The following is a 72,089-nucleotide window of genomic DNA, read 5'->3' as shown; positions in this document are numbered from 1 at the left end:
ACTGAGAAACCATTTAAAGGCCTTTGCAGGTGTTTTGATTAGAGTGTGGCACCAGGTGTCTTCAATATTGAACCTTTTCACAATATTCGAATTTTCTGAGATACTGAATTTAGGGTTTTCATTAGTTGTCAGTTATAATCATCAAAATTAAAAGAAATAAACATTTGAAATATATCAGTCTGTGTGTAGTGAATGAATATAATATACAAGGTTCACTTTTTGAATGGAATTACTGAAATAAATCAACTTTTTCATGATATTCTAATTTTATGACCAGTGAGTAGTGAGAGTAAGTAAGTAAGTAAATTTTATTCATATAGTGCTTTACAAGAACAGAGGTTACAAAGTGCTTTACAGTACAGAATAAAATGTAACTTTAAAAATGGTATAAATAGTTAAAATTAAATAAAAACTAGCCTGCACATGTGGGTCTTCAATTTCTTTTTAAAGGTATCAGAGTCCACAGATCTTAAATCTAGTGGAAGTGAGCTCCACAACTTGGGGGCCACAACCTCAAAAGCACAGTCACCTTTTGTCTTTAATCTGGATCTAGGTACAGCCAAGAAACATTGATCAGCAGACCTAAGAGATCTAGATGGTTGGTAAAGTTATAGTAGCTCAGTGATATATGGAGGCATCTGACCATGGAGGGCTCTAAAAGTGATCACTAAAACTTTAAAAAGAATCCTAAATTTTATGGGGAGCAAGTGTAAAGCAGCCAGAACTGGTGTCACATGGGACCTTGTAGGGGACCTGTTAAGAAGCCTCGCAGCACCATTCTGGATTATTTGTAAGCGATCCGGAGATGATTTGTTTAAGGAGAGGAGTTACAATAGTCAAGGCGAGATGAAATAAATGCATGTATGACCATTTCCATTTCACTTTGAGACACGACATGTTTAAGACCAGCAATGCTGCACAGATGATAAAAGCAAGTTTGCACAAGACAGCTAACATGCTTCTCCAAGCTGAACGCCTGATCAAAAGTAACACCCAGATTTCTCACAGTGGGGCAAACAGAAGATGAAAGGGGTCCAAGATTTTGGATTACTGTGGGAACAAAGTGGACAGGGGCACAGATCAGGACTTCAGTTTGTTGTGTATTAAGAGATAGATAATTTGCTGCCATCCAGTTCTTTATAACACGAATGCAGTTTTGAAGAACAGATAATTTGGCTACATTCTGTGGTTTAAAAGACATGTACAACTGAACCTTGGGGCACACCACAAGATAGGGTAGCAGTGGAGGACATAAAATTAGTAGAAGCAAGGAAAAAGCCCCTCTGAGAGAGGTAAGAAGAAAACCAGTCAAGCGCTAACCCAGAGATACCCACACAAGTTTTAAGTCTGTCAATCAGGATACCATGATTGATAGTATCGAAGGCAGCTGAGAGATTCAGAAGTACAAGAACTGAATATTCACCCGCATCTCTACTCATTAAAATATCATTCAAAACTTTAAGGAGAGCGCTTTAAGTAGAGTGCATCTGGCGAAACCCAGACTGAAATTTATCTAAGATGTTATGAGCAGTTAAAACTTCTGTTAGCTGCTTGGCCACCACTTTTTTCTAAAATTTTGGAGATAAAAGGCAGTTTTGAAATTGGCCTACAATTCTGAAGGAGGGAAGGGTCGGTGTTGGGCTTTTTTAAAAGAGGGTGAATAATAGCCTGTTTAAAATATGCCGCGACACAGCCAGAAGTTAAAGAATTGTTAATTATCTTGAGAACACATGATCCAATGGTGGGAAACACCTCTTTGAACATTGAACCTGGTAAAATGTCAAGTGCAAAGGAGGATGGTTTCATTTTATCAACCAAACTAATGAGAGCATTAAGAGATATCGGTTCAAACTTCTCTAAGACAGAGGGCCGGTTTAGGGATGAGGCTGGAGGGGAAGGGAGAGGGATGATGTTTGCTCCTATATGACAGATCTTTTTAACAAAGAAAGAAAGAATGTTTTCACACTCTTCATTTGAGTAAATGGTTGAAGAAGAAGAAACAGGTGTGACAATATTTCTGATTGTGTCAAATAAAACTTTAGGATTCCCTTGGCTGTTGTGGATTAAATTTGAAAAATATCTAGCCCTTGCATCTTTCACCATATTATTAAAAGACTGCAAGAGCTAGCTTAAAAAACAAAGATGAACCTGGAGCCTTGTGGATTTCCACAGATGTTCCACTTTCCGACAGCTTCTCTTGAAACAGCGAATACTGTCGTTCACCCAGGGTAAGGATTTAGCAGAGGAAGCATTTCTAGTTTTAAAGGGGGCCACTTTAATGATAGCAGATAAACAGCTATCATTAAAATAATGCACCATACAATTCACATCTTTGTTAGAAAAAGAAAAATCCTTGATGCCGAAAAGAGCAGAAAATGTATCTGCAGAGAGATGATTAAAAATACAAGAAGAAATTCTGTGATGACTAGTACCAGGATTTGAATCAGAAAATAAATTAAAAAATATACACGTGATCAGAAATCAAAATGTCCTGAGAGTGAAAAGAGTCAGTGTTCAGGCCCAGAGTAAAAACAAGATCTAAAACATGTCCCTTGTTGTGGGTGGGGCTCGACATATGCTGAGTAAAATTAAAAGATTCCATCAAACTGATAAATTTTGCTGCAGATTTATCTGTAGCATCAACAATGTGGAAGTTAAAGTCACCCACAGTAAGAAGTTGTCACCATTTGAATGTCAAAGTCAGGAACTCAGTGGATTCTTTGAAAAAGAAGGAGCATGATCCAGGTGGACGGTAAAATGGATGAGTTCTTCCGACTTTGATGATCTGGAGCTCAAATTAAGAAAAGGTTTCTGTGCTCATATGTCGGCAAATGAAACTGCTCTTAAAAACTGCAGCAAGGCCTCCACCTCATCCGGAGCAACGAGGTGCGCTGAGAAATGAATAATCCTTAGGACACAGTTCAATGAGAGGAGCGGGATCCAGTTCCATCTGCCAGGTTTCAGTCACGAACAAGAAATCCAGGTCTTTGGACTGAATCAGATCATTCAGGATGAAAGTTTTGTTTGAGATGGAGTGAGCATTTATCAATGCCATCCTAAGAGAGACCAGGGCTGAGTTCATGGAGAAGGTAATGGTAGCAAGGTACGCAGAACCCGCGGAGAATATCCACTGCATACAACAATTTTACTCAGGAGTAAGGAGCAGGTGGAAGAGAGCCTGAAGAGGTGGAGACATGCTCTGGTAAGAAGAGGAATTAAAGTCAGTAGAAGCAAGACAGAATGCATGTGATTGCCTGAGAGGTGGAAAGGTGAACATGCAAGAAGTAGAGATAGTGAAGGTGGATAAGTTTAAATGCCTCGAGTGTGATCCAGACTGTCAGGGGTGATTTGTGACAGAAAGATAGCAGCAAAAGAGAAATGCAAGACTTACAAGATGGCAGTGAGACCTGTTCTGATGTATGGTAGCACTAACAAAAAGACAGGAGGTGGATCTGCAGATGTTCAGATTTTCACTTGGAGTAACCAGGATGGACAGGATTAGAAATGAGAGACAGCTCAGGTTGACAGGTTGAGAGTTTGTGCAGAGGAGGGATAGTGGATATTTTGGACACAGGATTTTGAAGAAAGAGCTGCCAGGCAGGAAGAAAAGAGGAAGATTACAGAGACGATTCGTGGATCGTGAAGGAGGATTGTAGTAATAGGGTGAGATGGAGGATGATCAGCTGGTGACCCCTAAAGGAAGATGCCGAAAGAAGAAGAAGACCAAGGTTTTCTTCACAAAGGTCTCTTATTTGTTATTTCTTATGAGTTTATAAAGCCTATGGGGACTCTGATTAGATAACAGGTTTTATGGGTGTTAAAGTCTGCCAGTACTTTTGAATTTAAAAAACACTAGGAAAAAAGAGATGATTACATGTTACAGCACACATACGCCATCCCCACAGCACACAAAAGCAGTCAGTCCTGGTGGCAGGTCTGCGTTTATCACAGCTTTGCCGCCATCAAGTGGAGAAAGGAAAACCTCGAGGACTCTACCAGCTCTCTTTATTGTCTCTGGTGCAGCTATGAATCTGTGGCAAAGACTCCTGATTCACTTTAATTCAGTCGGTCTTCAGTTAGTAAGTACACAGTGTTACAACCCTGACTTACTGGGAGAAGGTGTGTAAGAATAAACCAGGTGCAAAGAGGTTTAGTGGGAGTTTTGTCGTATGAATTTTACTTTCAAAGAATAGTAACAAAAGGAAATCAGAGGCTCAGGGATGGTGGTGGTCAAATTAATAAAAGAAAATAGAAAAAGTGACAAAGTTTGACTGTTTGCCTTGAATACTCTAATTAAAAAGAAAATCCTGTGTTTACTGGCTGGCCTACACAAAACAAAGACAAAGAGACACAGGACATTATCATCACTAAGATTAGTTTCACTGTCAACCGGCCAGACCTGAGAGAGTCGAGTGAGGGAATACAAAATGCCACTTCCTGTTCCAGCCTCCTGATGTTTCCTCAGTGTGTCGAACATTGGAAAAACATCAGGAAAACGATGAGATCAGTTACAACATCCAAAGATCCTGCATGTATTAAGCCTCTCTGGGTCCTGTTAATCCTTTTACCAGACATCAACCAGCTTTCCACTAGCAACAAATGAGAAAGAGCAATGAGTCATAGCTGCTCCAAATTACAGTGACAGCCTTTTTAACCAGCTACCATAAGTAGCTCTGCTGTGATTGGTGCAGAAGGAGCAGTCAGGTCAGGAAGGCAGGCTGATGAGCAGGTGCAGACACCTGTCTGGAGCAGGGGGGCTGCACACGCTAATTAGCACAAACAGTTACAAAGCAAAAGGCAGGAAGCCCAGCAAGCCTGAGCTGTAAGGTTTGGTATTATTTTTACATCCTTTTGCATCCATCTGCCATCAAGCTCTCTGACCCCCTTTTATCTGTTATAATTACTGTGATTATACATGCAGGACAGGAATATGAGGGCGTTATGATCAGTGTACACTGCCACCAACAAGAGGATGAACCCACCATACACATCAAAATGATGAAGTGACCTGGATGGTCTGCTCTGTGAGCATCCTCCTGCAAGACTGCAGCACCTGACTCTGTGATGTTGGCTTCCACAAGACTTCCACTAGTTTAAATGGATGCAACAGGTGTGGAACATGACAGCAGTGACTTTGATCTCTAAGAAGCATGCCCAAAATCGGGGCTCCACCCTGGGGCTAAGAAAGTTAAATAGGTTGAAATAGGTAGAGTGTGTGCATTGTGTGAGATTGGTGGACATTTAAATAACAGCAGGAAAATATTCACTCAATAATATTAACGTTTATCTTTATATTGTTTTTCACAGCCATAATGTGCTTTGCATAAATACATAATACGCAGAACAAAAAAGCCAAATAAGTGAGAAAAAAGACCCAGAAAGCCAAAACTCCAGTGATAAAATAAAAACCAGTTGGTGCTTTAAAAGACTGACTCAAATACAGGGTTACTCCAGAATATGAGTGAAAAAAGTAACATAAATGCAAAGAACAAAAATATAAGAATGTTAGCAGAGAGGCAGCGATGCTTCAGAATTCACACCTTCGTCATGTTGGCGATGACTGCAGAGAAAAGTGTGTGTGTGTGTGTGTGTGTGTGTGTGTGTTAGCATAACTTACGGTTATTGACCCCCTGAGCTTTTGGATCAGCATGCAGTTTTCCATAATCTGTGTTGGAACTGGAAATAAGAGAAGCTTATTGAGGCTGTTTGTCTTTGTGTTTGTGTAGAACGTGTGTTGACTTACATTGTAGGCTTCACACAGAAGTGTGCTGCAGCCTGCTCACGATATGTTTCTCCCACCACCTCAGCACTCATGTCGAGGGAGGTGACCTCAACACAGCACAGTCGGTGTTGATGAGCTGAGAGGGAGAAGGTTATAGATTTATGTATCCAGCTGAGAAAAGTCTGATTAGAAGGAAAATCGAAGTGAACTTTGGGTTTAAAGTGTGATGAAACTCCTGCCGTCACTAAACAACAGCTGGCTGTAGAAATGTTACCTGAAATTATCTGATGGGTCTTTCTGTAACTGTGTGACCATTTTAACACTTTGAAAGAAAATTACTTTGAATGATCAAAGTACATTAAAATGGTAACAAACACACAGAAACAGTAAGTTCTTCAACACCGTAAACACAAAAAATGGGCCAACAACTTGGGGGCCATCTTGAGACTCTTTTGGCTACTTTTTTGGGGCAGTTTGGCAACACATTACATTATTAACTATAATTTTATTGTGAGGCTAAAATCGCATGAATTTATCAAAAAAAAAAATTAATAAAAAAGACTTTGGCCCAAAATAAGGTTTACAACAGAGTTTTCTCTCCTGGACCATCTTTGCTGATTCTGAGCTCTCCCATAGATTTCACTGCAGGCAGGCTGAGCTCCATGTTTCTGTCTTGTAATGTTTCTGATGAAAAACAGTTCTTGAATAAAATCTTATGAGGTCGTGAGTCACAAGTTTCTCAATATTTTGGTGTTGGCCTGCACCATGGAGGGTATGTGACTGTTTGTTTTGTGTTTGTTACCAGAAAGTTTCCATATATATATATTTGAACAGGTGAGAGTCGATCCAGCCCTGAAGTGATCAACTTTTGGAGATGATCCAGATCTGGATCTGGTTCCAGAATGTTTTAGAAGGACTCGATTTCACTTTTTAAAAATTTATTTATTTGTAACAAAATCAAAGGGATTTCTACCAAAGGGAAATATGAACAGTTTAATAGGTTCACCAATAAAGCAATAAATAATTCCCAGAGGATGAAAACAGGAATAAACAGTGAGCTTGTTAGGAATTTTTTTCATAGAAGACAAAATTCAGATGTGCAGGAGGCTGAATGGTGAACAATTTCCTATAGCTGCAACATGTTATCCTCTCTCTGTATTGCTATCATTTCCTGCTTGTAGATCTCTTAATACTTTTGAAATGAGTCATAATGTCTGCAGCCGTCCCAGCAAAGACCCGCTGAAATAATAACTTTGCTAGAAAACTAAACAGCATTCAGATTTGATTAGAGAAAAAGTGGTTGAAAGGAACCTCTGCACCCACTGTGCTGCAGCTATGATGGTCTAAAGGCTGCACACAGGATGCCTATCCTGCAGCGCACCATGAGACGTAAACCCTGCAAGTCACAGGAAACAAAAATGTGCAAAAAAAGTCAAAAAAGGAAAAGAAAAATCTACAAGACTTCTTCTAAATTTAGATGTAAAGGGATGCCTTTTAAACGCTCTGACTGACCAAGCAAAGCAGAAATCAGCATCCTGTCATCAATTTAATCTATTTTCTCTCTGTTTTTTCTGTAGAGAAGTGAGAGCCCTGTTACCTGCAGAGGCGTGGCAGCACAGATACACTGAGAGCAGGAGGAGAGTGATGGAGAGGATCTTCACAGACATTTTCACCGCTGGTCTGGCTCACTGATCAGGCTGCAACTAACACAGGTTGCCCAACATCTGGTTATTTATTGGTTAGGGCAGGAACATCCGCAAGCAGCACTGATGATGTGTCTCTATAGGTTTGTGTGCTGGTGTGTGCGTGGTTGTGGTGTATCACACATCTTATCAGGAAGTCGTTCAGAAAAACACCCTCACATACAATTAAAGATGTGCTATAGCCTGAAGATCGATGACACCAGTTTGTGCATCATCATGAGTGATGAATGTAGACTATGCAATGATGTTTTTCCATTATGACCGACTATGACTCTTTTCGTCTTGCCTTTAAATAAAAACAAAAGAAAACGGCACAGTAATTGTTGTAAGTGTTGCAAGTTTGGCCTTAAGTGAAAGTAAACGTGACTCATGAGGCCTCATGATCTTGATACACGTCTATCCACATCTGCATGATTAATTGATGTTTTTTTTTGGTTCCTCATCAGGGTATATTTAACATATTTAACTGATAAATCCTCTTAAACCTTTTCGTCCAGTTTGAGCCACTGCATTGAATAATTTGAGGTTTCCTGTTTACATTAGACTGTTTTTCCCCTGAAAACTGAATGTGTACTTTTGGCTGATGATCAGATCAGATATGCTTCTTTGTCGAAAGAAACTGACTGATTCTCTCCACCATGTTGGTGCCTTTTTGGAGCATTTTTAGTGGAATTACCTTAGAAAAATGTGGCTTGCTGTGTGGTAAAACCCATTCAAGGAATTTCTGCTTCAGTCCTGGTGAGTGAAATTATCCCCTCATCCACACAGTCTCTTCTCTGATGCTCAAAAACCCGACATGGAGGCAGAAATCCTCTAATGTGACAAAGACCTCACACTCTTTAGACTTCTGGTTCAACGGGGAGCTTGTAGATTTTCTGCTGATTATTTTAAAGTATTTATTTGGTAAAATAGCTGCATAATGCTGATTTAACTTCAAAATTATATTTGGTATGAGCGAGGTTAAAAAAAAAAAAAGTATGTGGATGATGAAGGAAATGAAGGCAAATGAAAGAATATTGACATTCAGAGAGAAGCCAGTATTTTACTAAGTATTTGATTAAGGAGAAAGACACATTGTAACATACTGTGTGTCTGTTTCCTCAAATGTCATGATATACTGTACACTGTAAAATCAGGCCATAAATGCAGGAAAAATATTTCAAACTAAACTAATTTCAACTCATGAAATTAACGGGTCCCTCCATCCATCCGGTTTCATCATGAAGACTCAAATGTAACATCAAGAACAAAATACACAACAATGTGGTTAGTAAGAACAGAATTAAGTTACCACAAATATGTCAAAGAAAAGTATTATAAAATTATAAGGGAGCCCTGTGAAATGAATAAGTGATCATAATGAGATCTTGATGCAGCAGACGGGCAATGATGCATCACCACAGACTGCAGTCGAGCGTGGTGACCTGAATGCAGCCTAACTTTGATGCATGGCGAGCTGATTGGGAGGTTAGAGATTTATGTATTTGGAGAAATCAAAGTGAACCTTGGCTTAAAAATGTCATAAAACTGAGGAACCTAAAGCTTTATGTGAACTTTATGAGACATCAAACAGGCTTATTTTGTACTTCACCCTGTAACCATTTTTATCCTTTGAAAGGAAATGATCTAAGAGCACTGAAACATAGTAACTGATACAGATCTGTGTCTTCATTGGTCTGCACTATGAAGGCGGGTCATGTCTTACCGGGGATATCACCATGGTAACATAATAAGAGCATAACGTGCTGGTTGGAAACTTTTTTATGATTCTAAAACAGAACTCCGTTTGGTACTTGCTGACCTTACATCAGATTTGCACGTGTCATGGCCATCTTCTTTGTACTTGAGCTGCTGCAACATGCAAATATGGGATCATTCAAGTTGTATCTTAACCCTCTATGGCATGAATTTTTTTTTATCTTAACAGAAAAAAATATTTCACCTTAGTTTTTTGGAGCTTGGGGTCCCTGATAATATATCAATCATAAAATATGTCCCCCCCAACCAGATTTTGGTTTGTTGCCTCAGGGCAACAACATGCTATGAGGGTACAAAAACACCAAGGTTTTCTAAATTATATAATAGGTGGAATAAGGAACAAAACAAACAATAAATACATAAGAAGAAGTTCTATTCCAACAACAAACAACAATTTTAACAATTCTTACTATAACAGACATCAGACATGAATGATTTATCAATCAGTGGGTTAGAGATTAGGGGCACTTTGTGTTTGTGCTTCTGAATTTGTGTTCTGATGCCATAAGGACCTGATTAGGGCAATGCTTTTTGGTGGAAAGCCGGCATGGAGTACCTGCCCCCGAGCCTGAGTGGCTGGAGTTCACCTGGTTCTGAGGGTGGAAGGGTTTGAGAAACTGCATATGCCAGAAGGCCCCCATTGGCTGTTCTTTGGACCTCCATCCTGCGACAGGGATCCATCATAGAATGGCTGGGACAGACGAGGCATCTTGGCCTCACTACTAAATGTTCGTGCCCAGGGGGAAATGCCACCCACACCCCCCATGCCCCATGCAGGCCCCCAACCAGGACTTTACGTGAGCCTTCAGGCTGCAGGAACCAACCGCCTGAAGGTGCTGGCACGGGGGTCGAGTTCCAAGTCCCATCTTTCCAGACACCCAACTCCCAAAGTTTCTGGACAACATGGATTGGTCTGGTTTGTCCCTGTGGCAGGCTGCATGCACGGGGTTAAAAAAGAAAATGCTGTGGCCCTGGCTCAAGATTGGCGCTCATTATCACCTGGTGATATTGTTACCATGGTGCCCCAGCATGGTCCCCTTGACTGGCTCACTGTTGCCTGGGAAAATTACTGCCACGATACCCTAAGCAGGGTCCCCTTGACTGGGTCACTGTCACCCAGTAAAATTGGATCCCTGACCTCCATCAGGTCCCTGGGGGCCCACACCCTGTCATGCCTCCAGGAACTACAAGAGAACCATTAGAAACCTTGACCTCCATCTTCATTTTCCTTTTCATCCACAGACTCATTGTCAAAATAGGAATCATAAAATTAGAACTGGTCATAGCCTAACTGCCTGATCATGTTCCATACACCCAGTGGCTGTGCATATGACATGATCAATAACAGAGGCAGGGTGCTGATTAGGCGCCCCAGCGCTCCCTCACCTCCCCTCCTGTCCCCATTTAAAGACAGTCGGCAAGTTATGTCATAGAAGTCTTGTATTTTATAAGTCCATGAATAAGTGATCTGCACACATGAGCATAGCAAATGTTGAGAGGATGCAGATGGTGCGTTGTGTGTGTGTGGTGTTCTAGCTAGCGGTTGATTGCAAGGCGCCGCCGGTCTTAGACGCCCTGCTGTCTGCTGTCACTGCATTTAGCAAACAGGAGCCCACCCCACGGACTCCGCACCGGCTGGATCGCTGCTTGCGCCTGTATGATTTCACTGCAATTTACAATCTACCACAGTAAGTTTACAATGTGCACGTTTGATGTCCCTAAGGTCATGCGCACTTGATTTCGCGGCTAGAGAAATCGAAATGACAACCAGCATGAATGAGGAGAAGTAAGAAGAAAAACGAAGAATAAATGAAAATAATTTCAGGCATGATTCAGCAAGAGTGGATCATCGCTGACAAATTTTTTCCACGCTTCCATGGTCTGTGTGGTTTTACTCGCTGTGCAGAGAATGTCAGCTGTTATTTTTTCCTTAGATCAGCTGTAGCCACCAGAACGATCACTATAACCACAATCTGGCGGTAATCACGCTATTGTGGTTTGGTTTGTGCGAATGTTTGGTGCCGTTTCCTTCACTTTCTATGAACTGACAGATTTCCTCAGGCAGCTCATCGCACCTGTGTAATAAGGCACGTCACCAAATTCAGAAGCTATTTACTCCAGAAAAGACTGAAACTGTTGTGATTTAAACCTTTGCCTCTTATAAAGTTCCCTGCACTGGCGGTTTCTGATATGGGCGACATGGGCAGCCGCCCAGGGCGGCTTTTCATCTAGGGCAGCATGACCGCCCCCCTCCTCCCTACACATTGCGATCGCTGCAGCAGCGCCTACGGCACTACTCCACTTGTGGGGTAATGGGCGCCCTCTGCCTGCTGTGTGGTGCATGTAGCTTTCTGCCATGGTTTGACAGACAGATTGTAATAGAAGGAAAGGGGCGGGCAGGGGATTCTCTCGTCTCGGTTGCTGAGCCTAGAATTACGGAACCCCGCAAGGGACACGAAACAAAAACATGAGAGGGGAAAAAAAAAAAAGAGGCACTTTTGCGAGATCTCGCAAAAGTGGCCATCACTGCTTCACTCGACTCACACCCCCGGCTGAGAGGAGAAGCGCTGTGTGTGTGTGTGTGTGTGTGTGTGTGTGTGTGTGTGTGTGTGTGTGTGGCGATCGAGTGAAGCAGTGACGGCGTGAGAGCGAGACAGTCAGCCGGGTTCATTCATTCATGCCTGTACAGTTTTGGCATGGTTACAGAACAAAACTGAATTATAAATAAAGGCGACTTTTGCTGGCCATCTCTCGCCAAACCTTTCATCCTCACTGACACTGCCATATTAAGATTAACGCGGAAGTGTATGTACTAATATTGAAAAGTTTTGTGAGATCTCGCAAAACTTTCTCTTTTTTTTTTTCCCCATGTCTCTTGGTTCCATATAGAATGAATTTGTTAAAATTAGATGCACACAACTGATAGAAAACAAAGCACATTTCATTTATAATACTGTAAATATGGTCATTAATTCACAGTATTTGTGTGAATCGATACAATACGCAATTAATAAAATAATGATAGTTGCAGCCCCACTTGTATTCAGAAAGCCATAGTCAAACATTAGTTTTCAGTATGAAAAAAATATCACAAATACGAATCTAGACGGTTCGGACAAATGTTGGCGGTTGGTGCAGTGTTGCCAGATTGGGCAGCTTGTGAACACATTGGGCTGGAAAATTATATAGATATATCTAGATATATAATTTTACAATAAAAGCTTCCTAAAAACCTACCAAATATGGCAAAAAGCAGCCAAATTTTAACAACTCACCCAAAGCTGTGTATATTTAAATATATATCAAACCTGGTGCTATTAACATGAGTTTCAATGGAGGTTTTGTTGTGTTGGGCTGGCAACTTTCAGTCAGATCTGACAACCCTGGGGATGGGCGGTGGTGATAACTTATTCCGCTTCAGTGCAAATTACGGCAGATGGAAAGGAAAAGGTCAAAGCCATCAGGTGCACAGTTTAGGGAAAAGAGAAAAGAAGAAGAGGAGAAACAAGCAAAGATAAAGGTAAGCAGAAGCTGTGTAATATTTCAGTTTCTTCCATGTTTTTTCAAATAAAAATTTAAAAGAAATTCTGAGTGTGCCTGTAATGGTGGGGGACCTTCTGTTAAAACCTGTCTGTCAGACCATGGCAGAAAGCTGCATGCACCACACACCAGGCGCTCATTACCCCCCAAGTGGAGTAGTGCGGTAGGCGCAGCTGCAGCGATCGCTATGGGGGGGCGCCGGCGGGGATGCTCGCCCAGGGCGCCAAACAGGCTAGGACCACCACTGGTTCCCTGTCTGTGTTTCGGTGTTTGTGACGCGTTCTGTCTTCAGGACTTTGCTGCGCACCGTTTCCTGCTATGTGATGCAGTGATGCGCTGCCAGCTCATCTGTGCAGGTCTCCCGCTTCATCTTCTCCCATGTCTGTCCCACCAATCTGCTCTTTTCCCTGCATCGCAAGTGAAGAAAATAGACAGATGGTTTACCTCCGATGTCAGCATTCAGATCTTTTGCCTCCCACCTGTTTAGAAAATCCCTGTTTTCCACTTTTTGTTTGGTCATTTTTGGGGAGTCAGGCAGCTTAAATGTCACTGTAAAAAGTGTTGACCGATCTTTTATCCGCTGATCACTGATCAATCGGCAATACGGAAAACGGGTTAGCACACAGTTCTTGGACTGCCGGCAGCTGTTGCAGTGCGTGGGATTTGTAGTATAAGTGGTGGGAGCACATTTACCCGCGGGCTATTAATAATAGCAATATGAAATCACAAATTAGATCGTTGGCCGGAAGTGGCCCGCAGGGCTTGAGTCTGACATGTGACAGAGAAAAACTGCAGTACGGAAATTAAAATGTCCAGACGAATTGTTAGTACGAAAAATAATTTCTTATCCGATTACTTGTTTAATTGATGGAATAATCGATACAATACGCAATTAATAAAATAATGATAGTTGCAGCCCCACTTGTATTCAGAAAGCCATAGTCAAACATTAGTTTTCAGTATGTAGCTGCGCCCCTGCATACACCCACAGAATATTTGTGCGTCCATTTCTGGTGAGTAATAATACATAATGCAGCAAAAAAAAAAAATATTATGTTGAGAATTATGCATACCTGCACATCTCCATCCATAAGCATAAAATTGTTCAAACAAAAGTGGTCTAACTGAGCAATGTTGCCCAGTGGAACGAATGAGAATCTACTATTCAAACTCCAGGCCTCATGGGCTGGTGTCCTGCAGGTTTTAGATCTGTCTCTGCTTCAGCACACCTGAGTCAAATATAGAAGAACTTGATTGAGTACTGAGGAGGTAATTTAGCCATTTGATTCAGGTGTGTTGGATTAGGGACACATCTAAAACCTGCAGGACACCGGCCCTTGAGGCCTGGAGTTTGAGACCCCTGCCATAGAGGGTTATTAGTTATGATTATTGTCCTGATTCCCTTTGTTGTCTTCCCGTGTCTGTCTTGATCGGTGTTGTGTGTTTAGTTTGACTTCCCATTGTTCCCTGTGTGTTTTTAGGTTTCCATCTAGTGATTTTAGATTCCCTTTGTGTGCAGCCCTTTTACATGTCTATTCTGCATTTTGTCTTGTTTGTATCACTTCTTGTTTTATTTTGATAGTCTTCTGCTCCCCATGTGTTGTGTTCTGTTTTAATTCCTTTGTGTCATTAGTGTCATTTTGTTCACCTGTGCCTCATCTTCCCCAGCTGTCTCTCTTTTCCCTGATTACCTGGTGTGTGTATTTAAGTCCTCAGTCTGTGTCTGTTCCTTGTTGCGTCATCATCATTGTTTTCTCTGCTGTGTGCCACCCTGCCTTGTACTTTTGTATTTAGTCCTGGACCCGATCCAGCCCCAGTATACCTGTGTTTATTGTTTCCTGTCATTTACAAAATAAACCGCCTCTCAGTTCGTTTTTTTCTGTTGAGTCCTGTATCTTAGCCTCTGCTGCCACACACCATGACAGCACATGATCTAAGCCTCTGTTTGAATTCTGTCATATTTATTCTTTACTCAGATGGTTAAACACCGCTGAGGCTGCAGCAGAAAGAATAAAAAAATTAGAGTGATTCCTTCATTTCTGTAATGATGGCTGTTGTGCAGCTGAGAAAAGCCATTGCAAAGATTTTACATGGAGTTTATTTTAAATGCAGTCCTAATTTCTGAATCAATTCTGCCGCTTTATTCGCGATCTTATTCTTTCGGTCACTACCCAAAGCTCGTGACCATAGGTGAGGGTAGGAACGTAGATTGACCGGTAAATCGAGAGCTTCGCTTTTACACTAAGTTCCCTCTTCACCACGACAGACCGGTGCAGCGTCCGCATCACTGCAGAAGCAGCCCCAATCCGTCTGTCGATCTCCCGCTCCCTTCTCCCATCACTCGTGAACAAGACCCCGAGATACTTGAACTCCTCCACTTGGGGCAAGAACTCGTTCCTGAGCCTCAAAGGGCACTCCACCCTTTTCTGGCTGAGGACCATGGCTTCAGACTTAGAGGTGCTGATTCTCATGCCGGCCGCTTCACACTCGGCTGTGAACCGTTCCACTGCGAGCTGGAGGCCACCTCCTGATGAAGCCAGCAGGACTGCATCATGTGCAAAGAGCAGAGATGAGACTCTGAGGCCATCAAGGAAGAAGCCTTCCGCCACCTGGCTATGCCTAGAAATTTTGTCCATAAAAATTATGAACAGAATCGGTGACAAAGGGCAGCCCTGACGGAGTCCAACACCCACAGGAAACGAATCCTGACTTATTACCGGCTATACGGACCAAGCTCTCACTGCGGTTGTAAAGAGATTGAATGGCCCGCAACAACAGGCCAGACACCCCGTACTCCCGCAGGACCTCCCAAAGGACACCCCGAGGGACACGGTCGAATGCCTTCCCCAAGTCCACAAAGCACATGTAGACTGGTTGGGCAAACTCCCACGCACACTTGAATATCCTTGAGAGGATAAAGAGCTGGTCCAGTGTTCCCCGACCAGGACGAAAACCGCATTGTTCCTCCTGAATCCGAGGTTCGACTAACGGATGGACCCTCCTTTCCAGCACCCTGGCATAGACCTTACCAGGGAGGCTGAGGAGTGTGATCCCCCGAAAGTTGGAGCGCACCCACCGGTCTCCCTTCTTATAGATGGGGACCACCACCCCGGTCTTCCAGTCCAGTGGCACTGCCCCAGATCTCCACGTGATGTTGCAGAGGCGTGTCAACCAAGACAGCCCTACAACATCCAGAGCCTTCAGGAACTCAGGGCGAATCTCTTCCACCCCGGGGGCCCTGCCACCAAGGAGTTGTTTAACTACCTCAGTGACCTCACCCCCAGTGATGTTCAAATCATCTCCCTCATCCCCAGACTCTGCTTCAACTACAGAAGGCATGTCAGTGGGATTCAGGAGGTCCTCGAAGTATTCCTTCCACCGTCTGACTATAGCCTCAGTTGAAGTCAGCAGCACCCCACCCGCACTATAAACCGTGTGAGTGGAGCACTGCTTTCCCCTCCTGAGTCGCCTGATGGCTTCCCAGAATTGCTTCGATGCCGTCCAAAGGTCTTTTTCCATAGCCTCACCGAACTCCTCCCACACCCGAGTTTGTGCTTCGGCCACTGCCCGAGCTGCATTCCGCTTGGCCTGCCGATACCTGTCAGCTGCCTCCGGAGTCCCACAGGCTAACCAAGCCCGATAGGACTCTTTCTTCAGCTTGATGGCTCCCTTCACCTCCGGTGACCACCATCTGGTTCGGCGGTTACCAACCACCTTGCAGCCACAGCTCTGAGCAGCAGCCTCAACAATGGAGGTGCGGAACATGGTCCATTCGGACTCAATGTCCTCAGCCTCCCTCGGAATGTTGTCAAAGTTCTGCCGGAGGTGGGAGTTGAAGATCTCCCGGACTGGGGCTTCTGCCAGACGTTCCCAGCGCACCTTCACAATACGTTTAGGTGCGCCAGGTCTGTCCAGCATCTTCCCCCACCACCTGATCTAACTCACCACCAGGTGGTAATTAGTTGACAGCTCAGCTCCTCTCTTCACCCGAGTGTCCAGAACATACGGCTGTATGTGGGTCTGCCTTCAGTAGCCGAATGTGGGGCTCCAAGGGGGCGTGCATGCTGGAAAGGCACCGGGAATATTACACATTACACCTCCAGGAGCACCATGGAGATCCTGGTGCACAGCTTTTCTACTGATGATGTTGCCAGAGGAGGTTTGAGCTCCACAATTACTGAGTCAGCAGAGCATCTGCAAATTTTACACACCATGTGCATCAGCACTTGGCAACCCCGCTCTGCAGCCTGAATTTCTGTGGTTCCTAAACACTCCTACGTTGCTATAATAAAGTTTACAGCTGATTGTGAAATATATAAGAGGGAAGGGATTTCATGAACTGACTTGTTGCAGCATTGCATTGTTTTACTGTATGATGCATGAGTCATTGAGCTCTGAACCTGCACCAATGAGACTGAAACCACCAGAATTCAAAGATCAAGATATACTTCTGTCTGTGTAGTGTATATAAATAGTGAAGATGAATCAAGCTCTTCTGATGATATGAAAGCCAACAGGAAAAGTAGAGCTGCCTAATCGCTTTGATACCAGCTACATGATATGATCAGAAAAGATTTACATCCATTAATGGGGTTTATTTTGAATATCTTTGGAAATGAAGAAGAGGAAGGGAGTGAAGGGAGAGGCAGGGATTCAATGGTGGAAGTTGAAGAAGGAAGAATATTGTGCAGAGTTCAAAGAGATGTTTGGTGTATCCTCTGGGGAAAGAAACATGGACACAGAGCCTTGGTGGTGGATTCAGGAATTACAGGAAAGTATTCAAAGGAAGAGCTTAGCAACAAAAAAGTGGGATAGTCAGGGAGGAGAAGAAGAAAGTAGACAGCATAGGCCAGGTGTACTGCAGAGAGGTGGCAATGGCTTACAGGTGCTGGTCATAAAATTAGAATATCATGAAAAAGTTGAGTTATTTCAGTAATTCCATTCAAAAAGTGAAACTTGTATATTGAGTCATTACACACAAACTGATATTTCAAATGTTTATTTCTTTTAATTTTGATGATTTATAACTGACAACTAATAAAAGTCCCAAATTCAGTATCTCAGAAAATTAGAATACTGTGAAAAGGTTGAATATTGAAGACACCTGGTGCCACACTCTAATCAGCTAATTAACTAAAACACCTGCAAAGGCCTTTAAATGATTTCTCAGTCTAGTTCTGTAGGCTACACAATCATGGAATATCAGTCTGTGTGTAGTGAATGAATACAATATACAAGGTTCACTTTTTGAACTTGAATTACTGAAATAAATCAACTTTTTCATGATATTCTAATTCTATGACCAGCACCTGTATGATTGCAGATGACACTGTGATTTGAAGTGAGAGTATAAGGAACAGGTGGAGACATACTCTGGTAAGAAGAGGAATGAAAGTCAGTAGAAGCAAGACAGAATGCATGTGATTGACTGAGAGGGAGACAGGTAGAAAGGTGAACATGCAAGAAGTAGAGATAGTGAAGGTGGATAAGTTTAAATGCCTCGAGTGTGATCCAGACTGTCAGGGGTGATTTGTGACAGAAAGATAGCAGCAAAAGAGAAATGCAAGACTTACAAGATTCAAGGTTCAGATTTTCACTTGGAGTGACCAGGATGGAGAGGATTAGAAATGAGAGACAGCTCAGGTTGACAGGTTGGGAGTTTGTGCAGAGGAGGGATAGTGGATATTTTGGACACAGGATTTTGAAGAAGAGCTGCCAGGCAGAAAGACAAGAGGAAGACTACAGAGACTATTCATGGATCGTGAAGGAGGATGGTAGTAATAGGGTGAGATGGAGGATGATCAGCTGGTGACTCCTAAAGGAAGATGCCGAAAGAAGAAGAAGACCAAGGTTTTCTTCACAAAGGTCTCTTATTTGTTATTTCTTATGAGTTTATAAAGCCTATGGGGACTCTGATTAGATAACAGGTTTTATGGGTGTTAAAGTCTGCCAGTACTTTTGAATTTAAAAAACACTAGGAAAAAAGAGATGATTACATGTTACAGCACACATACGCCATCCCCACAGCACACAACAGCAGTCAGTCCTGGTGGCAGGTCTGCGTTTATCACAGCTTTGCTGCCATCAAGTGGAGAAAGGAAAACCTCGAGGACTCTACCAGCTCTCTTTGTTGTCTCTGGTGCAGCTATGAATCTGTGGCAAAAACTCCTGATTCACTTTAATTCAGTCAGTCTTCAGTTAGTAAGTACACAGTGTTACAACCCTGACTTACTGGGAGAAGGTGTGTAAGAATAAACCAGGTGCAAAGAGGTTTAGTGGGAGTTTTGTCGTATGAATTTTAATTTCAAAGAATAGTAACAAAAGGAAATCAGAGGCTCAGGGATGGTGGTGGTCAAATTAGTAAAAGAAAATAGAAACAGTGACAAAGTTTGACTGCTTGCCTTGAATACTCTAATTAAAAAGAAAATCCTGTGTTTACTGGCCGGCCTACACAAAACAAAGAGACACAGGACATTATCATCACTAAGATTAGTTTCACTGTCAACCGGCCACACCTGAGAGAGTCGAGTGAGGGAATACAAAATGCCACTTCCTGTTCCAGCCTCCTGATGTTTCCTCAGTGTGTCAAACATTGGAAAAACATCAGGAAAACGATGAGATCAGTTACAACATCCAAAGATCCTGCATGTATTAAGCCTCTCTGGGTCCTGTTAATCCTTTTACCAGACATCAACCAGCTTTCCACTAGCAACAAATGAGAAAGAGCAATGAGTCATAGCTGCTCCAAATCACAGTGACAGCTTGAACAGCTTCCATAAGTAGCTCTGCTGTGGTTGGTGCAGGAGGAGCAGTCAGGTCAGGAAGGCAGGCTGATGAGCAGGTGCAGACACCTGTCTGGAGCAGGGGGGCTGCACACGCTAATTAGCACAAACAGTTAAAAACAAAAGGGGGAAGCCCAGCAAGCCTGAGCTGTAAGGTTTGGTATTATTTTTACATCCTTTTGCATCCATCTGCCGTCAAGCTCTCTAACCCCCTTTTTATCTGTTATACTTACTGTGATTATACATGCAGGACAGGAATATGAGGGCGTTATGATCAGTGTGCACTGCCACCAACAAGAGGCTGAACCCACCATACACATCAAAATGATGAAGTGACCTGGGGCCCATTCCAGGAAGCAGGTTTAGCTAAAAACTCTGGGTTTGTAACCCTACAATGAGGAAAAGTTACAATGGTAACAGACTGTGACCCTAACCAGGCAGGTTGTATCCAACAAACTGAGTGTCTCTGACTCCTCCCCTCCTGCTGCACCTGAACCACCTTTCTGACACTCCCATTCATTCCCTCCTTCATAAAGTGGCTGTCAGAGCGATCAGAGGAGCAAATTCATCTGCATACGTTTGTTTCTACAAGCACTGAAATCCCAGTTAGACGTTAGTTTATTTTTGTACGTAACATGAAGCTTTTACAGCCGTTCACTCGCCAACAGGCTGTAAGGACGGAGACAGCGATGATGTCACAGATTTATAATGAGGCAACTGCAGCTGTCAGACTGTCAGTCAGTTCCTCTGAAACATTTACTGTAGTTACTGTAGCATCACTGTTACATCACACTGATCTGGATGAAGCTTTAGACACAGAATGCACGTTGGATGGAAAAATGTCTGGATCAGAAGATGATGGGAATGTTTGAGTGAAGATGAGGCTGAAATGATCTGAAGACTTGAAAACTGAACTAAATGGATTTAAAGTGACTGAAATGATGTCATTTTGAAAGTTACGGTGTCTGAAATTCAGCGTACGGATTTCCACATATTTTCCACTGAAAATCACCTAAATCTGTGATCATCGGCTCTATAACAGATCCGCAAACCATGTCTGAGTCCACCTGCACAGCAGGAAGATCCAAACGGATCAGATCCAGTTCAGGCTCCAATCATTTTCCAGCTCATCCAGTCTGGATGTGTTCATAATGGATTCATTTTCCAGACATGATCTGCATTCTTTAATTAAAATGGCTCATCCTCCCCAAATTCCCAAACTTTATATTCTTTACAGACTTGGAAAGCTGCTCTGAATGTTTCCAGCTAAATATGAAGCTATGACTGAACTCTGACCTTTAACAGTAACTCAGTGAAACATCTCTGCTGTGGCCTTCAGAGAGCCGTCATCTATCAGTGACTCTGATCTTTGATCAGCTTCAGCTTCAGCTGATCAAAGATCAGATTCAAATGGTTAAACTGGAAACATTAAAGCAGTTTTTCTGTAAACCTCATTTCTCATTTTTATCCATTAATGGCAGAAATAATGAAATTCTCAATTAAAAAATGAATAAAGTGAGGTTGTTATTCCATCAATGGATTCCATTTTTTCTGTGTGATTATTTAAACAATGAAATGGTCATAAACCGAACTGTCATAAACTGCAGCAGAAAAAGGTTTTATTAAATAGAAACTGACCTGAGGTCAGCTCCCCCCGGGGTCTGCTGCTGTCTCAGTCTCTAACACACAGTAAACTCTGTCTGAGCATTTTCTCCACAGTTTTATCTTCTTTCTGTCTCCTGCAGTTTGTGCGTCAGGCTGCAGCTGAATAATTAGATTTTATGAATTAAATGTGAAATTAGGATTCAGCTTCATCTGATGGAGACTCAAGTTGTGTAAATGATGACAGCAGACATCATAAAAGAAATGATATTTTATAACAAACTTTATTCTGTCTATGACGATGACAGAGTGGGTCAGGCTGATTGAAGTGACTCGTCATGCTCCACACTGACATGCGCGATCCTCCATCCATCAGAATAAAATGGAGGCTCTGCTCTTTATTTACCCATTGCCATGGTGACTCCTGGTGTCAGAGCTCCATTGATGATGCTTTCTTTCTTGACTCACGCACACGCTAACTCAGGGTGATCATACTCAGAGCTGATTGAACTAACTCTGATCAGCTGTTCTGGAACGGGAAACTCAGAGTTGCCGATCTCAGAGTTGATCAACTCAGGGTATGTTTTTAAACTCAGAGTTTGTTGAACATGCTTCCTGGAATAGGCTTCTGGATGGTCTGCTCTTTGAGCATCCTCCTGCAAGACTGCAGCCCCTGACTCTGTGGTGTTGGCTTCCACTTCTAGATTCAATGGATGAGACAGGTGTGGAGCATGACAGCAGTGACTTTGCTCTCTAAGAAGCATGCCCACACTTGGGGCTCCACCCTGGGGCTAAGAAAGGTGGTAAATAGGTTGAAAGAAAAGTTCCAGCATCCTTCCATTCCTGAGACCCCGAGATCATATTGGATCATACACTTTGAGCTCCACTAAAAACACTGGGGGAGTCCCAGTATGGGAAATTATTAGATGTGTGTGACATATTGTGTGTGTGTGTGTGTGTGTGTGTGTGTGTGTGTGTGTGTGGTGGGCATTCAGACAACAGCAGGAAAATATTCACTCAGTAATAATAAAGTTTATTTTTAGATTCTTTGTTTTTCACTGCCAAAAAGTACTTTGATAAATACATAATACATAGAAAAAAACAGCCAAATAAGTGAGGGGAAAAAGACACAGAAAGCCAGAACTTCAGGAATAAAATAAACCCAGTACATGACTGAATCAAATACAGGATTACTCCACACTACGAGTGAAAAAAGTAACTTACAAATGCAAAGAATATATATAAGAATGTTATGTTAGGAAAGCACTCTGGTTTAAATAAGTCTTTAAATGTGATGCTAAAGGAGATCCTGGTGGAGCCGACAGGCAGCGATGCTTCATCAGAGACTCTCTGCTTCACACCTTTGTCATGTTGGCGACGACTGCAGAGGAAAGACAAAGAGGAGCTTCAGGTTTTTTTTGTGTGTGTGTGTGTGTGTGTGTGTGTGTGTGTGTGTGTACTTACGGTTCTTGACCCACTGAGCTTTTGGATCAGCACACAGTTTTCCATAATCTGTGTTGAAACTGGAAATAAAAGAGAAACTTATAGAGACTGTTTGTGTGTGTGTGTGTGTGTGTGTGTGTGTGTATGTGTGTGTAGAACATGTGTTGACTTACATCACAGCCTTCACACAGGGATGTGCTGCAGCCTGCTTACGATACGTTTCCCCCACCACCTCAGCGCTCATGTTGAGGGTGGTGACCTCAATGCAGCACAGTCGGCTTCTTGAAGGATTTCGACGAGCTGATAGGGAGAAAAGTATTTATTTATTTAACAAAATCAAATCTCCAAAGGGAAATATGAACAGTTGAGGGATATCATCTTCATGTTGTCAAGAAAATATCTAACAAACTAGAAAAAGCATTTCCTGAAGAAAATGCACTGTGAATGCTGCATGCTGAAAGATTGCAGCTGAAATGCCAAGAAAGGCTTCAAACAGCTGAATCTTTATTTGCTGAATGAGCTTCAATGAACTGCTGAATTGCTGAACTGCTGAATACCTGAACTGTTGAACTGCTGAACAGCTGTTAAAAATGCTGAACAGCTGTTAAAACTGTTGAACAGCTGTTAAAAATGTTGAACAGCTGCTAAACTGCTGAACAGGTGTTAAAAAGCTGAACAGTGTGTGTGTGTGTGTAGTGGTGCTGAACAGCTGTTAAACCGCTGAACAGCTGTTAAACGTAATGGCATAAAGTAATAGCATAAATCTGCAGAAGAAGCTGAGCATTTTGATACCAGAACGGTTTCTGTAGCATAAACGGTGCTGAAGTTATGAAAGAACAAGAAACAGCTCAACTTTGAACAGCTTGCATGCAGAAGATAAATCCACCAATCAGTTTAGTCTTATGAGCCAATCAGAATGCTGCTACACATTTAGTTCTGCCAACTCAAAACAGCTGTGTAACTGTTTAAATGCACTTTGTGGCAAAGCCCTGTTGAATTTGTATTGGCGCACCTCCCGAACAACTGCTCATAAATCAAAAACCGTAGCATCTATCAAAATAATTTTTGAACTGTGAGTGTCACAAGGCCCTGCTCTAAACAATGGTATAATTTTTATTTTCCTGGCTTTCAAAATGTGGTCATGGGAGCAGTTTTAAAAAAGGGCTCTTTTTTGGTTTTGAGAAAATCACCTCCCGAAAATTACTATAGAGGCAGATGGAGGAGTTGGAGGGTGCTCCCTCTACTTGAAGCCTCACAGTTTAAAAAGTTTACATTTCTCAGGGCTGAGAGACACATTGTTTGAAAGTAGAGAAGCGGCGCTACGTTTTGATCATAAAATGATGGCTGTAGAGTGAAGAGTGCGGACACAGCGGCAGTTTAGAGAGAAATTTTTCAGCTGAAGAATTTGAAGTCTCTCACTCTAACCTTTGGAATGCGCACTCTAGATGACCCAATACACACCCATTATAAACGCTAAAAAGAGCAAAAACCTTCTTATGCTTAAACTGTAACTGTTCAAAAACCATAAAAGATATCAATACAAAAAGTAATAGCTGAATAGCTGAAAGGCTTGGCTTCATTTTAAAGCTTAAATGGTCTTTCTAGCTGAAGGTATGCTGAAGTATTAGCTTTTAAAGCCTGAAAGGATTTGAAAAGCCCAAACGCTGCTTGAGTTTTTAGCGACCGAAGGTTTTTGGAGTACAAGAACAATACTGTGAATGCTTTGCAGCATTCACAGTAACTAAAGATCCAGATAATATTCAGGATTCAGGAATTGGAAGAAACTTGCAGTCTTGATTTGCTCTTATTATATTCACCAATAAAACAGTAAATAATTGCCAGATGATGAAAACAGGAATAAACAGTGAGCTCATTAGAAATTTTTTTTGACAAAATTCACATGTGCAGGAGGCTGAATGGCGAACAATTTCCTATTGCTGCAACATATGTTATCCTCTCTCTGTATTGCTATTAGGGATGGCACAATACCACTTTTTTAGGTCCGATACCGATACAAATCCGATCTTTTAAAAAAACAAATCAATTGATTTCAAATGCCTGGATAGATTTTACATACGTCAACAGTCTCACACACAACAAAATCAAAATTTTTTAGTTGTCCCACGTGCAAAACTAAGAACCAGGGAGGGGCAGAGCTTTTCAGGCAGTGGCACCAAAGCTCTGGAACTGTTTACCACTCCATCTCCATTTAGCTGACTCTGTGGAGTCGTAAAAAAAAAACAGGCTTTCTGTTGACTTTATTTTTATTCTTTTTCTTTTAATATGGTAATGTTAATATGTTTTTAACATGGTGTTTTATTTGGCTTTTTTGTGATATTGTATTTTAATTATTGTACAGTGCTTTGTGACTTTTTGTCTGTGTAAAGCACTCAATAAATAAACTTTACTTACAACAATCACTCTATCACCTGAATCCTGTTGCTCCTATGTGTAAAGGTGATGCATTGGCTTATGGTATGTTGCAAATTTCAGTAGGGATGCAACTATCGCTTTAGTAATCGAGTATTCAATCAATTATACCATCAATTACCCGAGGAACTGGATAAGAAATACTTTTTTCACTTTAACAGTTCATCTGCATATTTTAACTTCCATTGTCTAGTCAAACCTGATTTTTAACTTTTGTTTCAGGGAAAAGGGTAATAGGTGAATAAAAGAAAAAAATATATAATAAAGGAAAATTAAAATAAAAATGATAAGGTAAAATGTAAATAAAAAATCGTGGACAGGGAAAACTGAATTGATGCCATGTGACTCGCAGCTGAGCAGGGTGTTGTAATATTACAGCTGACTATTTTAGTGCTTAGCGTCACATGGCCCGCCCCGCGCTGTTCAAACAAATTAACACGGAAGCTCAAACAGAAGGAGAGTGGAGTACGCCGGAGGATTTGTGCAAACAGTATATCTAAACACTGGAGAGGCAGCCGGTTTTTCACCTAATGTGCTCCACTATGAAGGTGACTGGATGTTACCCCTTGTAAATTCTGAATAAAATCAAGGAAAACAAAAAGGAGGATGTTCAGTGTGAAGTAATTCCGAGTGAAACCCAGTTATCCTAAACTCCAGAAGATGTATTCCTTTTTTCAAGTTGGGGAAAGTTGCACAAAAATTTGAGATAACTTGACAGTGAAAAACCGGGAGTCCAGGAACTGGAGACCAGACAATTTCAGTGCAGGAGCAGTAAGGCTGACGACCAGAAGAAAGAGGTCAAATTAAAGATTAAATAAATACCTTAAAGTACCCTCTTTTCATCACCCGTGAACAAGCTTTCAGAAGGAGGAATGACGGAGCAAGCCCTGAAGCCCACTGAACAGCTTAAGATGGATCGAACTGTGGCAAAGAGAGCATTCACTCACCTGGCCAACAGCTTACTGAGGACTTACGAGGACATGACAGCCCAAGATCTTGAAAGTGGATTCTACACACTCAAAAAAGCGGCAGAAAAAGTCTGGGAAATCAGTGATGATTTTGAAATTAAACTCATCGCTAATAAGGAAGCTGAACTGGATGCTGGCGAAGAAGCCATACTGACGGAACAGCAAAAGGCAGACTTAATTAAGACCACGAGTGAATGTGAGACCAGATTAAAGAAGATCAGGGACCTTGTCCAGGACACGCTGTGGACCAACTTTGGAGCCCATGAAGTGCTAATTGCATTGCAAGTTGCAGAATCAGAGTGCAGGCACACTTCTGCAGTTGACCTCAATGGCAAACAGGAGGCTTACGAGTTCATGCTAACCCATCTGCAAAAGCTAGTGAAGACAGCAAAAGAACTGTATGACCGCTGGAAGCAGTGGGTGCCATCTCCTCATAGAAGGGATATCCAGGATCGACTGAAAGAACTCGACCTCACAATTCCCAAGCTTGTCTCGAGGAAAGCCGACTTCATACAACAGAAGCTAAAAGACGAAGAGAGAAGATTAACACTCCCTACCCTGCAAAACATTCCTGGGGCAGCCATTAGATTGAAGCCAACAGCTCTCCCCAAGTTTACTGGGGAGAGCTGACGTGAGTTCCACAGATGGCGGAAAGACTGGGAAGCTTTGCAGAGTCAAGGTGAGCCAACGGGTTCCGAGGAGGTAAAGAAATTCCAGTTGCTGGACAGCCTGGAGGAAAAGATCACCAGAGACCTTAGACTCACCAATTATGGCACAGCAGAAGACATTCTCCGCGTCCTTGAGAACCACTATCGGGATCAAACTGTCATTGCCATTGAAATTGTGGAAGAACTGCAGAAGATGCCAGCTATGAGGCGCCAATAGCCACGGAAAATAGTAGAACTAATCCAAATGGTTGAGAAGACACTGCAGGACTTGAGTGACCTGGGAGAGACTTGAGTGACCTGGGAGAGACCAGAAAGTCTGAAAAAAGACTGACCATTAGCCACATAAATGAGCCAAAATTCAGTGGTACCAAGCAACAGGTTTGACAGTCTGCTGAGGGTCCTGAAAGAACAGGAGAGCATTTATGAACAACTCGACCAGCTGAGGGATGAGGAACCAAAAAGTGAAGTAAGACCAGAGCCAAGACATGCCAGGACAAAAGCCACAAAAGCTGATGGGGGCCAGGCAGGATGTGTGGTCTGTGGTAATGCAAAGCACAGGAGGAAGCTGTACTTTTGTAAGCAATTTCGAACCCTAAAGCCCTCAGAGAGGAATGCAGCAGTCAAGAGGCTAGGAGCATGTTATAAGTGTCTTGAGGTTCACGATGACCAGGCATTCTGTAAAACCACTTACCTCTGTAAGCACCCAGATTGTAAGGATAGACGTAGCCCTCATCCCTACTACTTGTGCACTAGTGCCGACATAAAGAGTGGTACTAATGAGAAAAGGAGTGGATGTCATCCTGGGGAAAGAAAGAAGAGGTACGCAGCTGACCAAGTGGACTTCATAAGCAAACTCCCACCTGAACTTGCAAAACAGTGCAGAGATGTGTTCTCAAATAGAGTTTCAAAGACTCTCAGCACAGTGAAAAAGCCATCAAGCCTTCTCATGGAGAGTGGCCTGCAGGAGCTTCCAGTCAAAGACTGTTGGAGGTGCTCATCCTGACCTGTTTGAGAATATCACTGTGTCAGCTTACACATCAAAAACACACTTAGCCAGATCAATGAGAACAGCTGCCATGAAGTATGAGGAGCTCCCCACTGGAACCCCAGTTCAACAGCCGCAGAGCTATCAGGTCTCCCACAGCAGCCAGGAGTCATCAATCTTCACCTCTAGTTGAGATTTCCTGGAATGGTGGAAGTGGGACAGTATCGGTGCTGCCTGTGAGCCGAGGTGTGCGGGCTGCCGCTGTGGAAATTGCCAGCCAGGAGGCAAGAAGATGATGCTGGCTGAGGAGCGTGAACTTGAGGTAGTGAGGGGAGGGCTCACATACATGGAAAGTGACCATCACAGCAAGGAGCCGCCCTGGCATGCAAGATATCCATGGCTTGAAGATCCAGCATCACTCCCAAACAATAAGGGTGCGGTTGAAGCCACATTTCTCAGAACTGAAAGACATCTTGCCAAAGAGCCAAAATGGAAAGCCGCATATGCTGCCCAAGTGCATGATATGATCACTAGGGGAGCTGCGATCAAGCTGTCCAAAGAAAAGATCACCAACTGGACCGGGCCTGTGTGGTACGTCAGTCACCTCATCACTCCGAACCCACATTCCATTACAACTCCTGCGAGGCTTGTCTGGAACAGTAGCCAAAAATTCAAAGGAGTTAGCCTAAATGACATGCTAATGAAGGGCCCAGACGTCCTTAATTCAATTCGAGCTTTCCTCCTGAGGTTCAGAGATGGAGTGTTCGCTGCATTGGGGGACATCATGAAGATGTACAACTCTGTCTGGCTTGAAGATCGTGAAATGCACTTACATCGATTCCTGTGGCGAGATTCTGAGGAGGAAGAACTGGGAGAATATGCCATAACCAGGGTGAATATTGGAGACAAGCCAGCAGGATGTATCGCCCAGCTTGCAATGCGAGAGACTTCCAACCTTCCTCAGTTCATGCACCCTGAAGAGGAACGGCAGGTACTGCAGCAAGACAGTTATGTCGACAATCTCCTCACACAGTGGTTAGCACTGCTGCCTCACAGATAGAATACCATCTGGAAGGCCTGGGTTCGATTCCACCTTGGCCCAGGCCTCTCCCTCTCTGTGTGGAGTTTGCATGTTCTCCCCGTGCTTGCGTGGGTTTCCTCCGGGTACTCCGGTTTCCTCCCACATTCCAAAGACATGCACTTACTGGGGTTAGGTTAATTGGCTACTCTAAATTGCCCATAGGTGTGAATGAGAGTGTGAAAGTGAGTGTGAAAGGTTGTTCGTCTTTCTGTGTTGGCCCTGTGACAGGCTGGCGACCTTTTCAGGGTGTACCCTGCCTCTCGCCCTATGACAGCTGGGATAGGCTCCAGCCCCCCCGCGACCCTGAACAGGATAAGCGGAAGCGAATGGATGGATGTATGGATCTCCTCACATCACACAATGACCTGGACCATCTGAAAGCTGTTACCACTAATGTGGAGTGTGTCTTGAAGGCTGGAGGATTTCAACTCAAGCCATGGGTGTTCTCTGGGCAGAGTGGGAGGCAGGAGTCCCAGGACGAGCCATATGACAAGGCAAGAGCCAAAGCCAGAACCATGTTCCTTCTTAACCAAATGGGTGATGATGAAAAAAAAGCGTTAGGGCTTGGCTACATTGTTGAGGATGACGAGCTCCATGTCATGACTTCAATTAAGTTCTCTAAGAGGAAGAAGAAGATGCGACTTGGCCTGGATCTCCTCCAGGAACAGGTTAGGCCTCAGACCCCTGCTGGTGAACCATGGGGAATTACATTTTCAGATGGGAGCGAGCATGCCTTCGGAGCGGTCATGTACTTAAGGTGGCCCTCTGATCAAAACCCATCATTAGACTAGTGGAGGCTAAAGCCAAGCTTACCCCTTTGGATCAGAAGGGTGACCCTGTGAAAGCGGAGGTGTGTGGAGCAGTGTTTGCTTCTCGGCTAAAGAGGTATTTTAAGACACACAGCAAGATCAAAGTTGAAAAGTGGTTTCATTTTGTCGACAGCCAGACCGTCCTTGGAGCAATCCAGCGAGAAAATTATGGCTATCAAACTTTCTTCACAAATCGCATTGGAGAAATCCAGAACAACTCACAAGTCCAAGACTGGTGGTGGGTCCCTGGTCCGCAAAATATTGCAGACCTAATCACAAGAGGAGGTGGCCCCAAAGACCTGGATAAAAATTCAGAGTGGCAGATTGGTCCACAGTTCCTGAGTTTACCTGTGAATGAGTGACCAATTAAAACTGCGAAGGAAATCGCTGCTGTTGCCAGGGAAGCCATCAACAAACTGCAGAAGAAGGCCTTTGTTGCAGTATTAACGAGGGCCCAGGAAAATAAGTCAAAACCACTGGAGGACTGTGACCAGACTAAAGATCAGAAGCAAAGACCACCCGTAGGATCGGTGGCAAAGAGCCTTGTGGATATCAAGCAGTTCAGCAGCTTAACTAGGCTCATTAAGACTATTGCTTGGACTTGGAGGGCGGTTAAAAGGTTTCTTGGACCAGGCCGGACCCTGAAAACACCAAAGTGGGAGGCAATCCCATCTACCGGAATCATTTCCATCAGGGAAAGAGACGGGGCTATGCGTGATCTGTTTCTTGCTGCTCAGGAGGGCACAAATTTCCCCAGTACTACGACGGACCGTCTTGTAGTCTACAAAGAGCAGGACTCTTGGCTTCTTGTTTGTGGCGGAAGAGTGCAGAGTTTTAAAGAAGATCATGCTGCTGTCCCTCTTTTACCTGGTGACTCATGGGTGTCCACTTTGTTAGCACGGGAGTCTCATTGTGAGGGTCATGATGGAGTGGCTGGAACCCTACTGGAGATGAGGAGAAAGGCTTGGGTTGTATGAGGAAGGAGAGTAGCCCAGAAGGTCGTTGAGGGATGCCTTATCTGCAGGAAGGCTAGAGCAATGAAATGTCAGCAAGTGATGGGTGATCTACCACCAGAGAGGACCGAACCTGCGGCACCTTTCGAGTACACAACAGTGGACCTGTTTGGACCTTACCAGGTCAAGGATAATATTAAGAAAAGAGTTACTCTGAAGGTCTGGGGCATTGTCTTTAGTTGTATGGTTAGCAGAGCTATCCATACTGAACTGGCAAACTCTGTGTCTACTGAGGCATTCCTGATGGCATACCAAAGGTTTACATCAATCCGAGGGCATCCGAGGAAGGTGTGGTCAGACCCAGGCACGAATTTCATTGGTGCAAAACCAGTCCTGGATGAACTCTATAGATTCCTGGAAGGCCAGAATAAAGGTGCTCTCGAGGATTCTGCCACGAAGAATGGGACTGAGTGGGCATGGAAGACCCATCCACCTGACTGTCCTCATAGGAATGGCGCTGCTGAAGCTGCTGTGCGGATTGTGAAAAGGGCACTCCTGAGACTTGGGAAGGAGTCTGATCTGAGTTACAGTGAGTTTCATACAGCTCTTTACTTGGCAGCTAACCTCACAAATGAACATCCAATCAATGCCAGGATGCAGAGTCGTGAAGACTGTGTCCAGTACATAACACCAAATTCCCTCCTGCTTGGAAGAGCTTCTCAAAGTGGGGATATTAAAGCCTTTGATTTTACCACCTACCCTTACAAGAGTTCTGGAAGAGCTGGAGTCAACTGGCTGGTCCCAATCTCTTTGTAAGAAGCAAGTGGCATACCAGAGAAAGGAATGTTGCTGTTGGAGACATTGTGTGGCTGTGTGACCAAAATGCTATGAGGGGACAGTTCAGACTTGGCAGAGTGGTCAGCACGAATCCAGACAGCAGAGGAACTGTCCGGAATGTGCATGTTAAAGTGTACTCAAGCTGCAGTGTTCCTGTACTAAGAAGTGGCAACATAAAGACTTCGAGACTTGATCGGCAAAAGGAGATGCAAACCACCGTCCTTCACAGAGATGTTTGGCGATTAGTTGTGCTGTTGCCCACTGAAGAGCAATAGGCACTTAGGTTAAATGGACATTTAGATGGTTGACTTTGAAGAAGCGAGCTTCCCAGTATGTCCACTGGAACGCTCGAGTGGGAGGTGTCAAGTCAAACCTGATTTTTTAACTTTTGTTTCAGGGAGGAGGGTAATAGGTGAATAAAAGAAAAAAATATATAATAAAGGAAAATAAAAATAATAAGGTAAAATGTAAATAAAAAATAGTGGACAGGGAAAACTGAATCGATGTCACGTGACTCGCAGCTGAGCCTCGTGTGTAATATTACAGCTGACTCTATTTTAGTGCGCAAGGTCACATGACCCGCCCTGTGCCGTTTAAACAAATTAACAGAGGGGAGGCTATGCTGTAGTCACGCGAGACTTTGTGAATCTCGGCAGAATCGCCAATGGCGGCGTGATTCCATTTGCAAACATTTGAGTGATTAGCTTTTTTTCCGCCAATTTATAAAGTAGACAGGCTTAAAACTAACAAATCTAGATAGTTTTTTCAGCCTAACTTAAATTTTTTGCAGCAATCTGAAGGACTGTGAAGAGGACCTGGACAGTCTGTTGCGTTACATTGACGGGTGTTTTGAGCGAGTCGATATGGGGAAACCTGACAAGACGTCAACTCCCTCCACCAGCAAGGGAACTCCGTGCACGAAAAGAAGCCGCCCCGAAGATTCCCTAGAGGCGGTATCGCCACCCACCACTAATATTGTGGGCATTCTGGAGTCCATTGACAACAAGCTGTCAAGCTTTGACGCCAGCTTGGCCCTGGTTGAAATCCTCCACAAGGAGTTTCAGGCCCTGCGGGAGTCAGTCGAGTTCAGCCAGCATCAGGTGGAAACACTGGCTGCTGAAAACGCTGTCCTCAAAGAGTCGGTGAATTCCCTCACCGAGGAAACGACCCGGCTCTCAGCTGAAAATAAGAAAATTAAAGAATCTATTATCAAGCTTCATGCCCGCAGCATGAGAGAAAATCTTGTGTTTTCAGGTATTCCGGAAAAGGCAGAGGAGGACCCGGAGGCTACAGTGAAGGAGTTTATCCAAACTCACCTGAAGCTCCCGGATGACACCGTGAAGACCATCGCCTTCCATAGAGTCCACCGCCTGGGAGGAAAGCGACCCAGAGCACGCAGACCCAGACCGATCGTGGCCAAATTCGAACACTTTAAACAAAAAGAGCTGGTGAAGAGCCGCGGCCGGGAGCTGAGAGGGACGGACTTCAGCGTGAACGACCAGTTTCCGAAGGAGATTTTGGAGCGACGCAAGGTCCTGTTCCCCATCCGGAAGAAGCTCATGCAGGGAGGCTCCCGGGCTGTCATCGCCGTGGACAAACTGTATGTAAACGGACAGCTTTACCGCGACAAAAGCACCACGCCATGGCTCTACAGACCGTTCAGGTGATCTGTGTCCATATTAACGCTCTTTTCTGAGTTTTTTTTTTTTTTTGTTTGTTTCTTTTTCTACTTTCTCTGCAGTTCTCTAAATGTATATTCAACTGTCTAAATAGTACCAATAACGCCGATTAATGAGCATAGTGCCGTGATCACTTGTTTGTTTTGTTTAAAGGATGTTTCTTCTTCTTCTCCTCCTCTTTTTTCCTCCTCTTCTTATTTCAGTCTTATGTCACTCAGGTCACTTTTTTCACGTCTTTTTTATTTCTGCAATTAGCACGCCAACATACAGAGCATACGCACACATACACACACACACACCCACCAACATACAGCGCATATACACACACATCTTTAGTGAGCACACAACAGTCCATCAGTTAGTTTAAATATGAGCACACTCAGATTTGTCTCATGGAATGTGCACGGAGCTGGTTCGAGGGAAAAAAGACTAAAAATTTTTAATCAGTTAAAAGACTTAAAAGCAGATGTTGTTCTTTTACAGGAGACACACCTGTCCAAAACATCTGTGCTCACTCTCTCCTCTCCACAGTTCCCTCACACTTACTCAGCCTGCTATAACTCCAAACAAAGAGGTGTAGCTATACTGATTAACAGGAAGATAAACTTTAACATTAGCAACACTACAATAGACCCTGAAGGTAGATTTATAATACTTAATTTATCTATTCAGAATACAGATTTATGTATTGCTAGTATATATGGGCCAAATGTTGATGACCCCTCCTTCTTTCATACTTTCTTCACCTCACTATCTGATCACTCTGACACTACACTAGTAATAGGAGGAGACTTCAACCTGGTACTTAATGCAGATATTGACAGGCTCAGTACAGCAGTGAATCAGAGGAACTGGCAGTCTGCAGACATTCTTAAACAGTACATGAAGGATTTTGGTCTTTGTGATGCTTGGCGTTCACATCACCCCACTCTGAGGGATTATAGTTTTTTCTCACCAGTATATCACTCTCACTCCCGCATAGACTACTTTCTAGTTAGCAGCTCCATGATGATGGACATTACAGACACACAGATTCATCCTATCACGATCAGTGATCATGCACCGGTGTCTCTCTCTCTCTGACACAGAAAAAAGTTACACCACCAACCAGGAACTGGAGATTTAATACATCATTACTTAAAGAACAAGATTTCATTAATTATTTCAAAAAGGAGTGGTCAGCATATTTAGAAAATAATGATCTTCCGGAAATATCACCATGTGTTCTTTGGGAAGCAGGAAAGGCAGTAATGCGGGGCAAAATAATATCTTACTGCTCGCATATGAAAAATAAAGAAAAAACACTTGTGTTAGAATTAGAACAGAAAATTAAATCTTTAGAAACTGCCTATGCTGCTTCACCACAAGAACATATAATTAACAACCTGAGGAAACTGAAACTGGAGTTAAATGAAATAACTGATAAAAGGACACAATTTATGTTGCAGAGGCTGCGTTTGGAAAATTTCGAGCATGGAAACAAATCTGGAAAATTCCTGGCCAACCATTTAAAACTAAATAAAGAAAAAACAGCTATTTATTCTATTAAAGATTCAACTGGTAACATTACTCATGACCCACAACAAATAAATAACTCTTTTAAAGACTTTTATGAAGCTTTATACTCACCACAGATTAACCCATCTGATACTGAAATGGAAGAATTTCTTAACAATATAATTCTACCAAAACTAGATGACGATCAAGCTGCAGCTCTGGATTTACCTCTTTCATTATCTGAACTTAGTGAAGCAGTACAGCACCTCCCAAATAATAAAGCCCCAGGTCCAGACGGTTTTCCAGCCGAGTTTTATAAAGAATTTTGGTCAGAGCGAGCTCCCATTTTTTTCAGAATGGTAACTCAGATTCAGAGTGATCACATCTTATCTCCAACCCTAAACTCTGCTAACATTAGCCTGCTTCTTAAACCAGGCAAAGACCCCACACTCCCATCCAGCTACAGGCCAATCTCTCTCATTAATGTAGATCTTAAAATAATTTGCAAAGCCCTTGCCAAAAGATTAGAAAGTATTACTCCATTTATTGTACATCCAGATCAAACAGGTTTTATCAAGGGTCGGCACTCAGCCAATAATACACGTCGACTGATAAATATAATAGACTATTGTTCTATTAACAAATTAGAGACGACAGTCGTGTCTTTAGATGCAGAAAAGGCATTTGATCGGGTAAATTGGAAATTCTTACTAGCATTTCTACAAAAATTTGGATTCGGTTCATCCTTTATAAACTGGATCAGAACACTACACAGCTCCCCAAATGCACGTGTTAGGACAAATGATCTCATTTCCCAAAGCTTCAGTCTGCAGAGGGGCACTAGGCAGGGCTGCCCACTCTCTCCCTCTCTTTTTGTAATTTTCATTGAGCCACTAGCGGCAGCAATCCGTCAAAATGCAAATATTAAAGGGATTCAAACTGAAAATATGAACCATAAAATTAGCCTTTATGCTGATGATGTATTACTTTTCCTGGGGAATTCACAAGCTTCTCTCTTGAAGACTATCACACTGATAGATAAGTTCTCATCTATATCCGATTACTCTATCAATTGGAGTAAAGCAACAGTTTTGCCTCTGAATTGTAATTTCCATAGAACCCCTAGGGCCCCACTAAAGTCAGGAAATATTAGATATTTAGGCATAAATTTTTCCGCCAGGCTCTCAGACTTGGTAAGATTAAATCATATCCCCTTATTAAAAACAATAGAGGATGATCTCACACGTTGGAATAGTTTACCTATATCACTCATGGGGAGAGTTGCTGCCATTAAAATGATGGTCTTACCAAAAATTAATTATCTATTTTCACTGATCCCTAATAAACCTTCTATTCCTTGGTTCAAGTCACTAGATTCAAACATCTCAAAATTTTTATGGAAAAACAAACCATCAAGAATAAGCTTAAAAACTTTACAAAAGCCAAAACAAAGTGGAGGTCTGGAATTACCAAACTTTTATTACTATTTCTTAAGCAATAGGTTGCAGTATATTTCAAAGTGGATCAAATCCAATTCATTAGACAACCCATGGCTGGATCTAGAACAGGAGTTTTGTGGAAAAATAAAAATCTCGAATCTACCTTTCATTAGCCCTAGTATTAAACATCATAACTGCTATAAAAGCCTTAGTATAAATACTTCTCTGACAGCTTGGTGGGAATTTCTGAAAATAACTAAATCTTCACTTATCCCCTGTAAGCTAACACCGATTTGGAACAATCCAGATATTTGTCAGAAAAAGAAAATGCTGAATTTTCCGTTATGGCGTGATAAGAGTGTAAATACTTTAGAACATATTATCCAAGATGGAAACCTTATTACATTCCAAGAACTTATGTCAAAATATAGAATTGGCAACGGTAGATTTCTGGAATATCAACAACTTAAGTCCATTTTACAGGGAAGATTTAACCTTAATCAGTTGAATCTAGAAATACCTACACGGGTAACAGAATTTCTTAACCTCTATACCCCAAAATTGTTGTCAAAATTGTATAAATTATTACTGAAAACTGATGATTCAGTTTCCCTCCCAATTGCAAAATGGGAGCGTGATCTTTCTGTTAACCTAGATCAAAATTTATGGACAGAAATATGTTTAAATATCTTCAAAATGACTAAAAGACCCCAAGTACAACTTTTACAATATAAAATTCTCCATAGAACACACTATACTGGACAAAGGATGTTCCAAATGGGCCTTACACATTCAAACATATGCACCCACTGTACAAGCAATTCAGAGGAGAATTATCTACATGCTCTGTGGTCTTGTGTACCTGTTCAGAGATTTTGGCAAAGGATATGTAAAGACCTATCCACATGGTTTAGCTGTCGCGTCCCAACTTCCCCCAGACTATGCATCTTAGGTGACATCAGTGAATTAGTGATGGAGTCAAATATGTCACACATAGTTCTCACCGCCTTGTGCATCGCTAAGAAAACTATCCTTATGAATTGGAAGTCAAAAAATAAACTATGTATTACTCAGTACAGAAATTTATTAATAGATTATGTTAGTTTAGAGAGAATGTCTGCTTCATCTAAAGATCAATTGGAGGAATTTGACTCTCTTTGGTTCCCACTGATCAGCTCCATTACTTAGTGGGGGTGGGTGGCTGTTGGTTCTGCCCCTGAGGTGCTTTGTAGGCGGTCGGGTGGGAGCTCTGGGGGCCTGTGTAGCTGGTAGCCTCCTGAGACTGGAGTCCTGGGGCGACCTTCTGGTGATGTCTGTGTGCCTGTTCTAGTTGATGGTGGTGGGGGCTTGGATGGTGCTGCCTTGCGGTCCTGGGGTGTGGTCCGGGGTGTTTGGGGTGATGGGTGCCGGCCCCCGGTCGGTTGGCTGGTCTTACCTGGGTGGCTTGGGGGCTGGGCCCTGGGGCCGTGCCGGCTCCCGGTGGGTCCCCCCTGGCGCTGGGGGGTCTCTGCTGTCCCGGGCGCGCCACCGGGTGGGGTGGGTTGACCTAACCTGCGTTGGGACGTCCGGTCTGCGCTTTTGGGGCCCTGGGGTGCCTGCGCTGCCGGGGGGTGGGGTGGGGGGTGGGGACGGCGGTGGGGTGGTTGGTGGGGACGGGGCACCGTATTTCCAACTCAGGCCAGCATGTCCTGTCGCTTGTTTGTGTCTATTGTTGAGTGAATGGGCGTCTAGTGAGAGTGGGCTACCCTCTATGATGGGGGCGGTGGCACCAGTCTCAGGTGCTGCAGTGCTCTGGGATGCTGTCACCATGGCCCCGGGCTCACCCCTCCCTGCCCTGTGCTAGGGTGTGGGAGGTCGGGGTGCCTACTGAGCCAGTGGACTGCTGGCTCTCTTCTTCCAGGTTGGGTGGGTTTTTTTTTTTTTTTTTTTTTTTTCCCACCTTCCTGGTCTTACACCCCCCCCCCCCCCCCCCCCACACACACACACACACACACACACACACACGTAGGGTGTAGGGTTGAGAGGCTGCGTGCAGAGTCACGCGGCCACTTGCATCTCCTTTTTAATTGCACTATAGACATTATAATTCACAACACATGCACACATACTACACGATACATATAGGACCTTTGGGGCAGGCATGTTACACAGAGGTTGATGAGGGGCGGCCGCTGAGGTGGCCCCATTCAGATCCTCATTTCTGTCTGTCCCCAAATTTTATTTGCATTTTAGACATGCAGGGTTTTTGGGGGGGCAGTGTGGGCGAGCACTGACATCCAGCAGTTGGTGCTTGTGGCACAACTGCCCCCTCAATTTTAACTGCACCCTATACAACTCATTCATTCACAACATAAACACATACACTTATAAGTTGGGCGGGGGGAGGGGGGGGTGGGCCATCTCACACCCCGATTTCTTATGCCTCGCCCGGGGTCAGGGGCGGGTGGTTCCTTGGGGACCGGGCTGGCGGCATCTTGGGGTCACTCTTGGCCCTGGGGTGGTTTCCGCTCCCATCTTCAGAGAGTGGGTAGCTATGGATGAATGTGTGTCTTTGTATTTGTCACAGTCTTCGTGAGTATGGGTGGGCGAGTGAATATGGTGTATCTATGTTTATATGTGTGTGGGAGAGTGTGTTTGTGTATAAATGTGTACATGGGTGTGCTTGCCGGTGTGCGTGTGGTTGTATGTTTGGCTGGACCTGGGTCTGGGCCGGGGGCTTGCCTCCTGACCGCTCCTTGTTGGTTGCCTCTCCCCCCCTGCCCCCCTGGGGTGTGGGTACCTCCTGGTTCCTGGGTGGGGCCGGATGTTCTGATGTGGGTGGTGACCTGCTCCCCTGGGGGCTGCGGCGCGGGGCTGCGTTGGCTTCTTCGGCGTGGGGGGGGGGCCCTGTGGGGGCTCGGGCGGCCCTTGGGTGCCGGGGGCCCGGGGGCCCGGCTGCCGGCCGTGCGGGGGGCTGGCCGCTGGGGGGGGGCTGGCTTCTCGTTGCCTCGACTGCTCTGGTGCCCTTGCTCCTTGGCTGCTGGGACTCCATCTGAGACCTCCGTCCTCCGTCTGCTGGGAGGGGTGTACGGTTGTCTTTGGAATGAGTGGCCGCGGGTCTTCGTAGGGCTGGAGGGGCGGCTGGTGGCCTGGGCTTCCTGGGATTCTCTTTGCCTGCCTCTGGGTTCTGATGGGCGGGGCTGCGGCTTTCTGCCTTCATTGGTAAGTACATTTCATGACACAAACACATATACCCACATAATGACACAAAATGGTTGGTTTGTATAACTATTCTTCTTTTATTTTTATTTATTTATTTATTTATTTTTTCCCCCACACAATCTTTATTTTTGCAGATATTGTCAATATCTTAAGTTTAACAAGTGGCTAACTATTTGGTTTACTTACTTGCACCCTTTCCTGTTTCTTTTTTCTATTTTCTCTCCTTTTTTTTTCCCTTTCTTCTTCTTCCTCTTTCCCTTTCTCTTTTCTTTCTCTTCTCTTTTCTATTTCTTAAGCCTGTCATTTCTGGCACAATTTGATAAATAGCATGTTAAAAATAATTCAAATAAAATAAAGGATTACACAGTAACAAGAGGAGCCTATAGAGAACCTATAGAGCTCATTTTGAAATAGCAAATATGTTTGGCACAACAATGCATTCAGATCACAGTTCTGTTTGCAAGATCTGCCAGACATGACAGGCAAAAAAAAAAAAAAACAAATTAACACGGAAGCTAAACAGAACGAGAGTGGAGTATGCCGAAGGATTTGTGCAAACAATACATCTAAACACTGGAGAGGCAGCCGTTTTTTCACCTAATGTGCTGCACTACGAAGGTGACTGCATGTTACCCCTTGTAAATTCCAAATAAAAGAAAGGAAAACAAAAAGGAGCATATTCAGTGTGAAGTAATTCAGAGTGAAACCCCATTATCCTAAACTCCAGAAGATGTATTCCTTTTTTCAAGTTGGGGAAAGTTGCACAAAAATTTGAGACAACTTGACATCCATACTGCAGTTTTTCCCTGTGTGAAACAAAGTTCTCTTTTCTTCACTTACTGATCAGATGGGTGATGAAGGACCTCCAGCTGTTTCCCAGTAAAGGTTTAATGGGGCTTACAGGAAGAAAACTTTCTTCCGCTCCATCTGAGCTCACCGGCTCCGCCTCTTTGCACTTGTGCAGACTGACTGCACGTAAATCAGCTGATTGCTGCTGTTGCGTCATCAGTGTTTATGTTGAAAAACTGGGGGCTGCGTGAGCGTAATCTTGTAATGCTTTATATTCACAAGCATTCCCCTAAATACGTTTCTACTGCAGGTCTATATTTAGTCACTAATCAGGGATTAAAGTATCAAAAATATTTTGACGGGGAAGGGGTCCTTCCAGTGCCGGACAATCACTAGCTCGCTAGCAGTATGTCCCGGAGCTGAAGTAGAGAAAAAAAAAACAGCTGAAATTCTTAGCACAGCGAGCACAACACACTAACACCCAGAGAGCGGTGGAGGCGTGGAAAAACATGTCAGCGATGATCGCTCAGTGTCAAAGGGAATCCGTCGCAGCGACGGAGACCTGAGGGGGTTGTTTCCTGATCTCCACTCCATTCTGGTAGATGGGGGTAATGCCGCTTGAAGCTGGTTTGCTCAACCGCAAACCCACAAGAAAAAGACAACGACTGAGAACTGTAATACAGGTAATGTGGGCTGGATTGGATCAGATTGCATTTTTTATTTCTGATCCAGTAATTTAGGCCAGGATCTGACCGATACGATACTGAATATAGGATCGGCGCATCCCTAGTTGCTATCATTTCCTGCTTGTAGATATCTTCATACTTATGGAACGAGTCATGATGTCTGCAGCCCTCCCAGCGAAGACCCGTTGAAATAACAACTTTGCTAGAAAACAAAACCGCATTCAGATTTGATTGGAGAAAAACTGGTTGAAAGTGTGGCCGGGTGAGGCTTTAGTTTGGTGGTCATTGCCTTCCGGTGGCTCGCATTCCATTTCCGCCTGTTGCGACACACCTGTGGCTGATTATTGAGCAGTGTCACAGCAGCATAAGAGGGCTGGGATTCAGCGTTGCAGCAGTCCTCTTTTTCCTCTGGCATTCTGGGTGTTCAGCAGCGACTGTAGCTGCATTGGAGTTTAAGCAATTCACTGCTGTTGGCGGGGTGGGCCGCTATAAGTCTAGCAGTTGCTTATCTATTGCTACTTTCCCACCACCGAGAAACGGTTCGTGTGCCAGTGCCCGTGCTGTTCCCAATGAACCGGCCAAACACTTAAGAACGGGCCCGCGTTCCCACCGCGTTTCTGTGAACTGCTCCTTTAGGTATGACTGTGGGCGGGTCCTCGTCTGGACATGGAAGCCGAAGCGCACAAACGTGGGAGAACATGCTCCCCTTTTTTGTGCTGCAAATACGTTTTACGGTCCAAACCAAATTACTGCAGCATCTGTGTGCAGCAAAGAGGTAAACACAGACAGCGATTAGAGCAAGACAACAAGTACGCACTTTGTGTCCTTTTATCTGTGATATGAACTGATACAAAGCAGCAAGTTCAGCCTTAGAGCCCAACCTAATTCACAGCCGTGAAAATCTCTTCCCTTTTCTCATGTAATAAACATGTAATATGGTAGAAAACTTGATGTTGAGACGGCAGAGTCACACCCGTCTGCCGCTTTCGTCACACGTTCGTGGTTCAAGACCAGCTAGCTTGTGGGGCCGGAATTGAACCCGTTTTTCGGCCGAGCACCGAGTGTTTCGGTGGTGGAAAACCCGCCTAACTGGTTAAATTACAGCATGGGCTCCGGAACCCTGTTGGTGGGAAAGAGGCCCATGTTTGGTTTTTTTAGCACATTAGGCTAACTGTGGCACTTCGGCACAGTTTAATGGTGTTGTGCCTTCTTTCTCCCTAACCACCATAGATTATACTAAACTCATCCTCCGTGTCACAACATCTACAGCGATTAGAGGTAGTCCTTGATTGCTTACAACAGGAAGGATTGAAAGTCAAGTTAGAGAAGTGTGCCTTTTTCCAACAATAGGTTAAATACCTAGGACACGTGATCTCCTGTAGTGGTGTTGCTACTGACCCTGCTAAAATCGAGGCTGTGGCCACTTGGCTATGGCCAACGAATGTCTCAACATTGCGCTCATTTCTGGGGTTCGCCAGCTATTATCAGCGCTTTGTGGAAGGGTTCGCCACGTTGGCTGCTCCCTTACATAAAGTGGTAGCCACTCTGCATGGTACTAAGACCAGGAGGAGCTCAGGACAGGCCCTGAGTGAGGTTTGGACTCCGCAGTGGGAAGCAAGCTTTGAGGCACTGAAAGCCCGGTTGGTATCGGCCCCTGGGTTGGCGTATGCTGATTTTACGCGCCCCTTTATCCTAGGGGTTGATGCGAGTTACAGCGGCCTTGGCACCGTTCTCTCCCAGGAGACTGAGAGTGTGGTCAGACCAGTGGCCTATGCCAGCCGAGGGCTGCTGCCTGCCAAGCGTAATATGACCAACTACAGCTCGATGAAGCTTGAGTTTTTGGCACTGAAATGGGCCATGACTGAGAAGTTCAGGGAATATTTGTTAGGACATAAATGCCTAGTGGTTACGGACAGCAGTCCCCTGAGCTATCTCCAGTCGGCTAAGCTGGGCGCCACTGAACAGCGGTAGGCAGCACAGCTAGCAGCATTTGATTTCGAGATCAGGTATCGGTCAGGTCGTAGCAACAAGAATGCGGATGCCCTCTCCCGACAGTGTGCATCGGCAAATGATCTGGTGGAGCGCATACTCCCGGGATCAATAGTCCCTACCTCTGTCCAGCAGGTTCAGGTTGGGGTTGTAGGACCTCCGGTAACCCAGGTGGCCGTATCCACGTTCCCTTTTCGCTCTGGGGCCGAAATACGGGCTCTTCAGGAGGCTGATTGTCTGTTGCAAGACTTCTTAGTCTTCTGCAAAATGCAGGCACCACCTTCTGTGGATGACAAGCACCGGGTTTCCAAGTCGGTGGCTGTGTTGTTGCACCAGAAGGATGGAGTGCTTTACCGTCGGGTCTTCCGACCTGACAGAGGAGAAGAGGTGCTGCAGTTGGTCCTCCCTGAAATCCTCCAGCCGCAGGTCTTGCGATGGCTACATGAGGAGCACGGGCACCAAGGCGTTGAGAGCACAACAGAGTTGGTGAGACAGCGTTGCTATTGGCCGGGTATGTTTGCTGATATTAAGCGCTGGGTTCAGAAGTGCGGGCGCTGTCAGGTGGCTAAGGACTCGGGGACAGGCTCTCATAGTTGTATGGGCCACCTGTCGGCATCCAAACCGAATGAGGTTTTGGCCATTGACTTCGCCACGTTGGAACCATCCCGTCCGGATCCAGTCTAGCCACTGGTGAGTCCATACATTTATACCTCCCATTATAATTGTTGTTGTTGTATTTTATAATTCTTTTCCTTGGCCTAGTAGTGTGGCCGACTCTGGGAGGGTTTTAAAGTGTTTTTGTTCAGCTGAGTATTCTTGTTTTATTAAGTGTATGTTGCTTTTATTGCTCAATGTGTGTTTTTTCTTTTGTTTTAAATAAAGTATTTTATTGGATTATTAAGAGAGATCCCTCTTCTTTGGCCTGGTGCATTTTGAACTTGTGAACCTTTTAATATTTATAGTAATTTATTTATTATTCTGGAGGGATCTTTTCCTACGGTGGCATTGTCAGAAATTTTAGAGCTCTTGCGAGTGTAACATATTGCCACCGTGCTACAAAAGGAACCTCTGCACCCACTGTGCTGCAGCTATGATGGTCTAAAGGCTGCACACAGTATGCCTATCATGCAGCACACCATGAGACATAAACCCTGTAACTCACTGAAAACAAAAACATGCAAAAAAGAAAAGAAAAATCTCCAAAACTACTTCTCAATTTAGATGTAAAAGGGACACCTTTTAAATGCTCTAAGCAAAGCAGAAATCAGCATCCTGTTATCAATTTAATCTATTTTAATCTATTTTCTCTCTGTTTTTTCTGTAGAGAAGTGAGAGCGCTGTTACCTGCAGCGGCGTGGAAGCACAGACACACTGACAGCAGGAGGAGAGTGATGGAGAGGATCTTCACAGACATTTTCACCGCTGGTCTGGCTCACTGACCAAGTTACAACTAACAAAGTGATGAATGTTTGGATATTTATTAGCAAGCAAAAGGAACATCTGCAGAGACCACTGATGAAGTACTTCTGTAGGGCGGTGTGCTTGTCACATCACACCTCCACCCTTCTGAGCTTTGAGCCACCAATCGAATGTCTTTCCGAGAAACAGCTTCACACAAACACAAGTATGTGTACAGACACTTTAATACCACCTCTTTGTGCATTGTCATGAGTGAGCCCAGATGATCTTTGGTTTTCCAGGTTGACTGACACTGACTTTTTTCCTCTTGTAGTTAAAGTTAAAAAAAGAAAAAGAAAAGACCATTTGCATAACTGAGTTTTTGGCAGCTTATGGAGAAATATTTATACAACAAATACTAAACTTGAGCTTTAACTTAAACCATTAAATTGAATTGCATGGCAGATTCTTGGTTACATTGAAATGTTTTGCCCCTGAAAACTAAAAGAAGCACTCACTAAAGGTCTAAAGGTATGAATACTGAAATCTAGAGGCGCACTCACGTTTGTGTGTTTCTTTTGATGTGTGCTTTAGCAGATGATCAGATGAGGTTCACACTCTGCTCTGGAGGAAATGTATGACAGAAACATGTATGACTGATATCCACACAGCAGTTTCCTGTTGGGCCTCAACTGCACTAACTGAAGTTGATGGACTCGACCTCTCTGCCATGTTTGTGCTGTTGGTGCCTTTTTTGAGCATTTTTAATGCAATTATCTGACAAATAACCAACAAACCCATTCAAAGAGTTTCTGCTTCAGTCCTGTTCAGTGAAATTCAGTCTTTTTTAGATCTTTGTCTGTTACTAATGAGCAGCTTGCTAACCACACTTGCTAGTGATAAGACTCATCATCCACATACAGTAGTTTCTATCGGACCCCCCTAAAAATCCAACATGGAGGCAGAAAACCTCTGATATGACAAAGACCTCCCACTCTGTGGTCTTCCAGTTTCATAGGGGAACTTGCAAGATAATCCAGAATGAATATGACTCATTAAGCTGTAGTAGAAAAGCTCAGGAGGTCCACAGTTTGCAAAGAGTTAAACTAGCTGGAAACATTTCATTCTGTACACCACATCGTATTTTAGCTTGTAGTTAAGAAAAACTTCTACTGCTACATTTAGTGACCGTGTCTTCTTGTTAGTCCTTAACTGACCAATCAGCATGCATTACCAGAATATCTTTTGGGTAAAATTAGATCACGTGTAAGCAAAAGTAAAGGGTAGAAGTGTCTTATTTATATTCAGACGTGTTGAGAAAACTCATAAAATCTTTGGTCTCTTTCAGATAAAAGCAGCTGTTGGTAATTATTTTAATTCCTATTTATTTCTGACTAATTCTCGAGCACCCCCTCTGCTTTGCTGTACTGTGGCACAAGAGGAAGTCATATGGCTGTGTCAGGTGGAGGCTTCACATGCTACGGTGATGTCACAGTAGCTATTTCTATCTATGATATACAGTCTACTGCAAAGAATAAAAGCCAGTAAAATCCTGGCTTCGTCCCTTGTCAGCATGCCACACTTGTTACTATCCTTTTAGTTTCACTCCAGACTATGTCAGGCACAATACACACAAGTAACTCTTGAGAAAACAATTGTGTTGACAACAGGTTCTAAAAATAGTCATTCAGCTATAAGACATGACTGCTCTGACATCTTTACACTCGTGCAACATGTCAGGAAAAGAAGAGTGACCAAAAGGATTGCCAAAAACCTAAAATTCCCACATGATCATATTTAAAGATTGGTTGGCACATACTATAATTGAAAAACGTTACCACTTCCTAGTTCAGGGTTCAGGAACCACATGAGTTATTGTAGAGGGAAAAAATGACTTGGCTCTGGATCTTGTATCAGCAAATTTATTAGAAAAAGAAACTGTGACCCGCCACTACACAGGAACTCCTACAGACAGTCTGAGTGCAGAAAAATGCTGATGAATGAAGAGGTAGTGTCATATTATAATGATGAACCGGAGGCAGAGAGGAGGAAGTAGGGAGGAATATTCCAGACTTGCTGTCATCCAGTTCAACTGAACTTACTGGAAACATCCCAGTCTATTTTATTATTATTATTATTATTATTATTATTATTATTATTATTATTATTATTATTATTATTATTATTATAAAATGTAAATACAATTGTTCCTAGCACAGAACCCTGTGGAACTCCATAATTAACCTTAGTGTGTGAAGAAGACTCCCCATTTACGTGAACAACCTGGAGTCTATTAGATAAATATGATTCAAACCACTGCAGTGCAGTACCTTTAATACCTATAGCATGCTCTAATCAAAGCTTCATCAGATGATGATGACCTGCTGGTTGGCCTTCCTAAAAAACAGGAAACCAGAGCAGGGAGACACACTGACATATCCTCACTGCTTATCATAAATAACTAAAATAAGGTATGAATAGAAAGTAACAGTTAGGGTTCTTCTCCCTCCATGGCTTATACAGGTGCTGGTCATAAAATTAGAATATCATGAAAAAGTTGATTTATTTCAATAATTCAAACTCAAAAAGTGAAACTTGTATATTATATTCATTCATTATACACAGACTGATATATTTCAAATGTTTATTTCTTTTAATTGTGATTATTATAACTGAAAACTAATAAAAACCCCAAATTCAGTATCTCTGAAAATTAGAGTAATGTGAAAGGGTTCAATATTGAAGACACCTGGTGCCACACTCTAATCAGCTTCAAAACACCTGCAAAGGCCTTTAAATGGTCTCTAGTTCTGTAGGCTACACAGTCATGGGGAAGACTGCTGACTTGACAGTTGTCTAAAAGATGACCACTGACAGTTTGCACAAGAAGGGAAAGACACAAAACATCATTGCTAAAGACGCTGGCTGCTCACAGAGCTCTGTGTCCAAGCACATTAATAGAGAGGCGAAGGGAAGGAAAAGATGTGGTAGAAAAAGATGTACAAGCAACAGGGATAACCACACCCTGGAGATGATTGTGAAACAAAAGCCATTCAAAAATGTGGGGGAGATTCACAAAGAGTGGACTGCAGCTGGAGTCAGTGCTTCAAGAACCACCACGCACAGACGTATGCAAGACATGAGTTTCAGCTGTCGCAGCTCTTGTGTCAAGCCACTCTTGAACAAGAGACAGCGTCAGAAGCGTCTCGCCTGGGCTAAAGACAAAAAGGACTGGACTGCTGCTGAGTGCTCCAAAGTTATGTTCTCTGATCAAAATAAATTTTGCATTTCCTTTGGAAATCAAGGTTCCAGAGTCTGGAGGAAGAGAGGAGAGGCACAGAATCCACGTTGGCTGAGGTCCAGTGTAAAGTTTCCACAGTCAGTGATGGTTTGGGGTGCCATGTCATCTGCTGGTGTTGGTCCACTGTGTTTTCTGAGGTCCAAGGTCAACGCAGCCATCTACCAAGAAGTTTTAGAGCACTTCATGCTTCCTGCTGCTGACCAACTTTATGGAGATGCAGATTTCATTTTCCAACAGGACTTGACACCTGCACACAGTGCCAAAGCTACCAGTACCTGCTTTAAGGACCATGGTATCCCTGTTCTTAATTGGCCAGCAAACTCGCTTGACCTTAACCCCATAGAAAATCGATGAGGTATTATGAAGAGGAAGATGTGATACACCAGACCCAACAATTCAGAAGAGCTGAAGGCCACTATCAGAGCAACCTGGGCTCTCATAACACCTGAGCAGTGCCACAGACTGATCGACTCCATTGCTGCAGTAATCCAGGCAAAAGGAGCCCCAACTAAATGTTGAGTGCTGTACATGCTCACACTTTTCATGTTCATACTTTCAGTTGACCAACATTTCTACAAATGCTTAATATTCTAATTTTTGGAGATACTGAATTTGGGGTTTTCATTAGTTGTCAGTTAAAATCATCAAAATGAAAAGAAATGAACATTTGAAATATCAGTCTGTGTGTAATGAAGGAATATAATATACAAGTTTCACTTTTTGAATGGAATTACTGAAATAAATCAACTTTTTCATGATATTCTAATTTTATGACCAGCACTTGTATATTCCTGCTGTGTGTCATGCTTTTTATACATTAAAGGTAAAAATATAGTCACAAATCTTCCTGCAGACTCCTCTATCCTCTTTTTTTTACAGATGCATTCCAGGAATTGAAACATAGTGATTAATTTGTCATTCACAGGCAGGACAGAGGAGTCAGTGAAGCACAAAATAAAGAAACAAAAACAGCTCATTCATACTGGTGAATGAATGAAACATAATGACTAACAGGGCTGGTCACTTCATTTAGTCTCTTCAAGCTAAACTAAAAAAAAAAAAAAAAGACCATATCTTAAAGTGCTGACAGAATGACTCATGAGGGTGATGATACTCTCTCCTGGCAGGCACTTGCTTTTGCACAAGAAATGTGTCACAAGTACAAAAAACTGAAAGGAAAGTAAGACAGTGCTGTATCACTTCACTGAGTTTTGCAGGCATTTATTTATTGCAAAACTCTCTTAAAGTCCCATCACAACATTAGGTTGAGCTCTGGACTTTGGGCCATTGCGGCACCTTGAAACTTTTCTTTTTGTGCTTGGGATCATTACATGACCCAGCCTGGGCCAAGCTTTAGCAGTCAGATGATCTCCTCTGATTTGACTCTAAAATACTTTGGTATACAGAGGACTTTATGGTTGACTCAATGACTGCAAGATGCCCAGCCCCAGTGGCTGCAAAACAAGTCCAAACCAGCACTGTGTTTGATAGTTGGTATGAGGTATTTGTGTTAATATACTGTGTTTGACATTCAATGAATGTGGTGCTGTGCATTATGGCCGGACATTTGCACTTTGGTCTCGTCTGTCCAAAAGACATTGTACCAGACATCTTGTGGTTTCTTCAGATGCAACTTGGCAAACCTTCCAAATACGCCATACTTGTTCAGTCTTTTCTGACTGTATTATCTTGAATGTTAACATGCTAACTGAGGTCTGTGGAGTCTGAAAAGTAGCTGAGCATTGCACGGTCTGACCTTGTGATCATTTGCTTGGATGTGCACACCTGGAGCGACTGGTAGCTGTCTTTTAATGTTTTTCACTTCTCAATGTAGAAAGATGGCCTTCAAATTGCTTGGAAATTGCCTTATAGCCCTTTCAAGATTGATGGGCAGCAACAATTGCTTCTCTAAGATCACTGGCAGTATCTTGCCTCTTTGGCATTGTGATAACATACACTTGATTGCTCCATACCAAGAAATTGCTAAATGTCTGCTTTTATAGAGATGCTCATACTCGCTGATGATTAGCAGCACCTGGCTGCTACTTATCCTCTTATTTACTCAGTTTTTCTGCTTCTACATTTAGGCTTTGTTTTTGTTAAATAATGACAATATAAAGCCTGAAAGAGGGTGTAGTTTCTTTTTCACATGTTCATCAGCTTGTTATCATTGTGGATAATTCAAAGTCGATGAGCTGAAGACAAAGAAAAAAAAAACACTGAATGTAAGACGGGATTTAAACCCTTTATTTCTGAACATCGTGGCTGCATCATTTCTCCTCAGAAGAAGTTGTGACAGGATTTCCAATAAATATATATCGAAAGACATCAAGACAATTAAATTAACTAGTGAACTATATCAAACAAAATGTTGTACAGTAAATGCTGATAAATAAACATGACAATAAATATTTATCCTACTGTAACAGCACAGGTCAATTAAATTCAACTAATAAATAGTTCCACGTTTAAATGAATTGAAAGAAACTAAAAATTAATCATAATAATTTAACCTAAGTATGTTCATCAGGTGTTCTCCAATAACGGTATAACATTTGAACAAATGTTCAGAGGTGTTTTCTTCATCAGACGGAGGCCCGCTCATCCCTGCTCTCTGACAAGGTCTCAGCAGGGGACGTGTTGGAGGTAGATGAGGAGGAAGGCAGAGCACTGGAGGGTGATGGAGGAGAGGCAGTGGACGTTATGATGGAGAGGAGGGAGGTTGGAGATGTAGAGACCGCAGATGGGATGGTGGACCGGGCTTTTGCTTTCCTGAGGAAAAAAAACACAAAGACAAAAATGAGACTACAGGTTTGACTGCAGGACCGAATAAAAGTGTCAATGAGCATGTGATTAAACATTAAACTCACTCGAATTCAGCAATCTTGGGAAGAACCCAGGGAGCTCTCACATAGGAGCAGAAAAGACCGGACTGTGTCTGGAAGCTGCAGGAATGACAAACAAATTAAACATTAATACTTAAAAAATGCATTTTATTAAATTGGCTTTGTTCAGTGTTAAACTGCCTGGTAAGTTGCTTTAAAGTACTGAAATATCGGCATAATTCAAAACCACACACCAACTTTAGATTACCTCAATGTACCCAGTATATTTAGTTGAAAAGCAAAGATCTTAGTTGATTAAAGTTAATCTTCAACAGTTTTTCAAGACCATAATCATTCTTTTAAGGCCTCAAAGTATTACTTACATGACTGCATTGACACATGGATGCCTTGCTCTCTGGACCAAGTATCCCAAGATTGGTTCCTTAATCTCCTTATTGGTGACTTTGGTGCAGCAACTTGCCGGCTTTACTGTTGAAAGAGAGATGTTTAAATAAAGGCATTTTAATATAAAATAGCACCATTTGAAAGCTCTTAAGCAGACTTTATTTTAAACTTACTTTCTGATCCAGACACAGTCACAGCCACCAGAACAACAGCGACCAGCGCAAACAGACTTCCAGAGTTTACCATTTTCAAAAAGCTTGATAAATATGAGGTTAAATATGCAGTAAACCTTCGTCTCTGCAGAGCTTGATGAACTGACAAATGTCTCGAGACGTTGGATATTTAAAGCGATCCGAAAAAGCAGAAGCGATCCGTCCGGTTTCCTCATCTTCCTTCTTTTTTCTGACCTTTTCTCCTCCTTTTTCTTCATGTGAAGGAGTTTCGTGCTGATGTGGAGAATTCCAAGACACTTACATCCGGAAGCACTTTTATCACAGAGTGTCAAAGAGAAGTGATGGTAATGGTTTGTCCTGACTATTCAAGTGTGGGTGTTAGGAGTTACACAAAAGCTGCAGGTCATTCTTATTTTAATTAGTAGATTCATTAGAGATTATTAATTCTTCAATTAATCAATTAAGTAAGCGTAAATCAGTTATTCAACTTTATCTAAACTGGTCATGGCTAAAAATAAGAATTCTCTGTTAAAGCTTTCATTTGAAGTTATTTTAGGGGCAGCACGGTGGCGTGGTGGTTAGCACTGTTAACATCTAGGTCTGGGTTCGATTCCCCTTTGGCCCAGACCTCTCGCTGTGTGGAGTTTGCATGTTCCCCCTGTGTCTGCATGAGTGGTTGTCTGTCTCTCTGTGTTAGCCCTGCGACAGGCTGGCGGCCTGTACAGGTGTACCCTGCCTCTCACCCTGTGTCAGCTGGGATAGGCTCCAGCCCCCCCCCGCGAACCTGAAAAGGATAAATGGAACAGAATGAATGGATGAAAGATATATATAGATATATCTTTCATCCATTCATTCATTTATTCTGTTCCATTTATCCTTTTGGTTTCACAATGTTACTTATGTTAAAGTAAATTTCTGTAGTATGCATGACAAACTCTTTGGCAATCATTCTGGGCAGGGCACGTTCACGTATGCTGTCACAAGCATGTTCCAGTGCCGTGACGCATGGACGTGTCACTTTGAACCCCGGGTCCCTGCGCATGTGTGAGAAATTATGCAACACTAGAGTTTGGGGAAAACGGAAGAAAATCTTCAAATTTTACAGAAACTTTTATGAATAAGGGGAAGTAACTGAAAGCCATTGCAAGCACAGTCACACTCCAAAGACTTGGTAGATTTAGGAGAAATACTGTCCATTAAAAGTAAAATGAGGACATGATGACTTCAGTAAACTTGTACATAACAATGAATTTCATGTAAAATAAATTTCAAAATCTCAAATGAGTATTTGGAGTAAGATTCCTATTAAACTTGGAGACAGGTGCAAAATTTAGGTAGCAGTAATGGTGTGTGAATCACTGTTGAAATATAAAGTCTAGTGTCTGTTTATTTGGCAACAATATTTTTTAACAAAAGTCAAATGAACAGAAAACTAGACAGCATTCACTGCAAAAAAAAATCCTTAACATTTTATTTATAAGCACCTTTCATCACATCCAAGGACATGTTATGGGGAAAACAAGACAATCACATAAAAGGACAAACAGAAACTAAAATGACCAAAAGGAACTAAGAGTATGCAATTTTGAACAGGTAAGTTTTGAGTCGTGATTTGAAGATATGTAGAGCGTCAATATTGGGAATGTCAGGTGGGAGAGAATTCCATAGCTGGAGGGTGGAAGGTGGAGGGTGTGAAAGGAGGAGGTGATGTGAAGAAGTTCGGCCAGATAAGGAGGGGCGAGGTTGTGGATGGCCTTAAATGCAAACAGGAGGATTTTGAACTGAAGAATTCTGAACTTAACTGGAAGCCAGTGGAGCTGCTGAAGGACTGGGGTGACGTGGTGAAATGAGGGGGTTCTGGTGATAATGCGAGCATCAGAGTTTTGAACTATTTGAAGCTTCTGGAGGGATTTGAGAGGGAGGCCAAATAGAAGGGAATTACAATAGTCAATATGGGAGGTAACAAGACTAAACAAGGATGGAGGTGGTATGTGGGGAGAGGGAGGGGCGGAGGTGATTTATGTTTTGTAGGTGGAAATATGCAGACTGGGTAATACTACTGATATGAGAGTGAAAGGATAGAGCGCCGTCTAGGATGACACCCAGACTCTTAACCTGAGGGGAGGGGAAAACTGAGGAGCTGGTGATGGTGAGGGAGAAACTGCCGACTTTGGATAAGGTGGATTTTGTTCTGATGACGAGGAACTCAGTCTTGTCACTGTTTAATTTAAGAAAGTTTGAGGTGAACCAGGATTTGATTTCAGATAAGCAGGTGGTGAGGGAGGAGGGTGGGAGGGAAGAGTTAGGCTTTGTGGATAAATAGAGCTGAGTGTTAACTGCGAAAACAATGGAAATGTTGAATTTACAAAAAATATTGCCAACGGGTAAGTGATGAAAAGGAGGGGCCCCAGGACAGAGCCTTGAGGCACACCTGACATTACAGGAGAGGGAGGGATTTGAAAGATTTAAGCTGGATGAACTGAGTGCGGCCTGAGAGATAAGAACCAGTCAAGAGGGTTGTGGGAGCTGCCGATAGAAGCTAATCTGTAGAGAAGGATGGTGTGGGAGATGGTGTCAAAGGCCACACTCAGATCAAGGAGGATAAAGAGTAATCCAGAGTCAGCTGCCATGAGAATGTTTTGTGATTTTTCAATAAAGCAGTTTCTTTGCTATGGTGGGGGCGGAAACCAGACTGGAATTGTTCATAAAGTCTGAGTTACATAGATGTTAAGTTGAATAACAACAGTTTTTTTTACAGTATCTTGGAAATGAAGGGTAGGTTAGAGATGAGGGAAGATTATTGTAGTTGTTTGGATCAGAACCAGGCTTTTTCAGAACTGAGGTGACAGCTGCAGTTCAGAAGAGAGTGGGAACAATTCCAGTGGTAATCGAAGAATTAATGATGGCAGATATGAAGGGGAGGAGAGAGGAGAGGCAGGATTTAACCAGAGCTGTAGGAAGAGGATCAAGAAGACATGTGGAGGGCTTGGATTTCTGGATGAGGTCAGTGATTTCAGAGGGAGATGGTAGTTGAAAGCCGGAGAGCAGCTGATAGAGGTGGGGAAGTTTGGATGGAGGGAGGGGAGCAGAGACAGGACACAGATGTTGGTGGATTTTGTTGATTTTTTTTCTCCACAACTTAAGGGCGTTACAGTGGAGTAAAAATGAGAAGGAAATAAGTCAGCCGGGTGGAAAATATTATTTAGCAGTGAAAACAGTGAGAAGATAACTGGAATAATGTATCACAGGAGAAAGGCAGCTCGCATGTTCAAAAGTTCATTCGGCCAAAGAACACAAGACATCGCCAAAAAAAAACACCAAAAAGTTTACACTGGTAAGCACTGGTAAGTCCACTTAACCGGATGTTCTGTGGTCCCAGAGGTGTTAGATATTAACAGGAGTTTTTCTGTATTTCTTACTAACTGCAATGCATTGTGGGATTAAAAACATCAAAAGGAGGCAGCTGTTACACTGACAGGCTTTGTTTGGATTTTGGTCTCTGGAGCTGGAGAAACTGCCTTCACATTTCTGCAGTTAATATTAAAATATATATATTTTAATATTAAAATAATGTACCTCAAAAGACTTAATTTTATTTAGAAATAATTGCTAAATCATGAATATACTGTGAGTAAAGTTATGAGGAAGCTGCTCCCATCGGTCTTCCCCTCTCATTTTCTTCATTCACGAGCTTCTCAAAGTTCTCCTTCCATGATCTCCACACACTCCTCACTCGTTAGTAAATTTCCAGTTCATTACTTCCTCATTCCAACACCCAGTCTCCTTGTCTTTCTTCCTCCATGCAGTGGATATACTTTTAAAAAAATTTATAATATAATAATACTTTGAAAAAAGAGACCATCCTTAGACCAAAGTATTCAAATGCCCATAAACATTTTCTGTTCATAAAATATAACAAAATAACTACTAGATTTACCGACTGTTACTTTGACTCAACAATATGTAATCCTTCATCAGAATCATTTTTATTACCAAATGTGTCAGGACATCACTGCTGAGATATTACACAACAAAAAGGGAACCTTTCTTTGGCTGACAAATCCAAAGAAAAAGACCAAAAAAGGTCAAACTGTCATGGTCCTGGCCAGTGGCCCAGTGTTTTATGTTCCTTTTGTATAGTTTTATTTGTGTTACGGTTTCTGTGTGTGTCTCCCTAGGTGTCAAGTCTGTGTGTACAATGTTAGGGTAGTTCCTGTTTTGTTTTGGTCTGTCTTTGGTCCTTGTGCTTTAGGTTTCGTTTTGCCTCCTGTGTTTCCCTCCCAGCTGTTTCCCATTTGCCCATTACCTAGTGTGTATATATTGTCTGTGTTCCAGTCAGTTCTTTGTCGCATCATTAGCTGTACTCTGCTGTCTTGCATGTATATCAAGTCAAGCCATTTGTAATCTTTCCCTGTCAGGGTTTGTTCCAGGGAGAGTTCATGTTTTGGTTGTGTAGGAGATGTGTAAATGAAAACCGAGTGTACAAACACCATCCCGGAGTTCTGCATTTGGGGTCCTCCTTCCCGCCTGCTCAGTGGCGATCCATGACACAAACACATTTGCTCAATAAAATGGGGTTGGCCTCTACAGTTCATTTACCCTTCAGAAAAGCTATGGCCCAGATTATTATTATTTTTCATTTGTAGCCATTTGGTTGTGAAGAGTTGGCTGTGGGGGGCAGAGTTGGACTCAAGTGCAGGAGGCAGGGAGACAAAATTTAACTCAAAATGCAGATTTAATGCTGAAATCACAAGATTCCATTTTAGAAAGAAAGAAAAAACCATGAACACAAACTTCACAGGACAGGAGTCCAGAATATAAAACCTTGGAGACAAACAGGGGACACTCAGACCAGAGAAACATAAAGCTTCACAAGGACACTGAGGAACACTGAGATCTTAAATACTCACCAGGTAATTAGGGATAGTGGCCACAGCAGAGGAGAAAAGGTGAACAGAATCAGACTTAACGAGGCAAGGGGACGCAAAGGTAAGCAGCATGCACAGGGACCACTGATTCCCAAAACAAAACAGGAAGTGAGATAACTAAACGGGGAACTAAGACAACACAGGAGGGAGGAACACTAACTTTCCTATAAACATACTTTATAGGAACCTAAACGAGACAGAATATAAACCCACAGAACGTTTACAAAACAAAACTCAAAAGTCCAAAAAACTCAGAAAACTGGGCAAACTGACCCAGGACCAGGACACTGGCACATTTCACTTCTGCTACTCTGAGTAGCTAAACTGAACATGTCGACTGGGTTTCCACACATCCCTGCAAGCTCCCTGGTACAAAGTCTGTTTCATGTCCAGCTGGGTCCACGTGTGAGCTGGAATTTGTCATCAAAATGGGCGTCCTGTTCCTAAGCTGGCTACACAAAACTCTTGTGTACTACATGTGATAAAGACAGTTTCAGATTGAGCCCAGTCCTGATTCTCCAACACTGAAGTTAATGTGCGACAACAGCCGCAGTTATATCAAACTACAGCTGTACAGTATTTCTCAGAAAGAAATGGCAGAAACACACACAGTAAGATGGAAATAAAAAGGTGGATACAAGATCATTAATTCAGTTTTTATTTCTGACCATCAGAGTCTGCTCAACAAAAGCTTTAAATAAATATTTCAAGATATTTGCTCATTTCTGGACTCCATCAGAATGTGTTTGATCCACAAATCAATCATACAAATAGATGATCAAATTTCGAACCATCATGTTTGCACAACTTCACCTTATGACACTTTTTCAATAAATAAATATCTTTAAGCTTGGTGAACACATGCCTGCATGTAGTTATAATAAAACAAACTCTTTCTTCTATACAGTGACTTGGAAAAACTGAAAACTACTGTATCAGCACAGATCAACCAGATTCAACTAATAAATAATTAATATTTAATAATGTAACGTAAGTTTGTTCAGGAGCTTTGCAGAGGCGTTTTCTTCATCAGACGGAGGCCCGCTCATCCCTGCTCTCTGAAAAGGTCTCAGCAGGGGACGTGCTGGAGGTAGATGAGGAGGAAGGCAGAGCAGCGGAGGGTGATGGAGGAGAGGCGGTGGACATTATGATGGAGAGGAGGGAGGTTGGAGATGTAGAGACCGCAGATGGGATGGTGGACTGGGCTTTTGCTTTCCTGAGAAAAGACAAAAATATATGAGATTACAGGTTTGTGACTGCGGGACTGATTACATGACTGAACAAAAGTGTCAATGATCATGTGATTAAATAAACATTAAACTCACTCGAATTAAACAATCTTGCGAAGAACCCAGGGAGCTCTCACATAGGAGCAGAAAAGACCGGACTGTGTCTGGAAGCTGCAGGAATGACAAAGTTAAACATTAATACTTAAAAAAAAATGCATTTTATTAAATTCACTTGGTTCAAATAATTTCCTATAAAAATACTGAATAATCAGCTTAATTCAAAACTACACACCATTAAAAAAATTAAAAGAAAAAGCACTAAGCACTTCAGATCTAAAATTGTAGAATAACTCCATGTATCCACTATATGTAGTTGGAAAACAAAGATCTTAATTTAAAAATCTGATGTTTTTTAAATCTCTAACAAATTTTCTTGACTATAATCTTTTTTTTAAGTCTCAAAGTATTACTTACATGACTGCATTGACACATGGATGCCTTGCTCTCTGGACCAAGTATCCCACGATTGGTTCCTTAATCTCCTTATTGGTGACTTTGGTGCAGCAGGTAGCCAGCTTTTCTGTTGAAACAGGAATTATGTGTTAAAAAAGGCATTTCTTTTATATAAAATAGAGCCATCTGAAAGATCTTAAACAGAGTTTATCTTAAGTTTAAACTTACCATTTGATGCAGACACACTCACAGCCAGCAGGGCGACAGCGACCAGCGCAAACAGACTTCCAGAGTTTACCATTTTCAAAAAGCTTGATAAATATGAGGTTAAATATTCAGTAAATGATTATTTGGTCCTTCTTCTCCCTTTGTCTCCGCAGAGCTCGATGAACTGACCAATGTCTCGAGACGTTGGATATTTAAAGACCTGAAAAAGCAGAAGTGATCCGTCTGGTTTTCTCCTTCTTTTTCTTCATGTGAATGAGTTTAAGGCTGATGTCAGGGGAATTCCGAGACACATCCGGAATCACTTTCATCGCACAGTTTCCAAGAGAAGCGGTGGTGATGGTTGCAGGTCATACTTGTGGCATGACTTATTTTATTAGTAGATTAATTAAAGATGGTTTATTTATTGAAGACTTAATAAAGAGTAATGAGTGTAAATTAGTTATTTAACTTCATCTAAACGGGTCATGGCTAAACATAAGAATGCTCTCAGTTAAAATAACTTATGAATCAAAGCTTTTTAATAAAATTTTAACTATTCTCATTTTAAAAAGTCAGTTCTGAAGTATGACACGAACTCTTTGGTAATCATTCTGGGCAGGGCACCTTAAAGTATGCTGTCACAAGCCGCCTCCAGCACCGTGACACATGTATGCATCACTACATCGACCTCTGGGCTCCTGCACATGTGTAACAAACTGTGAAACACCAGAGTTTGTGGAAGAAAATCTCCAAATATTTACTAAGTAACTGAAAGCCATGGCGAACTTTAAGAGTTACCTTTTCATTCAGTTAACAGTATGAACAAACTCTGGAGTAGATTTAGGAGAAATAGTGTGCATTAAAGGCAAAGTGAGGAAACAATGAACTCCATGCAAAATACAATAAATCACAATAGATCACTGTTGAAATATCAACTAAAGGGTTTGTTTGTTTTTTGGTAACAATATTTTTTAATAAAAGCCAAATGAACAGACAGCCAGAAGACAAACCACTGATGTCAATCAAACCACTGCAGTCCACATACTTCATAAAGAAGTCTTCCTCTTCATCCTCTTTATAACTGCCCTCACTTAGTCCTTACTAATCCTCTGCACTTCCTTCCTCCACCTGTCCTCCTCTCTCATTTCCTTCATTATGAGCTCCTCAAAGTTCTCCTTTCATTTTCTCAACATACTCTCTTCACTTGTAGTCCATTTCCAACTTTATCCCTAATCTATGATTTCCACTCCTCTCTTTGCTTCACGCCTGGCCTCACAGAACTCATGTCTTCTTTCTTTATCTCCCTGACTATCCCATTTTTTCTTTGCCACACTCTTCCTTTGAACCCTGTCCTGTACTTCCTCATTCCATCATCAAGTCTCCTCCTCTTCTTCCCTCTATCCAGAGGATATCCTTAAAAAAATGATAATAATAATCCTTTGAGAAAATTGCAGTTTCTTAGACCAAAATAACCAAATATCCATAAAGAAAAATTTTTCTGCTCATGAGATGTAACAAAGTAAATGCTATTAGATTTACAGACTGTTACTTTGAGCGATGTGTAATCCATCAGGAAGAATCATTTTTATTACCAGCTGTGTCAGGACATCACTGAAGAGACAAATTACTCTCTAATTCAATTCAATATTATTTATATGGCACCAAATCACAACAAACACTCACCTCAGTGTGCTTTATATTGTAAAGTGAAGACCCTACAATAATACAGAGAAAACCCAACAGTCAAAACTATGAGCAAGCACTTGGTGACAGTGGGAAAGAAAAACTCCTTTTTAGAGGAAGAAACCTCCAGCAGAACCAGGCTCAGGGAGGGGCAGTCATCTGCTGTGACTGGTTGGGGCTGAGGGGGGGAGAGACAGGAAAAGACATGCTGTGGAAGAAAGACAGAGATTAATAATAACTAATGATTAAATGCATAGTGGAGGATAAACAGAGGGAAAAGAAACACTCAGTGCATCATGGGAACCCCACAGCAGCCTAGACCTATAACAGCATAACTAAGGGAGGGTTCAGGGTCACCTGATCTAGTCCTAACTATAAGCTTGATCATAAAGGAAAGTTTGAAGCCTAATCGTAAAATGTGAACACAACTCACAAAAATTGAAGCTTCATTTGGCCGATAATAAATCCAAAGAAAAACGAAACTGAGTGAGAGACACAAACACAAGGAAACAAACCAGACCCAAGAAGATGAAGAGAGAAAGATAACGGGATGGCAGGACTGTAAACACACACGTTCATTAGGTACAGAAGGAAACGCAGACAAAGGTGAAACCAAGACAAGAGACAAAACTAACCTTCAAAGTAAAACAGGAAGTAACCAAAAGATAAATACTAAACACTCAGAAAAGAAGACCGCGCTAAGCATGATGGCAGAGACAGGAAGAGACAGAAGGGGACAAATACTTTAGATAAACCTCTGATCATGACACAAAGATTGGCCTCTAAATTCAACAATCTGCCATAAATTTATTTCAGCATCAACCACCTCAACTTCTCCCAGGATTCAGCCTAATAGCTGGTTTCACCAAGCAGCCTCTTCTGGGACTGTCAGTTCCCCGAATGAGCAGATTCACTGTTTTGATCTGCAGCTCTGCTACATTTCATTTCTGCTAATCTGAGGAACTGAACTGGCTGCATTGACTGTGTTTGTGGTTCTGGTGCAGCACCTATTTTTAGTTTTGTTCTGCATGATTGCTGTATATTATTGGTGGTTTTAGAGCTAACTGACAGGTGCCTGCATTTCTGTAATGCACCTGTATGTACACCTGTGGCGTGTTAGAGGAACATGCCACAGGTGTAGATTTTGGGGACACTGTTAAAATCCGGGTGCTGATGATTTACATTAACATGCATTTACTACTTCCTCAAAACAAAAGGCAAAAGCAGAGTGGTGTCAGACAAAACTGATAACTCACTGAACTCAGAATTCATGCATCCTGTTACTGCACGATGCACCCAAACCCAACAGCCCAAACCAAACTGTGAAAACAGCTGCAGTTATATAAAACTCTGTGTGTGTGTGTGTGTGTGTGTGTGTGTGTGTCTCTGTGTGTGTGTGTGTGTGTGTGTGTGTGTGTGTGTTTCTGTGTCTGTGTCTGTGTGTGTGTGTGTGTGTGTGTGTGTGTGTGTGTGTGTGTGTGTGTGTGTGTGTGTGTGTGTGTGTTATGTTTCAGAAAGCAGAAACACACACAGTAAAATGGAAATAAAAAGCTGGATGCAAGATCATTAATTCAGTTTTTATTTCTGACCATCAGAGTCTGCTCAACAAAAGCTTTAAATAAATATTTCATGATATTTGCTCATTTCTGGACTCCATCAGAATGCATTTGTTTGATCCACAAATCAATCATACAAATAGATTAAGATCAAATTTCTAATCATCACATTTGCTCATCTTCACCTTATGACACTGTTTCAATAAATAAATAAATATCTCTAAGCCTTGAACACATGCCTGCATGTAGTTATAATAAAACAAACTCTTCCTTTGTATACAGCGACTTGCAAAAGCTGAAAAATACACTTTCCAAAAAATATTTTCCTCCACTGTATCAGCACAGATCAATCAAATTCAACTAATAAATAATATCACTTTTGATAAGCTGAAAGAAGCTTAATATTTAATAATGTAACTTAAGTTTGTTCAGGAGCTTTGCAGAGGCGTTTTCTTCATCAGACGGAGGCCCGCTCATCCCTGCTCTCTGAGAAGGTCTCAGCAGGGGACGTGTTGGAGGTAGATGAGGAGGAAGGCAGAGCAGTGGAGGGTGATGGAGGAGAGGCGGTGGACGTTATGATGGACAGGAGGGAGGTTGGAGATGTAGAGACCGCAGATGGGATGGTGGACTGGGCTTTTGCTTTCCTGAGAAAAGACAAAAATATGAGATTACAGGTTTGTGACTGCAGGACTGATTACATGACTGAGTAAAAGTGTCAGTGAGCATGTGATTAAATAAACAGTGATATTAAACTCACTCGAAGTCTTTAATCTTGGGAAGAACCCAGGGAGCTCTCACATAGATGCAGAAAAGACCGGACTGTGTCTGGAAGCTGCAGGAATGACAAATAAATGTTAAATTTAAAAGGAAAATACATTTTATTCAGAGTGTTTCATGTAGTATTAACAGGTCAGTAAGATAATTCTTAATATATTAATAGAATCAGCTTAATTTGTACACACCTCATGAAATGAAGATGCAGTACAACTAAAATGAGTGTTGGATGCTTTGAAGTATTTGCAGAAAGTCACTGATTTCTGAAAACTGAGTGATTTAAATTGTCAGAATCTTACTTACATGACGGCGTTGACACACGGACCCTTTGCTCTCTGGACCAAGTATCCCTGGATTGGTTCCTTAATCTCTTTACTGCTGACCTTGGTGCAGCAGGTAGCCAGCTTCTGACCTAAAGATAAACACAGACGTGAGTTTTCAATAAAGCCATCTGAAAGATCTTACAGAGTCTATGTGACGTTTAATCTTACCTGATGGTCCGCACTCGACCACAGCCAACAGGACAACAGCGACCAGCGCAGACAGACTTCCAGAGTTCACCATTTTCCAAAAGCTGAATAAATATGAGGCTAAATAGTGAATAAATTATTATCTCTTGGTTTTGATGTCTTCTCCAGAGAGCTCAATGTACTGACTGATGTCTTGAGAGACCAGCTATTTATACAGTGCAAAAAGCAAAAAGCAGAAGTTTGCTACCTAACTTCCTGGTTCATCTCTCTTCATGTTCATGAATTAAGGGAAATTCCACCAAGTGACCACCAGCTCTCCATCAGGACTCCCTTTCTTCACACAGAAAATGTGGTGATGGTTTCTCTCGTTAGATTGTGGGAGTGTTAGAATTCCTGCAGGTCGTTTTCCTGGTCCGGTCTGTTACATCAGCAGATTTATCAAGGAATTAATAAAGAACAAAGGTTATAAATGAGTTATTTTACTTAATGCAAGCTGGTCACAGCCTGAATGTAATGAATGATTTTTCTCAGATACAATACATTCTGAATATTTTTCTAAACTGTTCCCATCTTGTAAAAGTCAGTTTTGTGGTATTTAGTTATAAAATGTTTCTTTCGCAATCAGTTCTAGGTAAGACACATCAAAGCATACAGTCATAACGCACCACAGCCCAATGACACACACACACATACTGTACAAATGTCACATCATTAATCTCTGACCTCCCACTCATCTGTGCAGCATCACAGTTCTGGTCTATAAAAGGAAATAATGTGTACATATGATAAAATTATGTGTATACAAAGAACAGTCTTTTATCTGAAGGAGACATAAATCAGCAACAACATTTTTACTACTTTATTGTTATTTGTGTATTTTAGCAAAAATTCTTGAAAATTCTTGAAAAGATTATCAAACATTATTTGTATTCAAAACATATTTTATCACCATCAGTCGGGTTTTAGAAAACATCATAGTAAAGTTACTGCCTCCCTGAAGGTCCTAAATGATGTCATTAAAGCTCTTGATGCCAAGGACTGTGCCTAGATCTGTCCAAGGCCTTTGACAAAGCTGATGATGAGATTTTGTGTCAAGGGCTTTTGGACATAGGATTTACTGAACAGACTATGTTGGTTTCTAAATTATCTGACTGGCTGTAAATAGTGTGTACACTATGGTTGTCAAACATCAAGTTATATGGACATTTCTACGGGGGTTACACAAGGGTCAATTTTAGGACTCCACAGGCAAAGAGAAAAGTCAATTAAAAATACAACAAAACAGAAGAGGAAATAGAGACTTGCAAAAAATTTAGCTGAATATTTACCAACTTTATGAAACTGGCAACCAACAAAACCATGATAGACCATCTTTTTCCATCCACTCCTCCATTTGTGCACTTTCTACTTTTTATCTGGGTCCTGGAACAGAAGTCTAAGCAGACATGCTTTGACCTCCGTCTCCCCAGCCAACAGCTCTAGCTCCTCTACATGGACACCAAAGCATTTCCAAGTGAAAGACATAATCTGTCCAGCGTATCCTTGGTCTGCCCCATTTGGTTGGATACCTGGAACACTTTAGCTCAGCGTAGCATCCAGATCAAATCCAAACCACCTACAGTTTGCTCCTTTACGATGTGAAGGAGTGACATCTCTACTCTGAGCTCCTCACCTTATTGCTGAAGCAGAGCCCAGACACCCTTCAGATGAAACTCATTTATGCTGCTTATTTCCACAATCTTATTCTTAGGTCGGTACCTGCAGTGGCCACAGGTGAGGGTAGGAATGCAGATGGACCTGTGAGTCGACCTACAGCCTCACGCTCGTTACACCACCAGGCCGTCACAGCATGAAGTCAAAAGAGCCACATCACCTGTGATCTTAAGTCCAACTTCCTTCTTATAGATTTATATATTAGTGATGGACTGACCAATGAAGATTGATAAACAGATATTGAAGAGTAATCTTCTAAGTGCACAGCATTGCTTCTACTGTAACTGAGACAGAGCTGCTGTATGTGTGACTTTGCGTACGCTTGCAGCTGTATAACCTTCATCAGCTCGCCCACATCTGTAAACAAAACAGGCCTTCATTGAAACCTTTGTGCCCTCCAAACAATGACATAAAGGAACAACTGAAATGAGACAGAAGGAAATGCTGGTCATTCAGACTGATGGAAAAAAAAAAGGTGGTGGGGGGGGGGGCAGGAAGTGACTAAAAGTTGCATCGTGGCAAAAAGCAGAACCACCAACACTGAGACTTTCAGTTTAATGCATTATCGTAAGCTCTAAATATAACACCAAAAACATCCTCAGGCAGTTTGTCTGGAAAGCAAAATAGAGACTAAAAACAGTTTCATCCAAGCTGAGCAAAAATCTGGTTTATCAGAACAGGGGGGTGCAGCAAGGATGCAGCAAAATGTAATGTTTATTTTTATTTTGTGTAAAACAAGAGGAATATTGTAGTTAAAATGAGCAGCCGTTATGGTGCTGCAGTCTGCTCATCCTAACGTCACTCAGTGATTCATCTGCAGCTCAATTTCTTTTTGATCGTGTTCCAGTGAAATGGTTCTTGTCCTCTCTGTAGCAGGTGTGAGAACAACGGGCCGCTGTGCTGATAGTGTTGGTGTGTTGAGATGGAAGGTGTTGCACTGTGGTTCTCTAATGTCAACATCTAATGTCAACACAAACTTGCATGCATGAAAAATAGTGAACTATGTTTTATCTTCAGAGCTGAAAGACTGAAAGGCTGAGAAAAGTCATATTTAACTGAATGTGATGCACCGTATTTTGAACCTTCTAACTTCGCACAGAAACTGATTTTTGGAAACGATGAGATGAGACGCTTGAGCCTGACTTCCCCAGAATCTCCTCCAGAAATAAACTTCCTTCCTGAGTCTCATGTGATCCGGTTCTCATTTTCAGTTGCATCAGCCTGGATGTTCTTCACAGGCCTCCAAATGCAAACTGGACCGTTTTTTTTACATTTTGAGAATTTCCCACTCAAAATCCTGCTGAAGAAAACTGGAGCCCTGACTTCACTTCGCAAACTAAAAATCTTTGTATTACGTAAACAGAGCTGATACCAGCATTCCTTTGACTGCGACTATTTTAATCATAACTTGCATTCATATCTGACAGCATGGAAAAAAAATGTGAAACTTTCATCTGACGCAATTTCAAAAGTTCAGTCTTTATTTCCACGGTCAGTGAATGCCGGCTCAAGTGGAAGTGGTAGAAATACCAACAATTCAGGTGTGCGAATGCAGTCGATTAGATGTGTGATGTGTGACAAATTACTTATATTTTAATAATATACATCACAAGTGAGCTCTTTGGTCTATGGTGTCAGAGCTGCAGTCCGAGAAGATGCTTTCTGTGATGGGAAGTCGTAACGCAGCAAAGTGGAAAGTCTGACAGAGGAAAGTGATGCAAACCAGCCCAGTTCTGCAGGATTATTTAATATTCAGAAGAGAAAACATTGTATGTTGGCTGTGTCAGAAAAGACACGTGACCACATTAACACATACATGTGGATGTGACAGTGAACCCATTGTAATCTTTTTTTCCATCTACATATTTTTAGTCTGTCTTCTTCTGTGGTGTTTTAGTTTGAATTGATATGAATTCAGCTGTGATTGATGAGTTTACTTCACAGGTCTGATTGTTGCTCTTATTGTCAGAGTGCAGAGTCATTTTGGGAAAGTCATATTTCCTAATGTTGTTATTGTGTGGTGGATTAAAATCTAGCTGCTTCTTCTTTTTCGTGGTACCAAAGATCCTTGAGGAGTCATCTGTGGTGGACTCAGTCAGGCATGAAAGGAAAACAGGATCTGTTCTGCTTTATTTTTCCCTTCCTACAAACTGAACTTTCACCTCTTTAAAGGAGACGCATCCTCTTATTTCCACTCTGTATTTTTATTCTTGCAGTTCAAAAATAATCCTTTTTTATCTTATCTTATAATTGGTCTTCTTGAAACTGCGAGGAGTGATTCGTTGCTAGGAACATTCATTCCAGTAATATATGATAAAATTACAGGAACACGGAGTAACCTGAAAGTGCAGCACAGTCATTCACATCCAGCTCTGTCATTTCTTTATATAATTATATATCTGAATTCTGCAGTGCTGGGAGCTGGAGTGTGTGCGCACCCTCCCACACACACACACGCAGTTTCACTTTCCAGTTTATATTTATTTATTTTTAACCATCTTGAAAAGCAATGTGGACTTGATATTTTTGTTTTCTTTTCACTTTAGCGTGGACGTGGAAAAAAGGAAGCACGTGTCCCTTATGTCCTACACAGTGTTCACACAAATATAATTTCTTTGCTTTTACAGATTTGTCTGTACAGCTTGTGGTTTACTATTGGTGCAAAGTTGATGCAAGAAGGCCTGTGTGAACAGAGAAGAGCTAAAAGTGCTAAAATACTCATACTTTGTGTGATGAAGGGGGGGAAATCGGAAACCAACAAACACATTCACACAGTAACTGTGGAAATGTGTGAAAACGCTGACTGTACCCCAGTAATGATCCAGAAGCTGATTCGTTTGCCCTTTCCTCGGCACAGGTCGGGGGAGTCAGTGTTACTTATTTGTTCTCAATTTTAAGGTCAAGGTCGAGCAGCAGTGCACTTTTTTTTTTTTGGGCCACTGCGGTGGCTTGAAGTCGGTTTGAAGGTCATATCTCCTAAACTCTCGTTCTGCTCTCCACCTCTGAGTGTGCTCAGGAAGTGCAGTACTGACTGACAGAAACAGATGAAGTGAAGGTGGGAATGAGAGCAGCTTAGAAATGATTTAGATTCTCTTTCAAACTCATGAAAAGTTTCTTAGATTGAACTCTAAGGCAAAGTTTGTTTATTTTGATGTCAACCGCAGAACAGATTAAATAGACCTGCCAGACGACGCTGCCATCTGATGCATTTGGTTACAGTAGTTTACATGAGGAGTTCTTTCAAAGGGAAGGCACCTAGCCACTGGTACAGATATGTAGATGACACCTGGGTCAAAATCAAAACCCAAGAAGTAGAAGCCTTCACTCGTCACATTAACTCAGTGGATAAATACATACGTTTTACCAGGGAGGACACCAGAGATAACAAGTTACCATTCCTGGACTGTGCGGTGCTTTTCGAGGAAGATGGAAGCCTCAACATTGAAGTTTACCGGAAGCCCACACACACAGACCAGTATCTCCTCTTTGACTCCCACCACCCTCTGGAACACAAACTTGGGGTGATCAGGACCCTACAACACCGTGCGGAAAGTGTTCCCTCTAAGGCAGAAGGGAAGCATAAGGAACACACACACATTAAGAAAGCCCTCAAAACATGCGGTTACCCCAACTGGGCCTTCATCAAATCAGCTAAGATGCACAGGAATGAAGGCCAAACACAAACTACAGAGAATAGGAAGGACAAGAGGAACAACATTGTCATCCCATATGTGTCAGTCTTGTCAGAGAAACTCAGAAGAATTTTCTCCAAGCATGACATCTCAGTATACTTCAAACCAAGTCACACCCTAAGACAAAAACTGGTTCATCCCAAGGACAAACCCGCCAAACACAAGATCAGCGATGTAGTGTATGCTGTTCAGTGCAGTGAAGAGTGCTCGGACCTCTACATTGGTGAAACCAAACAGCCTCTTCACAAACGAATGGCACAACATAGAAGAGCCACCTCGACAGGACAAGATTCAGCAGTACATCTGCATCTGAAGGAAAAAGGGCACTCTTTTGAGGATGCCAATGTCCACATTTTGGACAGGGAAAACAGATGGTTTGAAAGAGGAGTGAAAGAAGCCATCTATGTCCACTGTGAACAACCTTCATTGAACAGAGGAGGTGGATTACGTCACCAACTTTCCCCCGCTTACAGTGCTGTCCTGAGCTCCCTTCCCAGACGTCTCAACCCCCATTCACACCTTTGTTCCAGTGACCTCAATAGGCCACAGGAAACAATGGAGCGGAGTCCTAAATTGGTTTCAACTGAAACCACTGATTAAATATGACCCACGCCCCCTTCACACCTGGGCACATGTGTTCCAGCACATGATCAATAGAGGGTCATAACCACCTCCAGGGGACTACGCCCACAGGGGTTTAAATACCTGGGTCTCTCCACCATTTGGTTGAGAACTGAAGAAGCCTTTCGGATGAGAGGTGAAACGTCTTCAAGAAACAAAAAGAAGTCCAGTCGCCTTTTTCAAGCTCCAGAGACTACTATGACCTGGATAACTGAGAATCTACACAGACATACATGAGGAGTTGTGTGCAAACAAGGTGACAGACCCTCAGAGACGTACGTTTAGCTGTTAATGATCCTTCCACGGGTTTACTCATAAACCTAAACGCTGACTGACTTTTGTTTCTTTTAGTCAGGTCTTCTCTCTTGGGAATGCCAAGTAGGTGAAAATTTAATATAAGGTCAATGGTTGTCAGTGTTGGGGGATAAAGAACACGTGATACATTTTTGGACTGTCAGGTTTGAAGAAATTTCCTGTTACAGTGGAAACTGTGTGACTTCATAGTTTCCACGTACCGGGAAGGAAATTTCATTTAAAACGCTCAACAACTTCCTCCCTTCCCTCTAATATCTGCCATTTAGAAATGCTGGAAAGAGGAAGTAAGTGATCCCATTAAGACCGAGTTTCAGAAGACCTGCTGGGTCATATGCCACACACTCGTGCCTCTGTTTCACAGAGGTCAAACTTGACAAAGCTGTGATTCAGAAGGCTTTATTACTCACCAGGATTTACCAGATCAGAGCCTCGGTCATGCTCACGGAGAACCACACTGGTGTTTCACAGGATGTGATGAAACGACAGTCACTTTGTCAAAAACATGTACAGACAGTTGCTATGACCACCACCTGTTAAGAAACTCTGTGGCAGGTTGAAGTGTGAAAATAACCACTGGATACAATCTGTTAGAAGAGTTTACCACAGAGCAGCTGCACACACGCAGTCTGTTTCACATTATTCTACTGCTGCTGGATGATCTAATTATGTGTAATAGGCCGCTTCTAATTAAGTGGCCTAGTGTATATAATAGGCCATCCCATTATGCACACTAGTAGTACTGGGTTGAACCCTCATTTTCCTTCAACCTGCCTTAGTTCTGCACATCCACGATGCTCTACTGGACTGAGATCTGATGGCTTTGGAGGCAGTTTGGAATAATTTGTGCTTTGTGACACAGTTTGTTATCCTGCAGCACACAGAAAATAGCAGCTCTAAGATATGATGCTCTAGTGGCACTAAGGGGCCCAAAGTGTGCAAAGAAAATGTCCTCCACATCATTACACCAGCGGCAGCATCCTGAACTGCTGATGCAAATTCTGATCCTACAATCTGAATGTTGCAGCAGACATTGAGACTCCTCAGACCAGGAAATGTTTTTCTGATCTTTTATTATCCGGGTTTGGGGAGCCTGCACGAATCATGGACTCGGTTTCCTGTTCTTATCTGACAGCAGGGGCGTCTGGTGTGATCTTCTGCCGGTGTAGCCCATCTGCTTCGAGGTTCATGTTGTTGTGTGTTCATGGATGAACTTCTTGGTCACAGTTTCTCCTGTGACCTCTGACATCAACAAGGCACATACACCCAGAGAGCTCACTGGATATTTCCTCTTTCAACCTTAGAGATGCCCATGTGGGAAAACCCCTGTAGATCAGCAGTTTATGAAATACTCAGAGCAGCCAATGGGGCACCAAGATCCATGCTATATTCAGAGTCACTAAAATCCCCTCTGTTCCTCATTCTGGGGCTCAGTTTGAAATTCAGCAGGTCATCTTGACCATGTCTACATGTCTAAATAGAGTGAATCAATGTCATATGATTGGATGATTTACATTAACGCACAAGATCATTTTAATAAAAAAAAAACAGTCAGGGGCCGTATATGTTTTTTTCTGACCTCTCAGAAGTGTCTCATGATGTCTATCAGTGATAGTTTATCACTTTGTTTATTTGTCATGGATGTGATGATTTATCACTGAAAGCTTGAGACAGGTCCTTGGAGCTTTTATGTTTGTTTGTTGAAAGTAAACTTTTAGTCTTGCTGTATGAAATTAGGTTAAATGTTGATCAGTTCCTGCTTTGTCACACGCGTCATACGTCTCCCCGTTACACCCACTGTGTCCTTTAGCACCCAATGCTTCAGCTGCAGCTACTGTACGAGTGCCCATGTTTAACAGATGTGCAGGATTCCCAGGTTAACAGCCAGGAGACTGGTTCAAGTTTGGAACTGTTGCACACACTTTCCTTCATCCCTGTTGCTGTTTTACTTTAACTTCCGCTCAGCTGATTAAAGTTAGGGGAAGATCATGTTTGAATGGCGAGTTGGGCGTGTCCGATCACGCTCACCTTCACCACAGTCCAGTGCATCACAGCAATGAAAGGACACTTTATGTGTTCAAACTGATGCCCCGAGGATGAGATTGGCCTGATTTATCCCACAGACAGAATAAAAGATGGATGAAGCTTCCAGGTCTGAAAGGTGAAGTCGATGCAGAGGCGCCTCAAATATGCGTTCTGCTCAGCAGGAGGCTTCATAAAGGGCTGCGTCTACCTTTCATTCTGTCTGTAATCGTGGGATGAGGTGAAGCTGTGATGCTCACAGTTTGTGCTGTTTTGTCTTTTCTTACTGTAATGACACAGATTCTTATCGTATGATGGGACATATGATAAGAATCTGAATGAAACCACTGAAATTGCAGCAGCTGCCGCCATTGAAGTGATGCTATCATCCACAGTGCAGGTAGTTAGAAATGACTCCGCTGTGGAAGCCTAGTAACGTGGGCTCAGCAGGCTCAAGATATGACTATATTTGCTACTTTTTTGGTTTGTTGCTGTCCCAGATATCAGAATCGGGCATACTGTTAGCTCAGCCAGACCACAAAGCACATCCTCTCTGCCTGCACACAGAGAGGTGGGGAGGTCACAGGGCAGAACGGCATTTTTGACTGCCTGACTGAAAAGTTCTTCTCTTTTCATTCATGAAGTCACTTAAACTGGAGGCAGTCGAAATGGAATAAATACTGTGACATTAAAGCCATGCTTTTCCACATTCATGTATGTAACTGAAAGTGAAACAAAAGTAGCAAACAGTGAAAATGAGGGTCATGTTTTCAATAAAGACTTTTAGTGATGCATATTTTTCATATTCATTTAAATCTTTCATTTAGTCAGTATTACATGTTATTTTTGGCCAAGTGTGCAAAAAGTGCGTACATATTTAAAAATGAATCTTGAGGGAAGAAGGGGATTTTCTAAAGGGTAGTTATAGAAAACCACACGCTGCTTTCGGTGTTCCCAGAAGCTTTATATAGAAAACAAATTCACAGAATATTTAAATATTTTAAAAAAATATAAGGAAGGAGGTGGTCACTTTGTTTCCTGTGGAGAATTCAGCTCTCACTGAAACTGTTTCACTCACTTGTTTATAAAAAGTCTGTCTTTATAAAGTCCCCCTGTGCCTAACTGTGACTCCTGCATGAATAAAGGGACATGACAACATTCACACCCACCAAAATGAGCAAAACATTTTCTGGGGTAAAAATAGAAGGTTTGGGGGTGCCAGGGTGGCTCAGCGGATGAGCAGACGATCACGTATGCTGCATGGTGGTGCAGAGGGCACAGGTTCACGTCCCGACCTGTCGCCATTCACTGCATGTCTTCCCCCCATGTCTCACCTCCTGATTTCCTGTCTCTCTTCATTGCAGACTATCAAAAAAGGCCAAAAAAAAAAAAATTTTGTGAAGGTTTGAACATTTTCAGAAATTGAATACTGTAAGTATGAAAAATATATAACCAATATTATTCTAGTCATTTGTGGGCGTTTTAATTTCTAGCTGTTTACATACTATTGCATTAAACTTTTTAAAAGGGATTGAAATTGTATTTATATAAAGTTTAATAAGGTGGACAGGTGAACTTGGCCTATTGGTGGGCTGGATCAACATACTATTTCATATTACTGCTGACCTTTTGATTATTAAACTACTTTAGTTAATTAAAATCAAATCAACGAATATAGTTTTATTACCTTTGACTTTGCTAAAATCCATTTTCAATCCAGAAATGAGTTAAACTTAACAATCAGCCTCATCAGCAAAAACAGAAAA

At 42.4% G+C, this 72,089-nt stretch overlaps 1 protein-coding gene and 1 pseudogene across 1 annotated transcript; both read right to left on the bottom strand.

Moving 5' to 3' along the window:
- Window positions 1-22,215: 22,215 nt before the first annotated feature.
- On the bottom strand, window positions 22,216-43,985 carry LOC115799806 (eotaxin-like). Its single transcript, XM_030757093.1, has 4 exons — window positions 43,906-43,985; window positions 22,724-22,850; window positions 22,572-22,630; window positions 22,216-22,488 (listed from the first exon to the last, which is right to left on the bottom strand). Exons 1-4 carry the CDS (start codon window positions 43,973-43,975, stop codon window positions 22,463-22,465), a joined length of 282 nt encoding a protein of 93 aa, XP_030612953.1. The 5' UTR covers window positions 43,976-43,985; the 3' UTR covers window positions 22,216-22,462.
- A 5,524-nt stretch (window positions 43,986-49,509) lies between these two features.
- Window positions 49,510-57,650, bottom strand: LOC115799926 (uncharacterized; annotated as a pseudogene).
- Window positions 57,651-72,089: the final 14,439 nt, after the last annotated feature.

Source organism: Archocentrus centrarchus, chromosome 20 (genome assembly GCF_007364275.1).
Source record: "Archocentrus centrarchus isolate MPI-CPG fArcCen1 chromosome 20, fArcCen1, whole genome shotgun sequence".
Taxonomy (NCBI): Eukaryota; Metazoa; Chordata; class Actinopteri; order Cichliformes; family Cichlidae; genus Archocentrus; species Archocentrus centrarchus.
This window is presented reverse-complemented; position numbering and strand designations above follow the sequence as displayed.

Excerpts from the sequence above, each read along its gene's own strand:
- LOC115799806 (XM_030757093.1), bottom strand. The coding sequence starts at position 43,975 with ATGTCTGTGAAGATCCTCTCCATCACTCTCCTCCTGCTGTCAGTGTGT. Across the intron at positions 22,851-43,905 it reads GTGCTTCCACGCCGCTGCAG|CTCGTCGAAATCCTTCAAGA; the intron begins GTAACAGCGCTC and ends TCTCCCTATCAG. Across the intron at positions 22,489-22,571 it reads AGCTCAGTGGGTCAAGAACC|TCGTCGCCAACATGACAAAG; the intron begins GTAAGTACACAC and ends TTTCCTCTGCAG.